At 45.5% G+C, this 70,352-nt stretch overlaps 5 protein-coding genes and 1 non-coding gene across 7 annotated transcripts; 4 read left to right on the top strand and 2 right to left on the bottom strand.

Moving 5' to 3' along the window:
- Positions 1-21,751: 21,751 nt before the first annotated feature.
- On the bottom strand, positions 21,752-26,907 carry rps27.2 (ribosomal protein S27, isoform 2). Its single transcript, XM_060053717.1, has 4 exons — positions 26,768-26,907; positions 26,336-26,444; positions 25,875-25,985; positions 21,752-22,697 (listed from the first exon to the last, which is right to left on the bottom strand). The coding sequence occupies exons 1-4, from the start codon at positions 26,771-26,773 to the stop codon at positions 22,669-22,671; spliced, it is 255 nt and encodes an 84-aa protein (XP_059909700.1). The 5' UTR covers positions 26,774-26,907; the 3' UTR covers positions 21,752-22,668.
- On the bottom strand, positions 25,591-25,720 carry LOC132460240 (small nucleolar RNA SNORA13). The gene has a single exon (XR_009526391.1). It is a non-coding gene; the product is annotated as a small nucleolar RNA SNORA13 (small nucleolar RNA).
- A 281-nt stretch (positions 26,908-27,188) lies between the features above and the next one.
- Positions 27,189-33,267, top strand: rab13 (RAB13, member RAS oncogene family). The gene is made up of 8 exons (XM_060053715.1): positions 27,189-27,864; positions 28,726-28,786; positions 29,251-29,311; positions 29,418-29,495; positions 30,642-30,731; positions 30,932-30,997; positions 31,190-31,240; positions 31,358-33,267. The coding sequence occupies exons 1-8, from the start codon at positions 27,741-27,743 to the stop codon at positions 31,421-31,423; spliced, it is 597 nt and encodes a 198-aa protein (XP_059909698.1). The 5' UTR covers positions 27,189-27,740; the 3' UTR covers positions 31,424-33,267.
- A 123-nt stretch (positions 33,268-33,390) lies between these two features.
- Positions 33,391-45,226, top strand: fam189b (family with sequence similarity 189 member B). The gene is made up of 14 exons (XM_060053711.1): positions 33,391-34,926; positions 35,053-35,109; positions 35,276-35,383; positions 35,650-35,766; positions 36,394-36,501; positions 36,748-36,908; positions 37,114-37,213; positions 37,303-37,375; positions 37,666-37,966; positions 38,174-38,535; positions 38,630-38,686; positions 38,775-38,947; positions 39,101-39,250; positions 43,233-45,226. The coding sequence occupies exons 1-14, from the start codon at positions 34,693-34,695 to the stop codon at positions 43,485-43,487; spliced, it is 2,256 nt and encodes a 751-aa protein (XP_059909694.1). The 5' UTR covers positions 33,391-34,692; the 3' UTR covers positions 43,488-45,226.
- Positions 45,227-45,618: 392 nt separating this feature from the next.
- Positions 45,619-50,501, top strand: fdps (farnesyl diphosphate synthase (farnesyl pyrophosphate synthetase, dimethylallyltranstransferase, geranyltranstransferase)). The gene is made up of 10 exons (XM_060053713.1): positions 45,619-45,826; positions 46,302-46,454; positions 47,717-47,857; positions 47,939-48,019; positions 48,145-48,267; positions 48,363-48,451; positions 48,657-48,729; positions 49,162-49,239; positions 49,327-49,461; positions 49,679-50,501. Exons 1-10 carry the CDS (start codon positions 45,824-45,826, stop codon positions 49,877-49,879), a joined length of 1,077 nt encoding a protein of 358 aa, XP_059909696.1. The 5' UTR covers positions 45,619-45,823; the 3' UTR covers positions 49,880-50,501.
- A 149-nt stretch (positions 50,502-50,650) lies between these two features.
- rusc1 (RUN and SH3 domain containing 1) lies at positions 50,651-65,909 on the top strand. 2 transcript variants are annotated; one of them, XM_060053709.1, is made up of 12 exons: positions 50,651-50,933; positions 52,457-55,793; positions 57,903-58,949; positions 60,078-60,200; positions 60,301-60,377; positions 60,811-60,985; positions 61,210-61,315; positions 61,428-61,474; positions 61,560-62,092; positions 62,172-62,413; positions 62,930-63,097; positions 63,207-65,909. In XM_060053709.1, the coding sequence occupies exons 2-12, from the start codon at positions 52,583-52,585 to the stop codon at positions 63,370-63,372; spliced, it is 5,895 nt and encodes a 1,964-aa protein (XP_059909692.1). In that variant the 5' UTR covers positions 50,651-50,933; positions 52,457-52,582; the 3' UTR covers positions 63,373-65,909. The 2 variants fall into 2 exon arrangements, with proteins under 2 accessions (XP_059909692.1, XP_059909693.1); XM_060053710.1 differs by lacking the exon at positions 57,903-58,949.
- Positions 65,910-70,352: the final 4,443 nt, after the last annotated feature.

Genomic DNA, 70,352 nt, shown 5'->3' with positions numbered 1-70,352 from the left:
GATTTACTGTGAGCTTATAGTCCCCACATATCCTAGCCGTTTTGTCCTGCTTCAAAACCGGAACAATGGGGGCCGCCCACCTTGAAAATTGGATGGGCTCAATGTGTAAGCATTCAAGCTCCTCCTCCACTTTGCCTTTCATGGCATACGGCACCGATCTGGGCTTGAAAAAACGTCAGGGTCAACATGGAGTCTTACTTTTACGCCCTTTAGTGTGCCCAGCTCATCCCTGAACATGTCCCTGTACCGCTGCAGGACGTCCTCTGTTGTGTGTGCATACTTAACTTCATGCCAGTTCAGTCGTATCTTGCGAAGCCAATCACGGCCCAAAAGACTGGGCCCTCTGCCTTTAGCGAGCACCAGCCTGGCCGTTGCCTTCTGTCCCTCTGCTGAAATGTCCACAAATAACACCCCTAAAAGTGGTATAGGCTGTCGCGTATAAGTCCTGAGTCTGAGCTTTGACGACCTGAGGGGAGGTAGATTAATCCCCCATGTCCTCCTGTAGGTCTCCTCGCTGATGACCGACGCTGTGGCACCTGAATCAATCTCAAACTTGATGTCCTGCCCCTCTACCGTGACTGTGGCATAATAGGGTTCAGGCGGTTCCTCATCTGTCTCCACTCCAAACATGTTATAGGAACACTGAGCATCCTCTGCTTCTCCGTCAAGGTGGTGTGTGGCTGCCTGAGAATTTTGTGTTTTCCCCTGTCCTTTTGAGCTCCTGCATGTTTTAGCAAACATGCATGGCAAACAGCATCTTTGAATTAGCAGTCATTTGCATAGTGTGCCCCTCCACACCGAAAACATTCCACCCGCCTTGCCGGTTATCAGTCTCTCTCCTGACTTGGTGCAATGCCACTGCCTGCGGCACTCCGTTCCCTTTTTGGATATCTCTTGTATTATTAGCTGCCATTTCCATGCCATGGGAAATCTCTAGGGCTTTCTTAAAAGTCAATGGAGGGGTTTCCCCCAGCAGGCGGCGCTGTATGGCATCATTATTTATCCCGCACACCAATCTGTCACGGAGCATATCATCCAACACTGCCCCGAAGTCACAATGCTCCGAGAGCTGCCGTAACTCGGCTACAAAGTTGGCAACAGACTGACCTTGCTTCTGGAAAAAGCTGTGAAACTTAAACCGCTGGACTATCACAGACGGTCTTGGATTGTGGTGGTTCCCCATGAGCAGGACAAGTTCATCATACGGGATCTCCCCTGGTTTCCGCGGTGTGGCCAAGTTCCTTATCAGCTTGTAAGTCCTTGCTCCACACGCACTCAAGAGACTCTAGAGTGCTTTTTAGCCTCCTCTGTAATCCCATTACCAAGGAAAAAATGTCCCAACCTTTCCTCATACTCCTGCCAGTCTTCGTTTCCCTCCTCAAATTCACTGATAGTCCCAAATCTAGCCATTTGTACTCGAGGTCCCTCGTCACTGCTCATGTAGACGCCGCGCCAGCCGTCTAGCTAGCCTCCGAGCACACCAACAAAAACAACGGGGCGCCACGTCTAAAAATATCCCATCCTTGTCGCTAAAAATATGTGGTAACTTCTGCCCAATACAGGCGGGCGGCCGGCTTGTAAAGGAAGAATACTCGAGGCGTAGTGACCATTAATAACTTTATAGGTATGGCACATATCAAAGCATACATCTACTGGTCATAACAGGAAGTCAAAATTCGAACTACGGAAGCCCCGAGGAGCCTATATTAATCCAAATAGGAATGCATTTATCTTGCGAAGCAAATTAACGTTACAACAAAGTGGTAGCCAGTTAACAGTGAACTTGCGTGTGTTATTATTCAGTAAACACGACATGGTGTCAGAAGTGCTGTTATACGGTAACAAGTAAGTAGACGATCCACCTGGAAGGATATACAAAAAGGAGACCGGTGAGCGTCGCAGATAAGCGAAAGTGGAGACGAGCGTAGTGGGGAAGGAGCTAGCACAATGGTTAACACATACGGCGCTACGTTTAACAACAGCCACTGGAGCCCTTTGATTTTTCCAAACCACACGAGTGGCCAAAGTGGATACGCAGATTTGAGAGGTTCCGCCAAGCAAGTAACTTAACAGCAAGCTCCGATGACAACCAGGTGAATACTTTGATCTATTGTATGGGAGATGAAGCCGACAACTTGTTAAGAGGCTTGAAGCTAAGTGACGAAGACTTGCGCAGCTACACTAAAGTACAGGAAGGCTTTCAGTCGTTCTTCGTGGTGAAAAAGAACATTGTATATGAGCGTGCACGATTCAACATGCGCAAGCAAGAAGAGAATGAGACTGTAGATGCATTCGTCACTGCCCTGTATGCCCTAGCCGAACACTGCAATTATAGAACGTTGCACGACGAGCTACTCAGGGATAGGATTGCGGTAGGGCTAGCGGATAAACGGCTCTCAGAACGTATGCAGATAGAAAAAAATCTAGATCTGGAAAAAGCCATTGATATGGTGAGGCAATCAGAGGCGGTCAAAAAACAGCAAAACACATTGAGGAGTGATACCAGGGGTTTAAAGCAGATGGATGCATTCTCTGTGGATAGAGTTTTTCAAAACAGACGGCATGAAGAAAAAGAAAATCCTAAATTCAACAAAACCAAAAACAACAGTGCAATGCAGGCAACAGCCAGGGCAAGACCACAAAACGCTTTCAGTGCTATAAATGTGGAGGCACTTCACACCCCAAGCATGAGTGTCCTGCCAATAGTGCCAAGTGCCATTCCTGTGGAAAAATGGGTCACTACCAGCGTGTGTGCCTTGCAGGTAAAGCTGTGCATGGTATTGAGGAAGAGGAAAGTGAGAGCTTCTTTCTCGGTTCGGTTTCATCTGATGCTGATCCATGGACTGTTGATATTGGCATAATGGACAAAGATGTCACTTTCAAACTTGACTCCGGGGCAGATGACACTGTCGTTGCAAAGACTGTTTTAAACAAAAAAAATTGTTCTCCAGAAAGCAGAGAAACTCCTGTATGGTCCGGGACGAAACCCTCTGGATGTGTCGGGATTCGTCAGACTGCAGCTGAGGAGAGGAACTAAACAGACAGCAGAGAAGGTGTATGTTGTCAAAAACCTGAGAACGCCCTTGCTCGGGAGGCCAGCCATTGTGGCCCTTGGTTTACTCATCCATGTGGACAGCATAGAGATGGAGAACATCAAGGCATGCTATCCCAAACTCTGCAGTGATTTAGGTGAGATACAACAACCATACGCCATCAAGTTTAAACCCGGTGCTGTGCCATTTTCTGTGAAAACCCCCAGGAGAATTCCTATACCGTTGGTTGGCAAAGTCAAAGAAGAGCTCCAGCGCATGGAAAGCCTGGGCGTCATCAGCCGTGTCGAGGAGCCCACTGAGTGGTGTGCCGGCATGGTGGTCGTGCCCAAGAAGGATAAGGAGTCTTGTGTGTGGATCTGACCGGCTTGAACGTGTATGTGTGCCGCGAAAAGTACATTCTACCGTCAGTAGACCAGAGCCTTGGAATGCTTACTGGGGCGAAGTTTTTCAGCAAACTGGACGCCAACATGGGGTTTTGGCAGATTCCGCTGACAAAGGAATCATCCAAGTACACCACATTCATTACACCCTTTGGGCGGTTCCATTTTAACCGCCTCCCCTTCGGTATTGCCTCAGCACCCGAACACTTCCAGCGCATGATGGCTGAGGTCATTGAGGGGCTAGAAGGGGTGGTTTGCCACATTGATGACCTACTGGTGTGGCGACGCTACCAGGAAAAGCATGATGCTCGACTCCATGGCGTGCTACACAGAGTGGAGAAAGCAGGCATCACCCTTAATGTGGACAAATGCGAACTCTCCACAAGTGAGGTAGTCTTCTTGGGTCACATCATCACATCCGTGGGCATCCGCCCTGACCCAAGAAAAACAGATGCCATCATGGAGATGAAAGAGCCCACAAATGTTGGTGAGTTGAGGAGTTTTCTCGGCATGGTCAATCAGCTGGGAAAATTCATTCCACAGCTAGCAGAGACAGACAAACCACTCCGTGACCTCCTGTCTAAGAAAAACTGTTGGGTCTGGGACGTGGACCAGGCAACGGCGTTCACATCGCTGAAGAGAGCACTGTCTTCTCCTCCGGTCCTTGCTATGTATGACCCGAACAGAGACACCAAAGTGTTTGCCGATGCATCGTCATATGGGCTGGGTGGCGTTCTTCTTCAAAATTGGGAGGAGGAATGGAGGCCTGTGGCTTATGCATTGCGGTCGCTAACTCCAACTGAGCAACGGTATGCACAAGTGGAAAAGGAGGCTCTTGGCCTCACATGGGCCTGTGAACGGTTCAGGGAATTCCTCATAGGGAAACAGTTCTGCATGGAGACGGACCATAAACCCCTTCTCAGCCTACTTGGAGCACAAGCACTGGATCTGTTGCCGCCGAGAATCCAGCGCTTCAGGATGAGGCTGATACACTGTCACACTCACCTGTGAAATCACGCATGTCTACAGAGGAACAGGGGCTGATGGAGAGCACATACATTTATGTAGACGCTGTCATAGAAGGACTACCTGTAAGCCCCATGTATGTGGAAAATCTGAAAGAGCAACTGAAAGTTGACAGTGTCTGCTCACGTGTCATGACCCTGTGCTCAGAGGGATGGCCAGCTCATGCGAAACAGGAATCTGTACTGAAAAACTACTGGCCAGAGCAAGCTACGCTCACAGTGAAAGACGGCTTATTGCTGAAAGACACAAGGCTCGTTATACCTGCTGCCATGAGGAATGACGTGTTAGCAAAACTCAATGAAGGACATCAGGGTGTGGAGAAGTGCAAAAGCCGTGCTCATCAGTCTGTTTGGTGGCCTGGTCTCAGTCAGCAAATAAACAAAATGGTGCTCTTCTGCAGAGCATGCATACAAGAGTGACAGAATCGTAAAGAGCCACTCATGCCATCAGAATGCCCGGGAAGACCATGGCAAAAGTTGGTGGGCGGACCTGTTCCTCCTGGGGAGAAAAACGTACCTGCTTGTGGTTGATTACTTCTCCAGGTATGTTGAGATTGCACAGTTATCGCAGACCAGGTCCATCGATGTCATTGTCCAAGTCGATTTTTGCCAGGCACGGTATTCCTGAGGTCCTGATGTCTGACACAATGGCGGAGCCAAAGGGGTGGCTGGGGTGGCACTGGACACCCCTGAAATCTGATTGGCCACCCTAAAATTTAATTTGCTACCAGCGGTGCCTTCTTCAAATGGACAAGGAAGAGAGAATATTTCCCACAGCTCACGAGTCATATGAGAGACTGACTGCGGCGATGGGCGAAAGCACCATATTGAAGTAAGTTTTGACTAGTGGTCCTGTTTCGGGTATTTGGCTCATTTCGAATCGCCCCTGCCTGCTTCACAATGGCTTGCTATAGGCATTGACAAACCCTAAACGTTAGTTTTCAGAAATGTGCAACTCACCGAGTGGTTAGTGGTGTTCGTTGATGTTCTAAATCAAGTATCGTAGCGAAATACAGTTTCTGTTGGGTTTTATTTGGCATTTTGTAAATCCATTGATTTCGGTTGGAAGACTCATTGCTCTTTGACCAGAAACGGAAAGGGGGGCTGGTTGTAGTCTTTTCGCTCGGTTCTCCGTCTCAACAATAGGGCTGGAACGGAGCGAAAAAAGACTACTACCAGCCTCCCTCTCCATTTCGGGAAAACCAGAAAGGGGGCTCAATGTTCAAAATACCGCAATTGTTCTCAGTTAGATTTTCGTACGTTTTCAAATCGAAAAATAGTTATTATCAATCTTTTAACGTTACTCAAAATATTACCACAATTTGCAGATCTGTTTGCTATAGTAAAGTTGTAAGAAATTATAGCTACTTACTGCAGAGTAGGGCTAGCCATTATATAATTAGTAACTTAGGCTGGTAGTTGATTTTAAGGGACAGTTATGATGATGGAGATTTGTAATTAAGATTGAGATTGGACTAAAATGTCGGTAACTGGATGCTAACCCTACTTCTTACTTTGGCATTCCCTTTCTTTTCATACCTGAAAAGAAAGGGAAATATATCAGACTTCTTTTTAAAGAAGAATAAACAGGCAGCTCAGGTACAAATAGACAGCCCTTGCATCACCACCGGACCCCAGAGCAGCTCCCTACCTGAGGCTTGTCAGAGTCAGTGTGGCCAGACTTCACAAGGACCCAGTCTACCACCACCAGGTCAGAGTATCTACCAGGCAGTCAGTCACATGCCCAGTTCATAATTTAAGTTTAGCTTCAGCTTTTTACAATATATGATTTTGTCAGATTAAGCCTCACTTGTTGGGCTCCATACTGACACAATGTTGGTTGTTGATTCATGTGTGTTCTTGTTTTGATGGCTGTGGCATTTTTATTGTCCTCCTCATCCTCATCGTCATCCGCTTATCCGGGGTCGGGTCGCGGGGGGAGCAGCTCAAGCAGGGGGCCCCAGACTTCCCTTTCCCAGGCCACATTGACCAGCTCTGACGGGGGGATCCCGAGGCGTTCCCAGGCCAGTGTTGAGATATAATCTCTCCACCTAGTCCTGGGTCTTCCCCGAGGTCTCCTCCCCACTGGACGTGCCTGAAACACCTCCCAAGGAAGGCGCCCAGTGGGCATCCTTACCAGATGCCCGAACCACCTCAGCTGACTCCTTTCTAAGTAAAGGAGCAGCGGCTCTAATCCGAGTTCCTCACAGATGGCTGAGCTTCTCACCTTATCCCTAAGGGAGACGCCAGCCACCCTTCTGAGAAAACTCATCTCGGCCGCTTGTACCCGCGATCTCGTCCTTTCGGTCATCACCCAGCCCTCATGACCATAGGTGAGGATAGGAACGAAGATCGACCGGTAGATCGAGAGCTTTGCCTTGCGGCTCAGCTCTCTTTTCGTTACAACGGTGCGGTAAAGCGAACGCAATACCGCCCCCGCTGCTCCGATTCTCCGGCCAATCTCACGCTCCATAGTACCCTCACTCGCGAACAAGACCCCGAGGTACTTGAACTCCTTCACTTGGGCTAAGGACTCATTTCCTACCCGGAGTAAGCAATCCACCGGTTTCCTGCTAAGAATCATGGCCTCAGATTTAGCGGTGCTGATCCTCATCCCAGCCGATTCACACTCGGCCGCCAGCCGATCCAGTGAGTGCTGAAGGTCACAGGCCGATGATCCAATGAGGACCACATCATCTGCAAAAAGCAGTGACGAGATCCTCAGACCACCGAACTGCAACCCCTCCCCACCACGACTACGCCTCGATATCCTGTCCATGTATATCACAAACAGGATTGGTGACAAGGCGCAGCCCTGGCGGAGACCAGCACCCACTGAGAAAGAAACTGACTGGCTGCCGAGAACACGAACACAGCTCTCGCTTTGGGAGTACAAAGATTGGATGGCCCTGAGGATAGACCCCCTTACCCCATACTCCCGCAGCACCTCCCACAGTTTCTCCCGGGGGACCCAGTCATACGCCTTCTCCAGATCCACAAAACACATGTAGACCGGATGGGCATACTCCCAGGCCCCCTCCAGGATCCTTGCGAGAGTGAAGAGCTGGTCCGTAGTTCCACGTCCGGGGCGAAAACCGCATTGTTCCTCTTCAATCTGAGGTTCGACGATCGACCGAACCCTCCTTTCCAGCACCTTGGAGTAGACTTTACCAGGGAGGCTGAGAAGTGTGATACCCCGGTAATTGGCACACACTCTCTGGTCCCCCTTTTTGAACAGGGGAACCACCACCCCGGTTTGCCACTCCTTTGGCACTGTACCCGACTCCCACGCGATGTTGAATAGGCGTGTCAACCATGACAGCCCCTCAACACCCAGAGCCTTTAGCATTTCTGGCTGGATCTCATCAATCCCTGGGGCTTTGCCACTGCGGAGATGTTTGACTACCTCAGTGACCTCCACCAGGGAAATTGACGACGAAACACCATCAACCTCGAGCTCTGCCTCCAACATAGAGGGCGTGTTATTCGGATTCAGGAGTTCCTCAAAGTGTTCCTTCCAACGTCCGACGACCTCCTCAGTTGAGGTCAACAGAGTCCCATCCTTACTGTACACAGCTTGGATGGTTCCCCGTTTCCCCCTCCTGAGGTGCCGGATAGTCTTCCAGAAACACTTTGGTGCCGACCGAAAGTCCTTCTCCATGGCCTCTCCGAACTTCTCCCACACCCGCTGCTTAGCCTCCGACACGGCAGCCGCTGCAGCCCTTCGAGCCTGTCGGTACCCTGCAACCGAGTCAGGAGTCCTCCAGGATATCATATCCCGGAAGGCCTCCTTCTTCAGTCGGACGGCTTCCCTGACCACCGTAGTCCACCACGGTGTCCGAGGGTTACCGCCCCTTGAGGAGCCTAAGACCCTGAGGCCACAGCTAGCCACCGCAGCTTCAGCAATGGAGGCTTTGAACACCGCCCACTCCGGCTCAATGCCCCCAACCTCCACAGGAATGCCAGAAAAGCTCCGCCGGAGGTGTGAGTTGAAGATACCTAGGACGGGGGCCTCCTCCAGACGTTCCCAGTACACCCGCACTACTCGTTTGGGCTTACCAGGTCTATCCGGAAATTTCCCCCATTCCCTGATCCAACTCACAACCAGATGGTGGTCGGTTGACAGTTCCGCCCCTCTCTTTACCCGAGTGTCCAAAACATGCGGCCTCAGATCAGATGACACGATCACGAAATCGATCATCGATCTTCGGCCTAGGGTACTCTGGTACCAGGTACACTTATGAGCACCCTTATGTTCGAACATGGTGTTTGTTATGGATAATCCATGACTAGCACAGAAGTCCAATAACAAACGACCGCTCGGGTTTAGATCAGGGAGGCCGTTCCTCCCCACCACGCCTCTCCAGGTGTCTCCATCGTTGCCCACGTGGGCGTTGAAGTCTCCCAGCAGAACTACGGAGTCCCCTACTGGAGCCCCATACAGGACTCCATTCAGGGTCTCCAAGAAGGCCGAGTACTCTGAGCTGCTGTTTGGTGCATACGCACAAACAACAGTCAGAGTTTTCCCCCCTACAACCCCTAGGCGCAGGGAGGCGACCCTCTCGTCTACCGGGGTAAACTCCAACACCGCGGCGCTCAGCCGGGGATTTATGAGTATCCCCACACCCGCCCGGTGCCTCACGCCCTTGGCAACTCCGGAGAAGAATAGAGTCCAACCCTTATCCAGGAGTACGGTACCAGAGCTGAGACTGTGCGTGGAGGTAAGCCCCACCAGATCTAACTGATAGCGCTCCACCTCCCTCACAAGCTCCGGTTCCTTTCCCCACAGCGAGGTGACGTTCCACGTCCCCAGAGCCAGCTTCTGCCGCCCGGGTCTGGTCCGTCGAGACCCCTGACCTTCGCTGCCACCCATGTGGCTGCGCACCCGACCCCAACGGGTCTTCCCACAGGTGGTGGGCCCATGGGATGAAGAGAGGGGGGGTGCCACGTAGTTTGTTCGGGCTATGCCTGACCGGGCTCCGTGGCAAACCCGGCCACCAGGCGCTCGCCATCGAGCCCTCCGTCTGGGCCTAGCTCCAGACGGGGGCCCCGGGCTTCCTCCGGGCCGGGTCACATCTCCTCTTTTTTCATTATTCATTGGAGTTTTATGAACCATTCTTAGTCTGGCCCCTCACCTGAGACCATCAGGTGATAATCACAATTTTTATTGTGATTATACACTAATTGTTCTTGTGTTGTCTTAATTTAATATATTTTTTCAAAGGACGACACAGAGACCTCTGGCTCTGAGCAAGACAGTGAGCCAGAGTTGCCAGGAGATTTCATCAAGCCCCTCCCAACTGCATCAAGCACCAGATACGCTGTTCCAAAAGGACCCAATGGTAGCCCTATTTTAAATTTACACATTTTAGTTAGCAGCTGTAACCATGCATTCCCATAGAGATATGACACATTATTTAACGTGTATTCCAGACACTTCAAGATCCAGAGAAGAGGGTCCTGTACAGCCGTGTTTGAAAACATTTCCCAGAACTCAGCATGGTACTTGGAAAAGAGCTTTTAACAGCTCCTGGTATAAGGACAATTCATGGCTTGAATATTCTGTAAGTCAAGATTCGACTTATTGTTTCGCCTGTAACCATTTTTCTCTGCCCAATACACCTGAATCTGCCTTCACATCCCAATCAGGCTTTTGTAACTGGAAAAAGGCGCTATATAAAGATTCTGGGTTTAAGCTCCATTCGAAGGCAGAGAATCATATGAATGCTATGTATGCTTGGAATCAGCATAAAAAGGCCATTGACAGCAACTCATCAATGTTAGATGTCATAAATGTGGACCGGAAAAAGAAAGTGGAGGAAAACTGTACTTACATTAAAACAATTGCAGATGTGCTCCTATTAACTGCCACTCAAAATATAGCGCAGAGAGGTCATCGAGAGTCTGATGACTCTCACAACAGGGGTAATTTTTTGACAATTTTAGAAGAAATAGCAAAGCATGACCCTGTCATAGAGAAAAGAATGAAAGCTTGTGGCAATGCTAAGTACACAAGCCACCAAATCCAGAACGAAGTTCTGGAGGGCTTAGCTGAGATGTGAAGCTAAGGAAATCTTAGGCCCCCTAAGATTTCACGAAGTGAAATAATAAGAGAAGTGAAGTTTTTAGTGTAATTGCAGATGAAACCAAAGATTTAAAGAAAAAATAACAAATGTCTGTAGTTGTGAGGTACTATTACAACGGGGCCATCCACGAAAACGTTTTACACTTTCAGTCAGCTGAAAGCTTAGATGCAGCAGGTCTCACAAAAATGATAATAGATTGCCTTGAAAAACATGGTCTTGACTACAAAAATAATCTTGTGGGGCAAGGCTATGACGGTGCATCCGTCATGAGCGGAAAGCATTCTGGTGTGTCTGCTCGGATTAAAAACAGTGCAAGATTTGCATTTTATGTGCAGTGTAATGCACATTGTTTGAATTTGGTTATTTTCGATGCTGTAAAATCAGTGCCTGAGGCAGTTAACTTTTTTGCCCTCATGCAGAAGCTTTATAACTTTGTATCTGGCTCGTACGTTCATCTCAAGTGGCTTGCAGTTCAGAAAGAGCTGTATCCACGGCAGCAGCCCAGGGAACTACAGAGACTTACGGATGTAAGGTGGGCATGCAGATACATGGCATAATCTGGGAGACAGGCTTCCAGGAGTTCTGAGACTGCTACAGGATATCGCACTTGAAAATAGTGGTGATAGATCAGTGGAGGCAAAGGGCCTTCTCTCTCAGATAGATTTACACTTCATAGGGCTTTTGGTTACCTTTTGTAAAGTGCTTGGTGATGCCAAATGTCTTTCTGACATGCTCCAATCCAGCTCTCTTGACCTAGCAAGGGCTGTGCATCTAGTAGGTGCCCTTACAGACACATTACAGGACTACAGAAGTGAGGGTTCCTTTGGGGAACTATGGAAAGAGGTTGAAGAGATTGCAGAGCACTGCAAAATAAGTGTACAGACAATGTGTAAAAGACAGTCTAAAACAAGCTCAACATTTCATGACTCTTTGATGATGAACACTGTAGGACAGAGAAATTGTGACCAAAGTGATGGTGAGAGCTTCCAAAGAGCTTTTATCAGGTGCTTGGCCGTCTCACAGCAGAGCTGCAGAGGCGTTTTTCAAATAAGAATTGCGAGATAATGCAAGGGGTCCAGTCTCTCAACCCAAAGAGTACAACATTCTTGAATGAGGAGCCTCTGTTAGCCTTTGCTCAGACCTCTGAGTCTGATTTAGAGGTCCTCAAACATGAGGTTAATCAAACCAAGCGGCTTCTTGATAATAGAGAGAAAAGTGGAATGGACGAACCGTCTACTCTCCTTGACTTTGTTGTGTTTCTAGAACCTTATAAAGAAGTCTTCCATGAGCTATTTCGACTTTGTAAGATTTCTGTTGTTACACCAGTCAGCAGTGCTTCTTGCGAGAGAAGATTCTCCGCTTTAAAACTGATTAAAACCCACCTTAGGACAACAATGGCTGATGACAGGTTAAGTCACCTTGGAATTCTCAGTGTTGAGTCAAGGAGGGCACGCTCAACATGGATGAGTTTGTGAAACATTTTGCCAGTTCTCACCAGAACCGCAGAATTATGCTATATTAAATCTACCTAGGATCATTTGGCACTTTGGCGGTCCCTCTGTTCATGATTAAAACCTGCACTTTGTACTCTTGGTAATATTTGTATATAATATTTGTCTGTGTAATATTGGTGGGCACCACAATTATTTTATTTTTCAAGTCCATTTCTGCTTGATAATATTTTGTGCAGGCATATCTTGTGTTTTCAGTCAGACCGAAAAAAAATTATTGTTTGACACGGGGGGAAATCAGAGAGGTCTGTACAAGTTGGTCATACCTGTATGTTTTCAGTGTTTTTTTGTACATTTACTTTCATAAATAAACATGCAAAGTATGTCACAAACAAATGCTATCTTATCTCCTTTGTTGCTTTATTTTCTGAAAATATTTTTTGGGATGTTCAACACTGATTGTGTGTGTGTGTGTGTGTGTGAGTGTGTGTGTGTGTGTGTGTGTGTGTGTGTGTGTGTGTGTGTGTGTGTGTGTGTGTGTGTGTGTGTGTGTGTGTGTGTGTGTGTGTGTGTGTGTGTGTGTGTGTGTGTGTGTGTGTGTGTGTGAGAGAGAAAGAAATTGAGCTGCAGAGACACTGGCTATTCATAGTATGTTAAAGAAATCTAGTGAAGTAACCCTAGTGGACCACACTATCTGCCACATTGTAGAACTCACGGTTCTACCTCTAATCAGCAATCATAGGATTCATTCATGCTCCTTAGATGCCATGTTAGGGTTACACACACATTTTCAGTCATGGCCCCTGAAGTAGCCATGGCCACCCCCTGTATAAAACTCTAGTTCCGCCACTGGTCTGACAACGGGTTTTTGCTGGCTTTGCAGCCTCGTATGGATTCAGACACGTCACCAGCAGCCCCAGGTTTCCGCAGAGTAATGGTGAAGCGGAACGGGCAGTACAGACTGTCAAAAATCTGCTGAAGAAGGCAGCAGACCCCTACCTGGCTCTACTCGCCTATAGAGCCACGCCCCTTCAGAGTGGATACAGTCCAGCTCAACTCCTTATGGGCAGGCGTCTTCGCACCACAGTGCCAATTCTTCCCGCTCAGCTAGACCCTGCACTGCCTGATGGTGTAGCTTTCGCTAGGGAGGAAAGAGAGAAGAGGAGGTCAGACGCTGAAAACTACAACAGGCGTCACCGTGACGGTGGAGAACGGGTAAGGGTAACTGACACAAAGACATCAGGAACTGTGCTTCATAACCATTCCACTCCAAGGTCCTACTTGGTGGATCTACCCCAGGGGGTGGTGAGACGCAACCGCAGTCACCTGATACCTCTTCATACACCTACAAAAGACAGAGGTTTTCCAACACAGCAAATACCAGAGACAACTCCTGAGCAGGTTCCTTTGATACCTGCTGTGACAACGCATGTTTCACCTACAGAGACTCCCACTCTCAGAACCAGGTCTGGGAGAGAGAGCTATCGTTGCACCTGGTAGACTTAACATGTGATCTAGGAAAAAAAAAAATAAGAAGGAAATACTGTGTTACTGTGTACTGTTCGTGTTCTAGCTTTGTACACTGGGGAGTGTTTCGAATTAAACAGTATTCATTTTGTTGTTCGGCCTTTATTTACTTTGTTCTTCCTTACAGGGTTCAGATAGGGACAGACCTTTCAACAAAGAGGCAGAATAGTCCTCTAAGGTCTGATGAGACAAAGGCAGTCTACCCTTTGTTCTCTAGAAAGGGGAGATGTGGTATTATTGCACTTTAGTTCATAATAATAATAACGTGATAGGAACCTATGTGTTGGGGGAAGGTTTAGCCGGATGCGCGGGAAGTGTTGATCACGTAATACGGGGGATGCTGCTATTCATTCAATAAAGTGGTAGCCAGTTACCAGTGTACTCGTGTGTGTTATTATTCAGTAAACACGACAACCTCAGGGAGCTTTTGCATATTTTTTGCAACATGCACGAGTTTGAAGCGTAGACAGCATGACAAAAACATAAATAAAACATAAGATCTCCCCCAACCAATTACCTTTTTATTAAAGGTGCTTAATAAATACATTTGTTTTAGCATTTTACAGATCCATACAATGATAGGGCGTTTAGTACGGTACTTCACCGTCTTTACCCATAAAAAACTATAGTCAGTGTTAAATTGTGCTGATTTACCTTTGAGCATTTCCTATTATCAGGGATGCAAACACATGTAGGCCTATGACAAAAAAAGAGAGCTACCCGAAGTCGGAGAAAATATGACGGCATGATATTGTAGCGACCCTGGGACAATTAAATAGTTTGTGTGTTATGTGTTGCATTGTATTTCGTTGTCCGTTATGCCAGTTGTTCTATGTGCATGTAATTGTAATGTTCTTATTGTCAATCAGGGTGGGGGCCTGCACGTGAGTGAGACCGTGTTGGGGGTTGCCGGGGTAACCGGGGTTTGTTTTGGGTCGGTTGTCGGCCGTTGGTTATGTTTCAGTGACCTGGTTTTGGTTGATTAAAAACTACGATCAATTACTAATGACTCGACATCATTATGTCACCGGCGAGGTCGTTACAATATCCTATAATCATGAGAAGGCCTATGCTATATGCTATATGCCTAGAAAAATAAAAAATATATTAGTTACTCAGTTAAAGTGCCTTTTTAAACTAAGTTAATTTATTTTCACACACACACACCTCTGCATTGGATATGCGATCACAGGTACAGGTACTGGCAGTATAGGCCTGGCACTGTCCCTGATCTTATCTGCTGCTTAGGGGGTTTCTGGAAGAGGGTTTCGGAGAAGCTGTGCAACACTTTGTGTAGTTATTGTTGTAGTCACTTTCCTCAGATGAATGTCTGCCTTACAGTGTGCATACAGGCAGGGCCGTCGATAAGGGGTGAAAGGTGATGACGATTCTAGGGGCCCACAAAAAAATAAAAATAAATAAATAATAATAATTTAACTACCAGCCCATAGTACTATACTAGCCCCCCCCCCCCCCCCCCTCCCCTTCCCCCCCCCCCGTCAACAATTGCTCCTTTCACCCCCCCGTCCCCCCCGTCCCCCCCGTCAACAATTGCGTATAGGGGCCCAGGAATTGTAGCAACGGCCCTGCATACAGGGAATGTGCACCCCTGCTGGCATAATTAATTTCTTTAATGCAGTGTGTGCATTTAGCACATCCTTTTTTCTCAATTTTTTTGAAAAAGTCAGACAGTGGAAAGTTATGCTTCACTGTATTCACCTCAGTCGTGGCTTCTAATTTTAGCGATGACCACTTCCAACTGCACCTGCACCCTGCGTCCTGCTGCACAATAAGTGCATCCTTCTCCGATATTTCCCACCACTATCCTCGGGCCGGGTCGGGCCGGGCCTTTGATCGAGCGTTTTTATTTTTATTTTTATCATTGGTTTATTGGCCTAATCTGAGGAGAAATCTATGCCATAAACAGAAATATTATAGGCCTTTATTACACAGGTCTTCTCAATGCCGTGGAACACTCCGTTCACTTTGGTAGCTAGTCCGGTGACTTGTTAACCCCAGTGTCTTCTGTTGCTAAGCGACGTCACCGTCTTTGCGGACAATTTATTATTGCTCTGCTGATCAACACTACGAATAATAATAATAATACATTTAATTTAGAGGCGCCTTTCAAGGCACCCAAGGTCACCTTACAGAGCATAAAGTCATCATAAATCTTTTAAAAACAAGACATTGTGAAAAAATGATGAATGAATGCTGGCAACAAATAAATTGTAAAAAGGCGCACCATGTAAAGTTATTTTTTTAGTTTTGGCAAGTAGCCGTGTTATAAGCGGGATCATGTATAGAACGTCGCCGGTCATTTTCGAAAGTAAGCCCCTTCAGGGCGAAGCAAGACGCCTTCGCTGCGCGTCGGTGTACTGTTCGCCCTGTCTGGGCTTATTTTCCTGATAATGACCGGCGTTCTATACATTATCCCTTACATATATATTTAGCTGAGTAGGCCTAGTAACAAATGTGTACAAAGTTACATATGTGTTAAAATAAATGTCGGGTTGAAATCGGGCTAGGGCTCATAATGTCAGTTTCCTGCCATAATTCAAACCTGAAAAAAAAAGTTTCAAAGGCTTGTAAGTCTGGGTTTGAAAACTCAACACCTTGTAAAAAAGGTTTTGCAACACTGAAAAAAGAGATTATAACCTGAAAAAAAAAAACACCGGGCTGTTCGAGATTGACAGTGCTCTGCCGATGACACGAATAACCACAGGTTGATTTCGCGGTTGATTTTGATTTCCATTTTCTGGAACCAGAGTCTCATCTCCATGGGACGCGACTAGCAAGGACGCGTCCTAGCAAGGCTGCAGCCTTCACTTTGGGAAACAGCCATGGTTCCAGAAAATGGAAATCAAAATCAACCGCGAAAGTCGCTTGTTATTTGTGTCATCGGCAGAGCACTGTCAATCACGCACAGCCCAGTGAACGGCACATGTGATTGGAATGTACGTCAGCCGAGAGCAACCAATAGGTTTAGAGCTAAATGGTCCCGCCCCCAGGAACGTTTTCAGATTCGACTGTCAGGAGTTTCAAAACGAGTGGCGTCAGAACACTGCCAATATTCACGTCACTCAAAGCTTGCGCCTGTGTGGTCAAATCTCTGAAAAGTCAGTGCTGAAAAGTCAGTTCTGAAAAAATACGTTGTAATGTCGTAAACGTACACCTTTACAAGTTTTTAAAACTAAATATTCAACCTTTCAAAACGTATTTCTCAATGTATGAACACCTGTTTGCAGAATCTCATTTACAAGGTTTCAAAACCGGGCAACAAGGAAATACACTGTTAAGGTGCGGCCACACCAGACGCGTATCTCGCGTACTTCGCGTACTTCGCGTACTTCGCGTATGAAATCGCCATTTTTTCCATAGGGAACCATTGGTTTACGCGCGTATTACGCGTTTCACGCGTAATACGCGTATAAGCAACATTTTACGCGCGTATTGCGCGTATGAGGCGCGTATGAGGCGCGTATATTTACGCGCTATACGCGCGTAAAGCGCGTATATCGCGTACATTTCAAGAGTTCAAAAAATTGAACTTTTTACGCTCATACGCATGACGATTAGCCGTGTTGCCCAATCAGCGTTGAGCTTGACCCGACTACACTGGCAGAGAGTAGTGAGCTTGGACAGAAGCATACGGCCGACATCTTTCTTTATTCTGTGTGGAAATAGTAACATAGTTACGCCATTAAATGCTTTTATGGAAACATTTCTAGCGAGAAATGTGCATTTTACTTTCATAATGTTCGCTCGGTGAATGTGAAGGATGTTTGGTTTGATAGTTATGACGAAGAGGGAACGCTCCGTTCACTTGCATGGACAGAGTCTCTGGTTACTAAGCAACCTCAACGTCTTGGCGGACTATATATCTGCTGATCAACACTACGAATGCTGGAAACACACCAGACACACCATGTGAAGTTATTTAACCCGATTATTGTTATTTATATCCGAGATTATTTAATCTAACCCGATCTAAACTCTATCACCAAAACACGGCGGCGTTTGTGTTTCCTACCTCGGACTCCAGCGCAGCCACGGCCGACAACTATCTTTATTCTGGGTGGAAATAGTAACATAGTTACGCCATTAAATGCGTTTATGGAAACATTTTTAGCGAGAAATGTGCATTTTACTTTCGTAATGTTCGCTCGGTGAATGTGAAGGATGTTTGGTTTGATAGTTATGACGAAGAGGGAACGCTCCGTTCACTTGCATGGACATGGACTCATCTAGGCGAGTGACGTAGGCGCGTATGGCGCGTATGCGACCATTTTTGACACAAAATGGTCAAGCAACATTTTACGCGCGTATCTCGCGTAAAAATTACGCGAGATACGCGTCTGGTGTGGCCGCACCTTTAGAACAGTGCCAGATTTGAAACTCTGCAAATGCGCTGGTGAAATTGTTTGAACTTTGAAAATGTGTTGGTGAAAATGATGAAGAAGATAAAATAGAACACAAAATCATGTTTACAGATGTTTGAATTTTAGTTTTAGTTTTTTTCAGGTTATAATCTCTTTTTTCAGTGTTGCAAAACCTTTATTACAAGGTGTTGAGTTTTCAAACCCAGAGACTTACAAGCCTTTGAAACTTTTTTTTTCAGGTTTGAATTATGGCAGGAAACTGACTCCATAATAATGCGTCGGGTCGGGCCGGGCTCGGACAGAACGTGCACGGGCTCGGGGTCGGGCTTGATTTTCTGAGCCCGATCTAAGCTCTACCGTGCGCATGCGCATCCAATATTTCGACGCGACTGCAAGGGCTGTGATTGGTCCAGGCCCCCAGGACAGGCATATACTTCCGCAATCCACCCGTGCTCAGAGGCCAAGCCTGGTATTGCAGCTGTTTAGCTGGGAGTGGACGGGGGTCCGTCATTTCATGCGGCCCAGAAGTAGATATCGCCGTCCACTCCAATACAAGTGGGGAACAGGATTGTGTCTCCGCAAGAAATGTCTGGATATCAATCAAAGGCTCATAATTATATTTCTACCCTGTTCTAAAAAAAATTAAGTTTTTTCTTTTCAAAACGCCTCCTCAAGCGTTTTATTAGCAGTTTACGTTGGGTACGCAGCTGAAAGGAGCCGTACTGAAACAAACGGCTCCTTGCTATGATCCTATTTTGAAGTGCACGGCTCCATTAACTTCCGAATTAAATTAAATTCCGAATTAACTTCCATTAACTCCATTAACTTCCAAAGTCTGAGATTTGTCCTTTACTTGACATGAATGGCGTTGAACACGGATATATAACACACATATCATTGAAATAGCTGGAACAGGCACGCACGTATTGATTACCTGAATGATTATGGAAGACCTACGTAATTTTCATAATATTGTAAATTGTCTGATATTAACAGTTTATTCAGTTATTCAGTTGCGTTGGTAGGTATTTCATTTTCATTTGCTTGTTTAGCTATGTATGACAGGGTTATGGTTAGCTATGTGTGACAGTTGACAATGTTGGTGTATTACAATTCAATATTTGGGTAGGCTACTCCAACTTCGTTGCTGGTCGATATGTAAACATTTACTTTTATATAAATTATTGATTGCATTCTTCGTAAAATAGTTACTTGGAAGGAATCTGTTTCTTAAGCAATAACATTGAACTGAATTTTTTAGGCCTACATACGTTTACTATGTTACTATGGTATTATATGGAGCAATCTTACATATTTATGAAGTTTCCAGATCAATAAAGTTCTATCTCTTTTTATTTGAACTGCCTGTATGTCCTCTTGATTATAGTATTACAGTGTGTACCTTGGTTAGCTATCATAGAATGGTGTCCAAATGGCTGCATGTGTAAGAAATAGGATTTGAACCAAGTGTTACAATAAAAAAAAGCTTTTATTAAAAGACCCCCCACCCCAAATTTGAACAAAACACATTTTTTGGCTGTTTGGCTGGGGCAGAAGAGTGGAAGGGGAAACAAAGACAGGTAGCCTAAGAAGTAAGGAAAGGAATGAGAGGAAGAACAGTGAAATGAATGAACAGTGTGATAAACGCAAATGATTACCAAATGATTACCAAAAAGGTTATAATTACTGATTTATCAAATACGCAGAGAAGAGCATCATCGAATAAAGATTAAGGACCTGGATTATATTTTACAGTATTGAAAACTGTTGAAATTACAATTCAGAGTGGAGAAGGCTGAAGGCATTGGCCCTAAAAGTGTCAGTTTCACCCACTCTGGATTATCGCTTCAAGAGACTGTGAAATGCTTTTTAAAAAAATGTCATTTCCCCTATTGGTGAAATGAACCTTGTCTTTTAGGTATAAACCACAGCAGTTAAACCTTATTCCAGGATGCTCTACGCTGTTGCCTCCTAGCTCTACACTAACAAATGCGTTCATCACACTGTTCACCCATTTCCTAGCGTGATTTAGCTTCCCCGGATGGTCAGCCCTCCACCAGCGTCTCTCTAAGTTTTATAACAAATAATTCAATACGTGAAGATTTGGTGATAGAGGTAAAGCATCTTCTTTTAAATATTATAAGCCTTGGTTTAGTTATTCAGTTCTGTTGGATTCCAGCCCACCATGGAATATATGGCAATGAAATTGCTGATAAATTAGCTAAAAGATACTAACCTAATTAGAAGAATTTAACCGTAAGTATATATATATATTTTTTTTATTTATTCATTTCTTTTGTTAGTTTGTTTTATTTTGTTTATTTTGTTTCGTTAGTTTGGTTTTTTCTTTGAATTTATTTGTATGATTTAAAGTATGATTTGCCAACGTCCTTGTCCTTGTCAACGTCCTTGTCACAAACTCCTGTGTAGTAGTCCAGTAGGTCGCGGTATATGGGGAAAAACTATGATCCGCCACTAAACTAGAAGAAGAAGAAGATCTCTGCATCCGGTACGTCACGGACTAGGTCACGTGTCCTGGCCACATACCGCGGAAGCAAATCGCTCCTGTATGTTACCATGCGCCACTGAGCAGTTTGCATAGGAATGAATGGGCGGCCATTTTCCAGTCCGTGGTCCATCCTTTATTATGTCCATGGATTGGTCCCCTAACAAAATCATTTCCGGAATCACTTTTCTTTACTTTGAAGGCACGGGGGTCTCAGTCAGTCAGATTACGGAATATTGACACCTGCACGCGCGCACCGATCGACGCACCCCCCCCCCCCCCAAAATGTATGATAAAAAAGCGACTCGCGCCAAAAAGCGCGCCGTTTGCATGTCTGTATTATAGGCTACTGTGTAAAACGCTGTTTAGATTGAATGTTAGTATCAAGAAAAGAAAGACCCACCGGTGGGGGGAGATCTTTGTTTTATTTGTGTTTTTGTTATAATGCAAAAGTGCATGTTGCAGAAGATGTGCAACAGCGCCCCCTGGGGCACACTTTTCGGTGGGCGCAGAATTCGGTGTATCACCGGCCTTCCACTGCCTTACCATATATGGGAACTGGCCCTGACAGACACAGGGGTTGTGTCTGGGTATTATATGTGTGTCATGGGCCCTAAGGATAGGCTAGTCAACCTGAGGTTGGGTCATGGTCGCTGTCATTGAGTCTGCCATGTTATTGTGCAACATGCAAATGCTGGTAACTTACACAGCCTACACTGTCTCAGGCACGTGGTTGAAAAACTAATTTCCACAAGATACATTGTTGACGGGTTTATCCAAAGCATACATATATCAAGTGCACTCAATGCATATCAGCATTGCTGGCCGCAATGGGAATATAACCCTGCGTTACCCCTGTGTGTAAAACCATGTTCTACCAGTTGAGCTAGGCACATAGGTGTTGATTAGGTAGTAATGTTTTGCATGTGAACCCTGACCCTGGTACAAACTTTGTGATTCAGTTTCAGCCTTGAGACGTCCCTGCTACAGAGCAGAGCACTTGGTCTTACGTCGGTGACATACTCAGCGATGTCACCGGCATACACGCTATCGACAGGATGGCTCAAGGATAGCAGAGCTTCGATAGGTTAGACTCCCATGTACAAACAGGGAGATTGATGTGGAACAGAGCCAACGGTTTGATCATGTCAGTCACCGGCATCCCTCCGTAGCCAAGGGAGACTGGACACTATTCAAACTCCAGGATCTTCAGCTCATCCTAGTTTTGGTCAGTCAGGGCCATAACAGCAGCGCTATTAGCAAGTAAACAGCAGGGAGCCTTATTTGCACAGACACCCCAATATCTATTCTCATTATATCCAAAGAAAGACATTAGAGTAGTACCCTTTTGTTATGGCTTTATTTGGGTGCAAGTATTTTAATCTTGATCACATGAGGGGAAACATTAAAATGTTGCCATAGCAACCAGTTTTGTGCCGTCAAGAGATGTAGCTCATGTCCTCATTTGATGATATTGTGTGAAACTCCCAGCACGCAGAAGGCCAAGCAGTACATGCAAATGTACAGACAGACCTTCAAAATACCTGCATTACTGTGACATTAAGCCTTATATAACTGAACACTCTGATCATATATTAAGTTGATTGGACATCAAAAGCAGAAGGGGCCCAATTCAGACAGAGGGATAATGACGTGGCAACAATCAATCAACTGCTACCTCAAATAAAAACAAAGTGCTTGCATTAAACTAAAGTCCACAGGGGTTCGAAAGGTTTAGGGGGAATTTAGCCAACGTAGATCCAGGGGGTACAAACAGCGGGGTTGGCAATACAGCCTGCTGTGCTGCTCAGAACAGGCTCTACCTCCAGTAGAGCATTTAGCGGTTGGTCCCACAACAACCACGTTTCCAACTGTCTTCATTTGATTACAAAGTAAAGTATAATACAAGCTTATGGATCAATCTTTCAGTAAAAATGAAAAGTCCAAGACATGCGAGAAACTTGTGGCAAAAATAATAAATGAAGAGCAAGATTTAGGAAAACCAAAGAAACTAACTTTATTAAGAGATATGGAGGTAAACAACCCAACCGGTGTGGCCTGAATCCTCACTCCGCCAAAGTTTCCTTTGTAAACACTGGAGAGAGAATGCCATCGAACAGCCGTTTCAGATTCAGCCTCCTCCGCCGTTGTTTATTGGTAGGTTCTCCACCTTAGAGGGCTCCTGTTCCGTCTGTTCTGGGCAGTGTTGTTTATCAAGTGTCTGGGACCAGTCTCCCAGCAGTGTTATCGCTGGAACACTAGTGCTGTTTTCGTCTGAAAGAGCATCCTATAGGAGAGAGATGGGATTAAACTGGAGAACACCTACATATAGATGAAGGCGTATGCATTTAACTACTGGAGCAGCATAGTGCTCTCAATTAAATGAAGTGCCTAATCCCATAATACAGAGAATTGGAGAATAAGTTTACATTAAGATTATATTCATTTTGACCAGAATTAGCTGAGCAGAACACAGATGACCCCCACTGGATATGAAAGGTTACTGCAGGGTTCAGAGGAGGCAAGGGTGCATTGTAGCATGATATAAAACCAGCCCTTGATCTCATACACACCCTTCTGTGTTCATGTGTGGCCATACTTCAGTGTTTCCCCTATATGCACCTAGCAGCGGCGGTACGCTCCGTCTTAACTCTTTAAAAAACGAATGCATTATTTTGCGCTACGGACGCTTCATATACAGGTCCATTCACACTAGAGCCCGACCGATTCATCGGCCTGCCGATTTAATCGGCCGATTATAGCCTTTTTGAAAATAATCGACATCTGCCAAAAAGACGCAGATTACAACCGATTTTTTTTTTTTAGAAATTTTATTGCGCTTAGTATCCTGCAGATTGCTCTCCTACTCGCCTAGCTAACTAACAACTTTAGCTGGAGTAAAAAAGAGGAGATTGAATTTTACCGTACAACATGAAAGCACGCTGCGCGCTCACCTCACCAATGTACACAAGACGCGTTGTTTGAGCATGTTGTGCCCGTTTTTCTTTAGGTCAGCCCATACTGCTCAGCACGCACGTGTTAGTCACTGCTCACGAGCGCAGCACATTGGGAGTTAGTTATTTATTTTACATTTTAAATTACACTAATATTTGACTGTAAATGTATTCTAAAACACTCAAAGGTTCTGCATTCAATTCACATATTCGTCAAAAGTGTTTAAAGTATATTTAAGGTATCAAAAACTACGTTTTATATGCTTTTTTTTATTTTATTTTTTTTATCGGCCGAATTAAATCGTAATCGTAATTTTTCTCTGAAAATAATCGGCATCGGCACTCAAAAATCAATATCGGTCGGGCCCCAATTCACACACCTGAGTAAAGCAGAGAGGAGAGCTCCGTCTTCTCTTTGGAAACAAATATTATTTTACGCCAATTTCTTATCCAGGTCAATTCACACACCTGTGAGTAAAGCATATTAACGGAGTGTAACTTCCGTAAAGTTGGAGATAAATTGGCAGATTCTGAGTTTGAGGTTCAATAAATTATCAGTGAAACATCATTGGACACAATTGACACCTAGCTAAATGTGGTAACCTAGAAAACCAGCTACAACATTGTTTTCATCCAAACGAGTCGTCTTTAACGAACGGTGAATTGCATTGGCTTATATGAGCTGTCGGCTTACAGACACCGTCTGCAAAGTGCAAAACTGAAAAAGACCACAATGGTAAAATTTCAATTGCGTCGCCAATTTAAGATTTAATGGTCCTACTACAACATTTTGTTTTGTAAAATATATCTTTACTTTTGAGGATTTTTTAATTTAGCAACAATTTCAATAGTGTCGCTATTATTGACTCTAGAGCCCCACAACTTGTTGCATAGAGGCATGGCCTCTTTATGGTTCTACTACATCCTTTAGTTTTGAAAAATCTTATTTTTGAGGATTTTTTATTTCGGAACAATTTCCATAGCGTTGCCATTATTGACTCTAGAGCCCAAAAATGTTTGATAGGCATGGGATCTTTATGGTTTTACTGCAACCATTCGTTTTGAAAAAATAAATAAAAAATCTACTTATTTTTAAAGGGACACTGTAAAAATTACTCCCATCTAGTGGTACAATTGTATATTGCATTCAAACTAATAGTGCTAGCTTGTTCAAAAACTACGGTGGGCAGTATGTGCCAAGAAGCTGTGTCATGATGACATCCAATACTACCTCATCGAGTCATTCGAGTGATGATGAGGTTCATTATTTCAAAGAAATGTCAAGGTGCATTGAATCATTAGTGTAAGCTAATGATGTATGAGTAATTATTCCTCGAGCAAGATAGTGAATTATTTCAGTCATCATTCACGCTGGCTCAGAGTGAAAACGCGTTTGCATTTCCTGTACCACGTAGTGCTTTTTGTCCGTCTCGGCAGTTCATAGACCGGAAGAACATGGAAGCCTCCATGAAGCTTACCCGTCCTATGTAACTACATATTAATTATTCTTCGCTCAGGAGGATAAGTGAGATTTTTGGCAGAGATAATTTTACACCAATGACGACTTAATGTATGAATGACGACGTATGAATGAATACGTTGAGGTAATAAATGACTTAAAATATTAAAGTGTCCCATTAAGTAATTTATTTTTAGCAAAATTGTCAATAAAAAAAAAATTAGCAACACTTTCAGTAGCGTCGCCATTATTGACTCTAGATCCCCAAAACTTGTTCAATAGAGACATGGCCTCTTTATGTTCCTTATTGGTTGGAGGCCGAGACCTTTTAGATTGTTGTAGTATTTGTGTTATGTGATTTTAGTGTATAGGGTGGATTTTGATGCAGTATATTTTTTGTTAAATATATGTAAATAATTGTTTTAAAGATTAAACTTGCATTATGTTCAATCTCTCCATATATCCCCTGCTCATTACTCTGTACAAATGTACTGCATGTACACCCTTATGGTGCCGGCAGACACATGGAAACCTCCCGGCAGGGTGCGCTTTGTGAGCACACCAAAGAATTTGTGAGGAGGAAGAAAAATGTCACCTCCGCTACTGCAACTCCATCCTAGGGGAAACACTGTACTTCCATATGAGGCCAAAGACCGCAACCATTTATTATGTGGATGCATGTTAGTATTTTTTTGAAAACAAATTTGGAATCTGAAAACAACTTGATCTATCCGTATTTCGCACATCTTAAAAACAATATACGTGTTGCATGTCCTTGCAGTTCATCTTTCAGAAAGGCTTAGAGATCACCCATTTCTCAGTCAACCACAAGAGTCAATGTATGCCTTTTTTGACACCCCTTTCAATACAGACAAATGAAAGAGCAACACAAAGGCAAGATATTGCATTGTCATATGCCATCATCACTGTAGAACATAAACGTCAACAATTGCACATCGATATGATAATCGATTTAGGCACACCCAAGTCTATATTTAGATCCAATTGTATTTAAAAATTATTTCCTGAACTGATGGGTGCAGGTGTTTACCTTCTGTGAGGCGAGCCTTCCCTCCTGTAGGCTGGCAGAGGACTGTGGAGCAGCCGACACAGAGCACGACTGTCTGCGCAGCGCTAAAAACGGTGGTAATTTTGTAGCAACCTGCAAACAAATAATAATTCAAACATTGGTATCAAAACACTGAAAGCAAACTGGTCTGTTGAACGCCACACTACGTCCATATGTATCGACCCATTGGCTATTATGCTGCAATCAGCACGTTAAGACCATTTGGAGCAAGCATTTGGAAAGGTTGCAGATCTGAACTGGTTTGGTCTCAACAGGTGCTCTAGTAAGGTACTATGAATCCTGTGGGTCTCAGGTCATCACGGTAAGCTGACAGGCACTAGTTTGTCATAGTTGACGATCACCAATTAATCAATGATCGGGTAAAATAAAAGTCGAAACTGATTTAACGATTACACTATAACCGACATATTTCCCAGCGTTACCTGGGCATTTTACATCCATGAAGTATGAATTTGGACTTTGTACAAGACGCTTCTTCTTGTGCGTCCTCTTCTGCTCCTCGGGGGTCGGGTGCAGCAGGTCCCTGGCGAGCTGTAAACCAAACCTCAGCTCAGCACCACATCACAAAGGCCATATTTAATATACATTACAGGAGAGGATTATCAACATTAACTAATACTATCGAAAAAGTCATGCATCAATAATGAAAGATCGCCGTATGACGTTGACTCTTTGTTGTACATGTGCTTCGCCATTATGCGTGCAGTATGTCCAGCCGACGTGGAGCTAAATACTCAAACAGCATGAACGTGTTAAAGTCTACATGAACATTAACTCGTTTTAAATAGTAGTTAACCGTGTCCTCACTTGGACCTAAATCGTACGATCTAAGGTGTATAAAAAGGCGCACTTACTGGCATATTGTCGGGTTAGGAAATGACTGTATGGAAAGACAAGACTCAGGAGCATGCGGTGGTAATTTACCGGAAGCTGTTCTAAATCTCTAGAAGGACCCGGAAATAAAAACCCGAGTCGGAATCCGACCTCCGAGTCCGCCGTCCATAGATATATATAGAAAAGTTGTTCTATATATCTATGCCGCCGTCTTTGTGAGGTCAACACGCCATCCGTTTCGTAAAATTGTTTTATATATGCATATTTTTCCTATTCGATAGATGTTCACAGAAAGGTACGCTACATTGGTTAGTACCCGCATGTACTTATTGAACATTTGCACACCTAGTTTGAAACAATTAAACAGTGGGATAAGAAAATTGTAATCAGACATTTAATATTAGAGCCCCATGTGAGCCCACAGCGCCTGCCTAGTGGTGGACTGAACCTCTGGGTCGCTACGCCCTCACAGCGCCATCTAGCGTTGGACTGAACCTTCGGGTTGCTGCGCCCTCCCTCCTCCCACGTAGTCATTCTGGGAGCCGAGGGATCATAAATACACGGCTGCAAGTTATCCAAGTTTTTTCCCCCGGATCCCAGTGTTTGTGGTCCCGGATGCTAAATGACTATGTTGGACCATTAAATCACTGGATTATAAGATTGAACTATAATTGACCATTGGCTTTAACCCTGGGACCGTTTATATTCCGTGGATGGACGAAATATTGAGCCTTTGGAGTTAGTGGATGTTTACCCAGTCCGAAAGTGATCGACATTTACCGGTTGAAGTTTTCAAGAAGCAAGAAATTATTAAAAATATTAAAACATTCTTCTAGGCCAATTCTGGTCGCATCGAGAGGCAACTTCGCTTCCGCAACACTCGGACGATCGGCGAATTAAAGAAAAGCCCTGCTCGGATGAAAAAGACATCTTCATAAGAGACAATCATTTATTTCTACCGATTCAATTTGAACTTAAATTATTTCTATAACCATGGCAAAAAAGTATGATTTCCTTTTCAAACTACTGCTGATTGGTGACAGTGGAGTGGGAAAAACGTGTCTGATCATTCGTTTTGCCGAGGACAACTTCAACTCTACCTACATCTCCACCATCGGTACGTATCGCGTCGCTGTGTCGACCCTGACGAGCACAAATGGGGTTTAACTCTTGCAACTTTCTTGTGACATCATTCTCTTCCTGACATTCCAGCTTTTCCCCGTCATTACCCGACCGTTTATGGCAGTTCTTCAGTTGGCTCTACTTTCTCACGCCCATGAGCTCCCCTGCTGTCATGTCCCAACTAGTCTGCTCTACTGTCCATTAATATAATATGTTCACAGCAGGTATCACTCAATGTCATATGCCAATGGCAGCCTATTATTCAGTAGGCCTGTCCCCCCTGTTCTCTTCCTCTCTTTTCTTCTCTTTCAAGATGGCTATTTCTAACGTGTAGGCATACTTCAGTGGGCATATCGTCACTCCTATCTCGCTGTACAATCTCTCTATTCCCCAAAGAATGCCCGTGTCTCTATCTGGCATGCACCGTTTGCAGCAGAGGCTAACCCTAACCCCCTCCTCTGCCCCTCTCTGTCCGCCCCTCCGACAGGAAACCCCGACAGTAACAATCCCACCGCCCGTGGAAATTAGTCTATCTGTTTACACCACAAACAGAACGATGATTAAAAATGATTAAAAAAAAGTACCCTCTATTCATTGCATATAGGCCTATTCAGTCGTGATTTTGTCCGATATGTTTGATTGATACTTGTGACCTATATAAGTGTGTGTGTGTGTGTGTGTGTGTGTGTGTGTGTGTGTGTGTGTGTGTGTGTGTGTGTGTGTGTGTGTGTGTGTGTGTGTGTGTGTGTGTGTGTGTGTGTGTGTGTGTGTGTGTGTGTGTGTGTGTGTGTGTGTTTTCTTCTTTCCTCACTATATTTCTCTCTTGTCCTCTTTTCCTTCACTTGGTCTTATCCAGGAATTGACTTCAAGGTGAAAACCATTGAGGTTGACGGAAAGAAAGTGAAACTACAAGTCTGGTGAGTGACACAGTTGCTGGTTAATGACCTTGTTTTGACATTCTTGACATTTATTAAAGTCACAGTATCTGTATCACTTATATATCACTTATATGAAGTGTCAAGTCCGCACTCAACCCTGTTTCAAAGCCAACTAGGTGGGACTTTGTGTGGCTTTGGTGAAGTTAACTTGACGGTTATTGAGAATATACATTTTAAATGTTTATCAGCTAATGTTAATGCTTTGTTTCTCTTTGTGTATGTGTGTGTGTGTGCGCGTGTGCGTGTGTGTGTGTGTGTGTAAGTGTGTTTGCATGTTTTGTTGTTGGTGTGTGTGTGTGTGTGTGTATGTGTCTGTATGTTTTGTTGTTTTTGTGTGTGTGTGTGTGTGTGTGTGTGTGTGTGTGTGTGTGTGTGTGTGTGTGTGTGTGTGTGTGTGTGTGTGTGTGTGTGTGTGTGTGTGTGTGTGTGTGTGTGTGTGATAGGGATACGGCAGGCCAGGAGCGCTTTAAGACCATCACGACAGCTTACTACAGGGGAGCCATGGTGAGGCGTTGGTCCAACCTACAGACATCACACTGTCCCCACTTCCTGTTGGCCCTCTCTCGGTTACTGCCTGTGACTGACCTCTGACCTCTATCCTCCACGCTAGGGTATTATCCTGGTGTATGACATCACTGATGACAAGTCCTTTGAAAACATCCAGAACTGGATGAAAAGCATCAGAGAGGTGAGGATGAGTTGTGCCTGTCTCCAGGACGACCAGCCAGTTGCATGAGGAAATTCACTATTCTCTTACATAGATTTGAAAGTGTCTCATTGATCCTTAAAATCTTCAAATCCTATGTATTACTCACTGGCACTGTTGCATCATAGCAAGTGTATGTAAGGATGTATTGTATAACCTGCCTCATATGAAGGCTTATTATTTATAGTATCAAATATGTTGAATGATGTGACTTCATTGGAAGTGAAGAAACATATCGCCTGCTCGTACCTGGTCAATTGAATATTTTGAAGAGCCAGTAAACCTACTGTTTCAGATAGAATTCAAATTTAAAAAAAGTATTGAGAGGTTTAGGAAAGAAACCTGATGATACTTTTTTAGTACCGTCCTTGTGTGACTGTTATGAGCGTATAATAAGCGATTTTGTATATGAAATCCCCAACACACAATAGCGTAATACTATAGGTGTCCGGGAAGCTTTACCCTTAAGCGGACATTAAATAAATCTCTGCTCAGACTGAGCTTCACCATCCACACACACTGCCGGTGCACCTTGGTCGTGACGTCAGACTACCTCAGAAAAGGCACTCAGACATCACCAATAGAAGTGGAAAAGTTCACATAGTGTTTTGTGGAGAAGGGCGAAAACATAGAATTCGACCCCTTTATTTTTATTTTTTTCTCTAAATTGGGGACTTATTTCAGTTTGATTGATGAAACAGCATAGATAACAATGTTGAGGACAAATGACCACGTTTAAAACCAAAAAGAAGAGTGGTTTTAGGTTCACCGGCTCTTAAGGAACAACACATTAAATCTAACATACTGATGAAAAAACGGCCTTGCAGCATTTAGATATTTAAAGAGATCCCTGCAACTTTGATTGCATAATTATTTAGTATCAACAGAATCGCCACTTAACAACTAAAGTGTGTTTGAACAGTTGACTTATCAAAAGTGTTTATCGAAAACTATATTGGAACTAAGCTCAGGCCAGGTTATTCTGTGTTTGGGGTCTAACTTTACATAAATGAGACAGCTCCCAAACCCAGAGAACAATCTCTCTCTCTCTTATCTCTCATCTCTCATCTCTCATCTCTCATCTCTCATCTCTCATCTCTCATCTCTCTCTCTCTCACACACACACAGAATGCTTCAGCTGGAGTCAGTCAGATGTTGCTGGGGAATAAGTGTGACATCGAGGCCAAGAGGAAAGTTACCAAGGAGACGGGCGAGAAGGTGAGGCAACCTGAAAGAAAGAGCAAGAGAGAGAGAAAGAGTTTGAGCTTGTAAAACAAAAAGGCATAATCAAATATTTGAAGGTATTTGACAAAAGTGGCTGTGAAAAGGAGCAGCAGCCAGGAAGAGGAAGTAAGAGTATAATCACTCAACATCACAGTAGAGTGTAAGCAATCAGGGCTGGGTTCTGCTTTTCACAGCTGGCAAAGGATCATGGGATCAGGTTCTTCGAGACGAGTGCAAAGTCAAGCATCAACGTTGACGAGGTGAGATACCACTGTCTATCTCTCTATCAGTCTATCTCTCTGTTTCTCCCTATCTCTCTCTCTCTCTGTACGTCTGTCTATCTGGCTGGCTGACTTTCTTGTCTGTTTACGACTTGCTGGCTGGCTGGTTGGCTACTAATATTATTACCTCTCTAATCTTCTATCCTATTTGTTTTATATCTTTTCCCATAGTCCTTTATGGCTTTGGCACTGGACATCCTACACAAATCCAGTAGGAAACCAGTAAGTACAAGCTTATCCATAAGCCAGAAGAAAAACAGCAAAGAAGAAATATGAATGCAGTAATATTTCCTATGTTCCCTGAGTTCATAGTTGCTTTGCTGTGTTTCCTTCAAACAGGGGCAGAACGACCGGGTCAGAATCACCAGCACACAAAAGAAGTCCTCCAAATGTAATCTCTTCTAGATCCTCTCTTGTGTAACAAACACGTCACTACTATCATGTTTACAAGTAACAAAGCAGTAAACTACAACCACAGGGACAGAAGAAAACGAAATGAGCACCTACTATTAATGTCACTTACTGTAATTCATATTATAGCAAGTAACATGACCGGAGACAATCAGAAAGACCCATAATCAGTGTTTCCTAATGCTGTACCGGAGGTCTGCTGTTAATGTTTGAGTACACTTATGCCGCATTCAGCGCAAAGCAATAACCCTTGTCTACCCCTGGTTTGACCCCAATGGATCAACCATCTCATGGTGGCAGAAAGTCTAGGAATGACCCCAGCCTTAAGGTTCTGGGTTTATCGTACCCCAATAGTCCACCTGTATGCATCCCTGAGCAAGATGCTAAGAAACACACCGTCTACGCTAAGGTCGACCTTCATATCTCGACTCTCCAACGTAGATTCAACATTGATCCCCCACTTATCATGACCCCCAGAAGCCAGAGTGATGCTCAGATAGGCTAAGTCGGAACTGTAGTTACCGGATGATGGCAATATTATAACCTTTTTATTATTTTTATCTCAACCATACTATGGTTGGATTAGGCCAAAATGCTGAATGAATTTCCATTCTGTCGATTTTTCGGAAGCAGATTTTTTATTGTGAAAATAATATGAATGACCCACAGGAGATCGGTATGCTGTCTCCATCTGGTGGCCATAATTAATTCACGTTGAACTGTAAGACAACAACCAAATGAGAAAAATACTTTTCAATTTTATATCTTTGGGTGGTTTACAGCAAAATATTCTTTGGACTAGATCTCGGCTGATTATTTTAAAGTGTCAGTATAATTCATGGCTAGTGATACAGGAGTAGAGGAGTAGTTTAAACAGCAGCAAAGCAATTATTTCTCACATTAGAAATTGACCTGGCACTTCAGGACCAGTTTATCATAGAGCAGCCAAATCCTGAGTTAAGTGTCGGCTGTTAAGATAACATGAATTCCTTTAAAATCTATCTAGGAAATTATATGGAAGTCCCAAGGACGTATAGGAAAAATAACACCTCCACCTACAGTATTCCATTAAGCTGATTTGAGAGACTAGCAACTACTTTCATGTAAAATTGTAGGATTTTGAAAAAAAAAAAAATACATAAAAAAATTCAGATATTTTTGGAGGCTCAATCAATCAATTTCAAGCCTTAACCTCTCTGACAATCTTTTGTTACAGGAAGTGCGTTCTTATTGACATTTAATAATATTGAATTCTGGAAGGAAATCGTAAATAATTCATAGAGCTTTTGAAGGTGTTAACTGAATGCTAGGATTTTTTTTTCACATGTTGCATTATTTTCCTTTAGAGTCTTACACTTTTACATTGAATGGAATACTATTCCAGCGGACATCGTACACCTCAAATGTGTTTTACATTTGTAGTGTATTTTGCCCATATCTTCTTGGAGCCTTAAAATAGGTGAATATTGGACAGACTATAATAGTGAATGGTTTGGTAGTAATGAGGGTGGGAATGAGATAGAATAGAGGAGCAGAGACAAGTGCAATAAGAGCAGATGAGACATCAGAGAAGAGAATATATAGGCCTATGGCTAAAGCATAGAAGGAATGAAAGAGATAAGGATGCAGAGACATTCCCTTTTTATATCTTAACATAATTGTCTCGGCACTGTTGACTTCTATTGTATGTGCTTTTTTCAATTCTTACAATGGGTTCCCGTTTCTGTAATACGTGACAAACATTCATTGTATGGGCATTCATACATTCATTGTCTACTTTCTATTGTCAAACACGATACTCAATAAAGTAAAAAAGGAATGAGAAAAATTAACAAAAAGCTGGTTTTATGTAACATTGTGTTTATGAAAATGTACCCCTTCAAAACGTCATAACAACATCTGTTCGACTCAAAAACATTTGCGATTTGGCCATTGAAACAGCCCTTGTACCCTGAAGCTATGGGAACCCACCTTCTCAGCATCAGCACCACTACGACGTCACGCGCACTGTGCCGCATATCCGTGCTGACGTGCCTTGTCATCACGTTGGGCAGGTATCGGTTTGCAAACATGATACAATTCGTTTAACCCCCATTGCCTTATTTAGACGAATACACAGACCAGTACATTGACTTGCTATGTACCGGATATAGGCCTACACCACGTATTATTGATGTTTTTGTGACGCACGGCAGGATACAGTGAGGTAGTCGTACGATCAAAGCACACACGGGATGCCCGCGTTACTGCAGGGAGAAACGAGGCTGGCGGGTGGTGGTGGTGGAGGGGGCTGCGAGTGGACCACCGCAAAACTCCAGTGATGGAGACGAAGAGAGGATAACATCCGACGAGAAACTTGTTATGTTGTCGCGAGCAGAAGTAGCAATTTGAACGTCGCTTGAAAATATTTCCTCGCGGTTTATATTGACATGTTCATCTGTACATCCCGAAGGACGTGCATCGGTCACACGCTCATAACTTGATCCATATTTATCCTCTCACGAAGACGTGGATCTAACACAAGGAGGACAAGCGAGCGCTCACATCTTTTAGATGGTGCTGCTTTTTGCATAGAGGATCGCTAAAAACCAAGAGACTCTTTTGGGCTCCGGTGAGTGGATCAGTAGGCGTTTAATGGGCTGGGGATCGGCTCGTCTACGTACAGGGGTTTTGGGCCTGCTTCGTACGGTTACCGCAATGCTACGGGCTGGCCAATATGTAAGACCGGAGAAAGGAGGATGAAAGATTGGGAGGCAGATGCACTACAAAAAAAATATAACAAGATTCTGACTGATGCATGAAGCGATACCCGTTCTCTTTTCTAGCGTCTCTGACTAACGAGCAGAAGGACCGTGGCTTTGTAAGTGGATAGGGTCTGTGTCCATACACACACCTACAACCGAATATAACGGGGAGGGGTGGGGGGGGGGCGATTATCATACTCCAACATTCTGCTGAGCAAGTTCTTGGTCGGACCCCCTCCGTGTGACTTGGACGACAGCCCCAAGCCATGGTGGTTGGTGCAGAACGGAGGCACCTGCCAGCGGGAGCCTTGGTGCAATATTGTGACAGAGAGGGTTCCTCAAGCCAACACTGAAGTAAACACCTGTGCCACTCCCTCCCCCACCGCCCCCCCTAAGCTGCGTTCCTTTTACACATCCCACCGACTGTGTGTGCGTCTACACGGAGAGAAGAGTGGCCCCTTAAGCTGTCGGAGGGGGCGTTCTATACCAGGGATAACATTTAGGGCTAGCGGAGGCGGCATGCCTTCCCCCTCGGACTCCAGCAGCGTGGCTTCGGCCTCGGGTTCCCGGGGATGGTCAGACAGCCGGCGGGGCATGTCGGGCAGGGGGCAGGGGGGGGCACGGCTCCTGCTGTACCTGGGCCTGTGCCACCTGGGCCTCGGGGCCATGGTGCTGGCCTTCTCCTTCACCAGCATGGCGTTCACGTCCTCCGCACGTGTGCGACAGTCCTGTCCCTTCTGGGCCGGCTTCTTTGTGAGTGACTGCCCAACTGACCACTTACTAACCTCAAAATATCAAACCTTTCTCTGAACATGGTGGAAAATATGTGTGTGAATGTGTGCGTCTTTAATGTGCACGTGTGCCTGCTTGTGTGACCAGGTCGTGGCTTCGGGGGTCGTGGGAATCATCTCGTGGAGAAGACCCCTCACTCTGGTGGTGAGTAGTCACCACAATGTCACTTTGAGTTTAGTTTTTGTATGTATCATGTTAACACTGTTCCATGCCTGTGTGTGTGTGTGTGTGTGTGTGTGTGTGTGTGTGTGTGTGTGTGTGTGTGTGTGTGTGTGTGTGTGTGTGTGTGTGTGTGTGTGTTACCCAACAGGTATCTTTGTTCATGCTGCTGTCTGCAGTGTGTGTCATCCTCAGCCTGGCTGGCTCCATGCTCTCATGTCAGAACGCACAGATGGTCAAGTCCATGCTCACCTGCCAGGTATCACCAATGACCTTCTAGATGCTAGCCAGGCACACACCGCGAACGCAGAAGCAATGGGTGCATTGAAAATATTAATGTGTTTCTTGTGTGATGTGTGATGACAGAAATGCTTATGAATCCCATCCCTGTGTGTGTGTGTGTGTGTGTGTGTGTGTGTGTGTGTGTGTGTGCGTGTGCGTGTGCGTGTGCGTGTGTGTGTGCGTGCGTGTGTGTGCACATATGCCTGTGTTTGTGTGTGCGTGTGTGTGTTTGTGTTCTACCAGGTGGAGAATGGCCTGTGTGTGTGCTGCGCACCGACCCACTCCTGCTCCATCACCGAGGAGGACACCCTTGTGCTCTACCTGAACGCTGACTGCCACTCGGTCAGACACCAGCTCAAGGTGGGTGGGGTGGGTGTGTGTGTGTGTGTGTGAGAGAGAGAGAGAGAGAGAGAGAGAGAGAGAGAGAGAGAGAGAGAGAGAGAGAGAGAGAGAGAGAGAGAGAGAGAGAGAGAGAGAGAGAGAGAGAGAGAGAGAGAGAGAGAGAGAGAGAGAGAGAGAGAGAGAGAGAGAGAGAGCATTGTTGGTTTCTTTTTTCATCTTAATGCAGTAAATTGTTAGCCGAGTCTCTGAACATAAGGAAAGTGTCTTACACATACCTTTCCTAATAAGGTTTTGAAAAGTGAATACAGGGTCCATACATACAGAAACACACACACACACACACACACATACACACACACACACACACACACACACACACACACACACACACACACACACATACTGTATGTACATACATACATACATACATACATACATACATACATACATACATACATACATACATACATACATAAATGCGTACAGAATGTAACATGACCCAATATCCCCCCGGGGATCAATAAAGTATTTCTGATGCTCCTACTGTATACGCGTGCGCTCACATACTTATGACCTGTGCAGCGATACAGGCCTATTCCAACGTGATTGACTTGACCAGTGTCCCATCCTTCCTCTGCGACACAGGACCTGCTGTTCAGCGCGTGTGGGCTGAGCATTCTCTCCACCATCATCTGCACCCTGTCCACCGTGACGTGCAGTATCCACATCTTCTCCCTGGACCTCGTGCACCTGGTGAGCCGCCTCTGATGCTCTGCCAAGGGTTTGTTCTCTGCCAGTCACACAATCCTTTGTGTGAAAAGAAACACACTGCCACCTGCAGGATGAATAGGATTAGATTTTGAACGTAATGTGAAATGCAGTTTGACAAATTCTTCCGTAGTTATACCAACCTGCTTTTATGATGATGCTGGTGGTGATGATTGGGATGGTGATGATGATGATGACAATGACAATAGCTCTTGTACTCATTTCGTTTAGCTTGCACCTCATCGCACTCGCTCCGTCAACCCAGAATGCACCACTCCCCAGGATGCCTTCCTCACCAACATCATGGACTTTGAGGAGTTTGTCCCGCCCATTCCCCCTCCCCCCTACTACCCCCCGGAGTACACCTGCAGCTCAGAAACAGACGCTCAGAGGTACAGCATGCTCCCTTCATCGTCCTATCCCCCTCCTCTCCCTCTCTCCCTCCCTTTGTCTCCCAGACACACATCAACTCTTCAATTGTGAACAATTAATAGATAAAATAGGGCTCTTCGTTCAATGCAGTGCGACACTCGATCAATGCAGTGCAATATTGAACAAAGGCTACACAGGCTGGTAATTATGTGTTGTGTTGTGCAGTATCACCTATAATGGCTCAATGGAGAGCCCCGTTCCTCTCTATCCCACCGACTGTCCCCCGCCGTACGAAGCTGTGATGGGACAGAGGGCGGCAAGCCAGGTGTGTAGTTAATAATGTGTCAATATGTTATATAGACATGATTAAGCTGCACTGTATTCCAACGGATTTTCACTGCTGTGATTGTCCAGGCAACAGTGTTCGACACCCATGGCACTGAGCTGTCTGGGGAGAGAGTCACGTCCACTGCCTTCAGCGGAGAAGGTTTGGCTCCTTCACATGATCCGATCCAATACTGTCCAGTGGCCTCTTGTCACTGGACAGTGATGTGTGTATGTGTTATTAGTGTCACTAGACAGTGGAGTGTGTCTGTGTTATCAGTGTCGCCTGACAGTGGAGTGTGTGTGTGTTATCAGTGTCACTAGACAGTGATGTAGACTATATTACCAGTGTCACTAGACAGAGATGTGGAAGGTGTTGTCAGTGTCACTGGACAGTGATGTGTGTCTGTGTTATCAGTGTCACTGGACAGTGATGTGTGTCTGTGTTATCAGTGTCACTAGACAGTGGGTCTCTGCTGATGTCGGAGATCGTGGACATCCCTGACGACTCCTCCCCCTCGGAGGACTCGTGTCTGATGGAGATTGGGATGAGGAGCCAGGGGGGGAGGAGCTACAGCACCGGAGGTGAGGGGGGTCGGGGTGCGGGGGAGGCGTCAGAGTACGTCAGCTTCCGCGGGCCGCCGACTGTGACACCAGAGAGCCCTCTGGCGGGGGGGCCGCGGGCCAGGCGGTTCTTCAGGGGGGAGAGGTCCAACTCCTGCTCCTCCCCAAGTACAGCTACCCCCACGTATAGGTAGGGACCATCACACACACACACACAAGCATGCACTGACACATGCACATACTCAACACACACACACACACACACACACACACACACACACACACACACACACACACACACACACACACACACACACACACACACACACACACACACACACACACACACACACAACACACAAAGACAAGGACTATCCCCTGCTCTATATCTTTACAGGTCTCCATTATTGCGACGCCAGGCCATTCTAGCCAGTAGTTGCTCACAGCTGGAAGTGCTATCAGCCGCCAGCTCTAAACAGCACTCGTCCATCCCAGAGATCAGGCTGGGACCATCCTCACAGTTGTCCCAAGGGTCTGCTTCAGTCTCCTCAGCTCTGCCCAACAAGTCCTCCATCTCCCCTGGGGAGCGGCAGGTCCCGGGGGGGCTGGCTCTGCCCCTCCAGCACCTGTTCCTGCGACGGAGGGGTGGGAAGGGGAAGCAAGATGCAGCGGCGGGCCGAGAGAGACTCAGCGATGGGCTCCTGTCTCCCTTAGTCAGGTCTCATAGTGACCCTGGTCTCAGCAGCTCCAACAGTACAGGTGAGAAGGACTTCCCTGACCGAATCCTCAATGAGTTTACACACACAATTACATATTGACAGTATGTTTCCTCCATGTAATTTCTCTTGTGAAGTTGACTTTATCGGCTCCGAGGGCAGTAAGGAGGGCTCACAGATGTCCACGGACATAGGTAAGGGTGTTGTTACACACATTTATAGAATACATCACAACAGTCTTTAAGGGTGGTTCTGTCTATCGGTTGTCTATCTCCTCTCCAGGGCCGTCCTCTGAGGCCTTCCTTTTGGGACACCCTACTTCCCCCCCTGAAGGAACCCTGCCCAGCAAGGGCAGCCTAAAGGAGGCCGCCACAGGGTCCCCACTGCCCCCCAAAAAAAACACCTCACCGCTGCACTTACCTAAAGATTACCACCGATCCCTAGGAGACCTCAAGGTCAGTCCCCAGAAGCAGTGTGTACAAACACACTAAGAGGCTAATAATAAAAAGAGAATTTACCTGCATGTGTAACATGCAACCTTAGTTACCTTATTCATTTTAATCTGATTCTATTGCTTCTCTTTTCTTGTATCTTGTATCTTCCATCAGGTGACCCGTGTCCTGGTGGCTCGGTTTCTCCAGCGCTCCAGGAGGAACCTGGCGCCCTCTTCTGATCATACGGGCGGCCCAGGCAGCCAGGGGACCAAGAGGAGGGCTGGGGCGGAGGGCCCCCCGTCCACCCACCTCCCCCTGGAGCAGGTCACACATTTAACCTCAACATTTTACAAAACCTTATTTGGCATCTTTCCGGTCTACCTTGAATAGTTAATTTCTACAAGATCAGGGGTCTCATTTATAACCGTTGCGTACGCACAAAACGGGGCTGAAATTGGCGTACGTGACTTTCCACGCCAAGGTTGTGATCTATAAAAAACCAACTTGACGGGAGAATGTGCGCAGCCCTAAGTAAACTGTGACCCATGCGTACGCATGGTTTGGAGGAAAAGGAGAATTGGCGACACAGATGGTGTGGTGGTGAACTGAAGTCAGACAGAAGAATTGTAGAGTGAGAAGAACGATTATGTTTTATCATCGCCCTTCATAAATTTAATTTCAACCCGTATCATGCGTTAAATCTATGTAATGAGATTCATTTAAGTCAAATGCGTTATTTCTCAGTTATAACTCCCGAAACATCTCCTTAGAATAGAAATAAAAAAATTCTCTGTATTTAATCCCGTCATTCCATACTGTCCACTGACTGCATGGAATAAAGCATCTGTCCAACATGTGTCAATAACATAATATTTTTACGTGACACTGTAAACACATAATCAAATGTCAATTAAATCCCAAGTGTGGAAAACCAAGCCACACTCCTCATCACAATCGTTGTCCGTTACTCTTGATGCTTTTCATGACAATTCAGTCATTAAAAAGGGGTTACGTTCAAGAACATTTTACGTGGGTGATTACAAACTGATTATCCAAGGTGTTCTCGGTCAGTCTTATTACGTAACCCTATAAATACAGAGGTGAGCGCCGTGGTAATGCTGCACTGTTACGACCCCTACTCGTTCAGGGGGAAAAAGGGAAGTAACACACACACAACCCGGTGGATTGGGGTTGTAATTATAGTGTTTTATTATAACCCAACAAAGGAATAGAAGGTAACAATCATCAGAAATGGGCCGCTAGGTGCTGTCAAAGCAAAGAAACAAATATAACCAAAAGAGAACTCCTTAAAATAAAATGGAGCTACCCGTCTAATAACTAAATACGAATGGTCCTAAAACAAACCCTAACTGGCTACTCTAGCATAACGAAAACAGAAATACAAAGGATCAGCACCCCCTAAACCTAGTGTGGCTAAACAGTGACAAACCTAAATTAGAGTGCAAATGAACAACATCAGTACAGAGGGATTCTTCTTACCCTGGCCCAAATCTGGGGACACATAAACGTAAACTCTTGCTCTCAAACGAATGCGACTACGCGCCTAGATTCCCTACAGGTGTCTGCCGTATGAAGGTATTATTGTAGCAAAAGTCTTTAGCACCTGTAACTGCAGAATTTGAATGCGTACACTAAAGTCACAGTAAATTTGAAGTCGTATATATTTATTTTGCATGTGTACTCTAAAGTCACAAATGTGTAACAGTACATTTGTAGTCGTAAATATTTTTCATCCCATTGTAAACACAAAATAGGGTCTACGAGTACGCAAATCTGTGTTACAGGTGCACAAATCCTTTTGCTACAATTATTGCAGCGCAGTTGGTGCAAAACACATTCGCACACCCGTGTTTCATAATCTGAGAACATGCCCAAAAGGTGTGCATTCGTAAACCCAAATTTGAATCAGAAGTTGCACATCTGTGAAAAATTTCCTCACAAATAAAATGATAAAAAACGCAATGTTAATTCAGCATTTTAATGAGCGGGCACAAATCCATTTTACAACTGCTCGAATCTGCTCCTGCAAGTCTCAGCTGTGTTTTTTTTGGCAGGTAGTTTTGCAACACGTCTAGGTGGTAAATGTGTAGCAAAAGTATTCGTATCCGTAGATGCCAGAGCGTCCGTGGGCGGGACAAAATAGTTCGGCCCATAATTTCCTAATCCAATGAAAATCGCCGGCAGGGATGCATTTCTCAAATTACACTGGGACCCACCGTGTGCACTGCCAACAATGGAGCTATAAAGATCGCAGCGTACTCTTTGCGCGGGATACCTTTCTTTCTGGAGAAGTTAAGAGGGCGTCCTACTGAATGGAGGTGGGGTATCCTACATTATGTTAAATGAAATGACTTAGTTCAAGTGAATTCCCCCCAAAGTATTGCATTAACATTTCTGAATTTATGTTATGGCGACTATTAAAATACATTGAAGGACATTTGCGGCATGTTAATGAAATACTTTGGGGGGAATTCACTTGAACTAAGTCATTTATTTTAACATAATGTAGGATACCCACCTCCGTTCAGTAGGATGCCCTCTTCACTTCTCCAGATAGAAACGTATCCCGCGCAAAGAGTATGCTGCGATCTTTATAGCTCCATTGCTGGCACGCGGTGGGTCCCAGTGTAATTTGAGAAATGCATCCCTGCCGGCGATTTTCATGGGATTAGGAAATTATGGGCGGAACTATTTTGTCCCGCCCACGGACGCTCTGGCATCTACGGATACAAATACTTTTGCTACACATTTACCACCTATACGTGTTGCAAAACTACCTGCAAAAAAACCCACAGCTGAGACTTGCAGGAGCAGATTCAAGCAGTTGTAAAATGGATTTGTGCTCGCGCATTAAAATGCTGAATTAACATAGTGTTCTTTATCATTTTATTTGTGAGGAAATTTTTCACAGATGTGAAACTTCTGATGCATTAGTTCAAATTTGGGTTTACGAATGCACACCGTTTGGGCAGGTTCTCAGATTATGAAACACGGGTGTGCGAATGTGTTTTGCACCAACTGCGCTGCAATAATTGTAGCAAAAGGATTTGTGCACCTGTAACACAGATTTGCGTACTCGCAGACCCTATTTTGTGTTTACAATGGTATAAAAAGTATTTACGACTACAAATGTACTGTTACACATTTGTGACTTTAGAGTACACATGCAAAATAAATATATACAACTTCAAATTTACTGTGACTTTAGCGTACGCATTCAAATTTTGCAGTTACAGGTGCTAAAGACTTTTGCTACAATAATACCTTAATACTGCCGCCGCTTGCAAGGCGAATCAGGCTTAACGCCTCCACGGCGCCGTCGCTCTCTGGTTGGTTCCGGGGACGGAAGGACCCGCCCACTTGAGCTGCTTTGGGGATAAACAGGAGGGGTAGCGCATGCAGAGGGAGGGGAGACAATGCGATCGGCTCACGGCCGTAACATGCACCATGGCACTGCTGGCACTGCTGGAGGACCATGCAAATGGCAGGATTCGGAGGGAGAGGGTCTTTAGGGACCATAACGATTTATTGGTAGGCTACATAAAAATATGTACCTTTATGTCAGACCACTTCTTTTTTAATTCTGGGACTGTGCGCTCCGTGCTACTGACAGAGTTCCCTGTTGCAGCAACATTTTTGCTTTTCTCAGTACTTCTGCCATTGTTTCCGACAAGACATAATACTTGCATCTGAGTCTGTTTTATATGCAGATCGCATTCATGAGGTCATTTGCATTGACTATTTATGGTTAAAAAGGGGCGTGTACAGGGCGGAACGTGAACCTGATTCAGCTGCACACACTTGTAGGCACTCTGTGATTTATAAAGCAAAGATTGCGTACGGTGTGCGTACGCAGGGTTTTATAAATATGAATAGCGCACGCAAAACTTGGCTTTTGGGCGTACGTACACTATTAGTAACGATCCCACGCACAGTTTTATAAATGAGACCCCAGATCTTCTCTGTAATGCAATTTACCTGGAAAAAATAATTAGCCTCTGTTCAAAAGTGTACTATTTTGCTACTACTACTGTCACTTGTATTGTGATGATTCAATATATTTTATATTATAAAGGTAATTTAATATTTGTAATGCTTTCTATGTGCTATATATAAGTCCCGTAACATCCAAATGATAAACTATGAATACTCAATCATATAGCTTAAAGCAGCAAAGGAAACGCTGTAAAATGTCTTCTGAGAACTGTGAACTACAAGGTGAACTAGATTTCTAGTTCCACCGCCGCCCTCTCAGTAACCTCACCTGTCATCTCATTGAATCCAGGTGATAAGAAGCTCCTTTGGCTCCAGCCGAGGTTCTTCCAACCCCAACCCCCACAATCCCCATCACCGTGGACACAGCCATTCCCACAGTGACAGCCGACACAACCGCCGCGACAGCATCCAGGCCCCGGCGTCAATGGGGATCCACCTGCGGAGCTGCGGGGACCTGAGCTCCTCGTCCTCCCTGCGACGACTGGTCTCGCCTCATGCACCGCACGGCTCGTCTGGAGCACTCTACTCAGAATCTGCCCTGTGAAGGAGGAGGAGAAGACGGGGGGGGGGGGGGCTAGCTACAAGCAGACAAAACCAGTGTTTGATATCAAAGAATTGAGGCAGGAGAAAAACACCCCCTGTTTAATGACACAGTATAGGATGAGGGGGCGAGGGGCAGATTATTTAGCAGGTCAGCTGAAGACATTTGGCCCTCTGATTCTCTCTACCATCTCTGCAAATGGCCTTATTCAATGGTGCTCCATCGCACCCTCACTGAACACTGCAGAAGAGGTAGGTCTCCCAGCAGTAGCTGAAGGAGACCCCCAGATGCCTCTTGCTTAATACGGCTCTGCTCCATGTGGATATTAAAGATGATTAAAAACCCATCACCATCCCCCAAGAGCAATATAGCACGACTAAACCGTCTCCACCTTTGTACGCAGAAAATATCAAGACTATACTTCATGAAGGAAAAGCCTCTGTAAACTCTCTACCCCCCCAACAACCACATACAGTGGGTTGCTTATTATGGGCTGCAGTATGCAGCTGGCCCCTTTTGTACATTTCTACTTATCCAGAGATGCTCTCAGGTTAGGTTATCATGTCATCCCTCCTTAATTTGTCTTCCATCGGAACAAAAGAAATGTATCCTCGTGCACTACCCTATCCACACTTTGTTCCCCCGCTTCACAATGCAAGTACTGCAGAAAAAACACTTCACATGCGACTGGATGCTCAGCTGATTACTGTTTGCTACTTTTCCTTTTCTAATAATTTCACAATCTCCACAGGAATTCCAGACAAACCAGCCATCTGTTAAAACATTATGTGTGCTCATTCCACCACATTAGTAACAGGCAGTGAAACAGAATTTCCTTCCGGAAGGCTTCTGGATGCAATGTTTTTATTTAAATATATGCATGTTTTTTTGCCTTCAAAATGCAGGGAACGTGTGCATTGTTAACATCATGAGCAACTGCAACAATTAATTTTCCTCTGAATGTCTATCTGCATGTTTTGACAATTATTCTTACTTTCTCTGTCTTGCACCCAAAGTCTTTGATTATATCCAGAATAGCGTGGTGGTACAATTAAGTGAACTTAAGTGTCTGAGTTGAAGGAGCCTAAAGGAATTAATCTCATTTTGTGACAAAGGGGGTCAGGCAGCAGCTGCATCCATGGGTCAATTAAATACTGACCTTTTTGGACAAAGAAATATATATATATATATGTTTTTATATATATATATATATATATATATATATATATATATATATATATATATATATATATATATATATATATATATCAGTCTCTTGCAAAAAATGTACAAATGTAATTATTTAATAAGAGTTGAAGGAGAAAACATTGTATTTCCTTGAGACTGGTGACTGGTGGGTACTGAGTGGGGGGTGTCGACGGATGCTGGAAGTGAGGGCTGGGAAAATGTAATGTTTGTCGGGCCTCCAATGAAATGGTAATTAAGTATCTGGAGTAGCCTATACTATTTTCTTGACTCACATTGATTTTATATGAGTAAAGGGCACAATTTGAATACAGACACACGCAGACACGTATATGTATCTGACTGAAAATAAAATGACAAATCGTACAGTACACAAAGGCACACACGTACACACTTATTTAAGCACCAAGCTGTGTTTCGATCTCCTGTCTTGTGTAAGAAAGTATTATTTATTTGAAGAAATATAGTATATCTAAATGCCAGGCTTAACAGGATAGCAGTTATGGAATTATGAACCAATAAAATAAGTGTATTATATTAAACATATTCCAAATTTGAAATGCAGTTACTGTTTCAATGAAATAACTTTGAATTCAAGTTATGTACTTCAACATTATTCTGAAATAAATTAACGGATAAGGATCCTCAGGAGGACTAGATTTCATGAAAGCGTTATGTCTTCACAATTATCGCAAATAATTCCGCCCACTCTTCTCATCGATTGTGGTCGTGTACCTTCAAGCTCCTGCAGAACCAAGGTGTGGGCAGGTGCTTCCGAACGCAAGGGGACGAGGTTCTGCTTCTGATAGGTCCCCCGTTCTAATCTCCTCCTCCCTTTGAATCTCATTCGAGAACGGGGGAGCAAGCCCATCCTGGTTCGATCCCGTTGTCGAATGAAAACCTCCACCCGAGGCTTCGAGTCCACGCCCAGAAGACACACCACCTGCAATGCACGTCGGGAAATCCAGTCCACAGGATCTTTGATAAAATTCAAGTCGCCTGGTGTTAAACTACAATGCGCAAATCCCGGATTTGTGGACACACACATAAAAATAATATTACCAGTGAGGCCTATAAAATATTTACGTGTATTCATTGGGACATAAATTGCAATTTTCAGGAAAACGATAACCATGGTAAGGCACTTTATAAGAAACATTTTTAATTGTAACACTTTAAATCACTTTGAACTCATGGGTCAGTAGCGTCAGCTGCGAGCGGTCTGTCAGAGCAGCTCTGTTCGTGCCGCAGTAATAATAATATACAAATAATATTAATGATAGCATGTCCTTAACCTTTTCATAGCCCTTGTTGGCTGGACTCCATAGCTTGTATGTCATGTGACTTGAGAGGGACCTCATCGAGTCTTTTTTGACGGAGAAGGAGGACGCGAATTAAAAGAGTGGACGGCGTTCGGGTTTATAGTGGTTTACCGTCCAGCTAAATCTAGTACCGGGGATGATGAGACCCCTACTGGGCTTAATCCCGGGGAAGAGACCCCTCATGTGCTCAGTCCTCCGTGCCCTGAAGACGCTGAGGACCAGGCGACCCACTTTGCTGAAGTTCTCCCCAAACATGTGTCCTCCTCATCCATTATTCTCACGCTTCCAGGATAAAGGCACTAGTAACGGGACGCAGAGTAAGAAGGCGCTGCTGTCGGACCCCCAGCTCTTTGACACCCAGTTTGATGAGCTGGTGACAGAGCTTACTGAGAGGGACATCGCTGACCCCGCACTCACCGATGCACTCAACAGGTTAAGAGAGGTATGTGGTGGTCTAATAATATAGACCTGAAGAATAAGTCCCGCCTCCGAGGCTCTTGGTTCCATGTTTAAATGTCTATGGAAAATAACATGGGGGTTTTGAATGATCGTACGTGACAAACTCTGTAGGTGGCGAAGAAGTAAAAGCTGCTCAGGTTTTGAAAAGCACACTTTTTACATCTAGATGCCACTTGGGTTTTGGATTGTCGGGGCCGTTGAAGTAGTTTACTATTATTAATGCTAACCGGGAGCTAGTTCTGATCGGCGCAGACTTCATACGTCATACTTGTTAGGGAGGCGGGTGTTGCTCGCAACCATTCACAACCTAATATGATTGTCATTTCACGCTTGATTGGACGAGCAGCGTTGGCGCCACCTCCTCCGTAGGCGGGCTGTGGTGCCATTTCGGTGAAGACAAACTATGAAACATTGCCGTTGCTATGCAACCTTACTGGGAGAGTCGTGACGTCATAAGCGCAGATCCGCGTTAAAGGCACCCAGTGCAACTTTATGTAAACATTCAATGAAAAATAAACATTCAATTTCTAGTCTTTTTTACACGTAGTAAGTTTCAATAACTCCATACCATTACATATCGACATTCAAGGAGCAAAGATGAGACGTCGTTGTGTGGTGAGAACTGATAGAAAATCGTAAACAACAACAATCGCCGGTGGGGAGAAGCCATTTTTCCATTGACTGGAAGCCTGCTTTATTTATTGTAGGTTAAAAATAAGGAAAATGGCGGCATTGTTGTTGTTATCGATTTTCTATCAGTTCTCACCACACAACGACGTCTCATCTTTGCTGCTTGAATGTCGGTATGTAATGGTATGGAGTTATGGAAACTTACTACGCGTAAAAAAGACTAGAAATTGAATGTTTATTTTTAAGCCTCGAAAGTTGCACTGGGTGCCTTTAACATAATGATTCTTCATAATAGTTAACTACCGTACTTTAACGGCACCGAAAATCCAAAACCCAAGTGGAATCTAGATGGAAAAAGTGTGTAGTTGAAAACCTGAGCAGATTTTACTTCTTCACCACCTACACCTACGAGTTTGTCACGTACGATCATTCAAAACCCCCATGTTATTTTCCATTGACATTTAAACATGGAACCAAGAGCCTCGGAGGCGGGACTTATTCTTCAGAGGCCTATGGCCGTAATAAGGGTTTTAACCAAGTAACCACATGTCATGTGATACTCGTACCAGTTCCTGAGCATGATAAATTCATTTTGGGTTTCTCTGTATCTCTTAGGTTTTGCTGTACAATGCTCCAGGAGGAAAAAAGAACCGAGGGCTGTCTGTGATTGGTTCATTACGTGAGCTTGTCCCGCCCACTAAGCTGACCCAGGATGCAGTCCAGCGGGCGTTGCTGGTTGGCTGGTGCATTGAACTTGTATGTCCATGACTTTAGACATTCAGTAAGAGCTACATGAATGAAAAGTTCTGTGACTAAGTAGTAGGGTTTGTCTCTTAGCTTCAGGCTTTTTTCCTGGTGGCTGATGATATCATGGATGCCTCTGTGACACGGAGGGGACAGCCTTGCTGGTACAAGAAGGTGAGACACCACATGGGTCCGCCTCAAAGGCTAGACTTTAGAAATTCCTTCCAAGTTAAAAGTGAAACACTGATCTTTGCTGCTTTGGAGGTGAGTGTTAATATACTGCAATGTGTCCGCTGCAGGAGGGAGTAGGTCTGGAAGCCATCAATGACTCATTCCTCTTGGAAGCGGCCATCTACAGACTTCTGCGGAGACACTGCAGAGAGCAGCCCTACTATCTGCACCTGCTTGAGCTTTTCATGGAGGTAAGTGACCCTAGTTTGCCTAGAAGTCAAAGCAAGCACATAGAATCACATGTATGCATTATGTGTACACAGTATTTATATAATCTGTGCTCTAGACATCCTTCCAGACGGAGCTGGGCCAAGCTCTCGACCTCATGACGGCCCCCCCTGGTCAGATCAACCTCAGCAGGTTCACCATGGAGAGGTGAGAAGGGGGGAGTGGTGTTACATCACGGAGGTACAGTTAGTTAAATTCTCTCAGGAATTTCCATAATAATTTCTAAGACAATAAATGGGAAGAAATTTTATTTTAAATGTATTTTTAAAACTGATTGATTTGGTGGAAAAAAAGACTTCAGGACTTACAAGATGCCAGGACTGAACGTGATGGACTTCCTCTTTTCTTTCAGGTACAAGGCTATTGTAAAGTACAAGACCGCTTTTTACTCATTTTACCTCCCAGTGGCAGCAGCTATGTACATGGTGAGTGTATAGTGTGTTTATGGAGAAAACGACTAAAAGGTCTTGAGGATGTTAATAAAGTATTGAGGGCAGTCTATACCATTTTTTATGTATTTTCATCTGTAAAAATTACTTTAATCTTGGTTGCACTTGAGGGGCAGGATAGTATAGTGGCTATGGGGGTCAGGTCAGACTCCCTGCAGTTGGATTGGATCGCAGGGGTTAGGCAAGATGCCTAACCCCTACTCTAATAACATGTATCGGAAATGGCTCACTACCCTTTGGATGAATTTGTCTGCTAAATGATCTCTGAGCAAATATGTTAAGACGTACTGCCAATTTCAGTCTATATGACAGGTTTTTCATAGTGAATCTACCTTCTTTTTTTTCTTTGTATTTAATTTGACAGTTCACTAACTATGTTATTAAAACACTGATATGGTTGCTGTACAGGCTGGAATCAACAGTGAAGTGGAACACAATAACGCAAAGCACATCTTGTTAGAAATGGGAGAATTCTTTCAGATACAGGTATGTTTGTATTCTTTTCATATTTCTCTAAATGAATACTGTAGATGAAAGACTGTTACACATCGCTGTGTATTTCCCCTCTTGAAGGACGACTATCTGGACTGTTATGGCGACCCCGCTGTCACAGGGAAGATCGGCACAGACATCCAAGACAACAAGTGCAGCTGGTTAGTCGTTACCGCCCTCGGGGTCATGACCCCGGAGCAGAGGGCTGAGTTGGAGGTGAGAACCTAAACCTACCATCATGGCATAAAGGATGGCCCGATAGTGGTCTAGTGGTTAGGGTGTATGTCCCCCAGCTGAAAGATTCTGGGTTCAAACTCCAGAAAGTAATAATTTACTGTAGGTGTTTTGGATGAAACAGTTTGTTAAATGGATATATAGGAATAACTTTAAATCATCTACCATCTTTCACGACCCTCTTCCTTTTTTCCTGTAGGCTTGTTATGCACGCCACGACGAGGCAAGTGTGCAAAGGGTCAAGGCTCTGTACAGCACGCTGCAGATGGAAGATCTGTACCACCGTCATGAGGAGGACAGCTACCGACGGCTGCAGGAGCTCATTGCACGCCACGCACAGAATCTCCCACATTCAGTGTTCCTCAATTTTGCCAAGAAAATCTACAAAAGAAACAAATAATCTGAGAGAATTGGATCTTACATTTTTGTAAAAATTGTGTTTGATTGTAAATGTAAATAGCATGTTTCCTCTGACAGTTTTGGGTTTTTGTTCAGTAGGGCTGGTTTCAGTTTAGGGACCAATAATTAAGCAGCTTTTGGATCCAGAAAATAGAGTTGATCCTGGCATTTAATTTTGTAAAGGAAAGGACCCTGCATAAATACGAGAGACGTCAAGGCAGAGTTTCTTGTGTGTGTCCTTTCCGCTGCATATTTATTGACCTAATATACAGTGCACAGTATATAACTTCATCTCTTTACTCCAGAATCCCATGGATTTGTTAAGAAGCAAAGTCACGTGACTCTCTGTGATGGAATTTGCTGTGATATCAGCCATCCGATGCAGAGTACATTATGTCATAAACAAGGCTTCCATTTATGCCCAGAGTAACCAGGCTCATTTATCATTGAACAGCTTTACACGGGAAGGCAATACAATGAATAATTGTTGTTAAAAAATAATAAACAGCTCATCACGTGTTGAATGTACTTAGAAATAGTAGTCATGAAATTGATTTGTATCAGTATTTTTTTTTTTGTAAAACAGTCAGACCAAGCCCATTGAAATATATTCTTAAACCTCATTTATAAAGTCTCATTCACGGTCAACATTTATCGTTCACTGAGAATCGTTTATTCTTTAAAAATAAAATTGAATTATTTTTTAATAGGATTTTTTCAATTTATATTAGGCTACATGTGTGATCTTGATATATTTACGCTACTATTGTCATGTTCAGCCTAGAATTAATAAACAAAATAGACACCGCAAAATAAATGTAGATGAATACTTGCTGATCCTTTAAAAGGTTAATTACTAAGAGATCTGTGATAGGCCCACAAGGGGTGTGGTCTTGGGGGGGGGGAGGGGGACTTGGATGACGAGAGCCTCAGAGGTGGCCGCGAGAACAGAGATGCTGTGGGTCTGAACCTCGGTCGAAATATCTACACGTTCGGGATTGTAAGAGCTTTGTTTTCTGATGACTTCTTTCCTCTTTCAATACCCGAATGGAATCGTGAGTAGATGACATTTGTACCGTTTTACTTTCATCTCGAACGGTATTGTACAAAGCTCTGCCGAGTAGACTACACCTTATATGCCTTTCAAGTCAGCCAGCTAAAACATGCACTGCCATTTCCCCGGGTAAATCCTTCCTTAATAGCGTATTATTATTCATATCAACTTGAAATGTGATATTAATTTTGGGTGCACATCTATTTTGTGGCGGAGGTGGATGGGCCTAGATGGCAGGGCGATGCGGCTTAAGGTACTACCCCCCCCCCCCCCCCCCCGCCCCCAGTCTCCATCCTCCAGTCTCCAGTGCTAATTTCCGATCAATAATTGTACGACCAAATTGGCTGTGTTTGATGGTCCCAAATCAAAAGGCTGCTATGCTGTAGAGCTACCTTGTTCCATTGCTTGAGCCAGTTCATAATGGCCATTCCGACGAAATGGCCTATGTAATCAAGCATTATGTGATGTATAGTCTTCACTGATTTGAAGGGCACTGTGTGAGGGGATATACAAGCAATACGCCTCTGTAGCTATATGCTTGTCCAAAAGAGCCTTGGCGTTATGCGATGTGGTTGCTTGCTTTATTTCACGCTTCACTTATGTTGTGCATCTTGTCATTTTAGGTAGTGCTCTAACCCATCCGATAGCATTTCTCATAAGCTTGGCTCTCATATATATATATATATATATATATATATATATATATATATATATATATATCATTGACGCCATCGCTCAAAGAGGCAGAATAGCTACCCAAGATGATGGGTGATTAATAATAAAATGTCAACAATTTCCAAAGGGATGTCTTGACCTGACATTGTATTTAATTTATGTTTTATATTGTGAGCTGAGTATGACATTTCTTCTCTGAAATCTTTATGGTGATATATGTGGTTAACTATCTATCTACGTGGTAGCATGCATTGACAACATTTTATTCATAACAGACATTCATAAAACAATTTACTAGCAGCATGTTCAATATGTAGGCCTACTTTAGGTAGAAAGGGAACTAGATTGATATGGATTTGTTGATGAATAGATATGAATCTCATCCCAAAGGGCATTTTAAAATATTTGTATAACCTCTGTATTTATTGAACACAAACAAATGATTCAGCCAATTATGTGTATTCTTTAAATAAATATAAAATATATGGTATTTGAAGTATATGCAAAATGCATTGCCATAAACATTTTCGATAGCTCATATTTCTAATACTTAAAAAACACTTGTATTGTGAGTGTGTGTGAGCATTGTTTTTTCATTGTCATTTAAAAGTGAAAATTATTACTTCCAGCATTCTTATTTCTCCCACAACTGGGACACAGCTCATGCTGAAACAGAAAAGCCAAGAGCAGCGTTAACGGCCCATCTATAATGAGCCATAATGAACAGCCCTGATCAGTTAAACTTCTTTTTAAAGGCGATACGTGTGTTGAACAACAAGAATGTCCCTGTTGAGCACTGGGGCCAAGCTCCTCGTTCCTATTGACTGTATGTCTGCTCTGATGTTTCAGGGGCTTAGGACTAAGGCCATGATGTGAGCGTCGTGGCCAGTCACCGTTCGGATCTCTCCAGCCAGCTTTAGAAGCCCTGTTTCTATAGCAACAAAATAATTGATCAGCACAAAAAAAGATTCCACAATGCAATCCTCTGCCCGTCCCTCCCAGCCGCCAAGGCCTCGGCGCCTTGAGGCAAGCAGGCGGACTAATACTGCAGCAGAGCCAAAGTCCCATGGCCCTGGTTTCCGGAGGGAGGATAAAAACATGAACACAATCACCAATTCTTCCCCGCGACGCCCCACAAAAGCCTCTTCAGAAAACACCAGAGTCCGGGCGGGCGTGCAGCCCCGCACGCCGGTCACCCAGGCCAGGATGGGCCTGAAGAAACAGGGTGTCGCGGCTTCCAATCCAGCTAAACCCAAATTGAAAGGTGCATGTGCACCAGCGGCGGCGAAAGTTGCACCTCCAGCACCTCCTCCTCCCGCTCCCCCCTCTCCTCTCCTTCCCCTCGATCCTAATTGCAATGAGCCCAGCCTGCCATGCCTGTGTTGCGATGGCCGCTCTCCGCAGGACAACAACAGCATGTTCAACCACAACCACAACAACAACAACGCCATCTCTCTTAGACATCAAATGCGACTTCAGCCACCTCCACCCCCATTGGCACTGAGGCAAGAAGGGAAAGGGGCCCAGGCTAGCCCCTCAAAGGCCCTGCCACAGCCCATAGCTGCATCCTGTGCTGCTGCTGCTACTGCTGCTGCTATAGAGCATGAGGGTAAAAATGCAGAAAAAAGTGTTGAATTGGACAACAAGAACAATGCAAAGCCACACGAAGAGGAAGACGAGGACGACAGCAGTGGGGATATTGATTTGGATGTTGATCAGGGTGATGATGACGATGATGAAGATGATGATGACACACTAGTCCCCTCGTGCTGTGACTGCCCCCCCTCCCTGCTAGACCTGTCTCTCTCTACGTCCTCCTCCTCATCCTCCACCTCCATCAGCTCCTGCTCTGACCTGGAGTCCGACTGTGCGGATCTCTCCACCTCTCTCTGCTCGTCTCATGGCCAAGATGATCTGGGCACCCCTGAAGAACTGCCCCTTCCTCCAGCTCCTGAACGCCCCCCCCCTGCCCTCTCTGCTCCATCTCTTCCCCTCAACCGCAATATCTCCCCCCTAGCATGCCGCTCTCCTCTGGATGCCTGCTCCCCTGATGAAGGCTATCCCTCTGCCCCAGCATCCCCCTCCTCTGACTACCTGGGAGCCAAGAGTTACACGGGGCATGGACATTTGGATTCAGAGGTCACCAAGCTAGGTCTGTTGGACTTCTTGGAATCGGTAGGGGAGTTTGGAAAGATGGAGCGCTTCAGTCAGGTGATCCAGGCGGCTCATTGGGATCTGGAGGGGGAGCAGCATTGGGACGTCCTGAGAGATCGGCTGGACCACCTCGATCACCTGGAGAAGGTCAACCGGGAGGTCAAGCTAGCCTACATCGCCAGGCTGCATGAGAAAGATCTCGATTTAGCAGATTTCGAAGAGCAGGACTTCTCCGATGTTTTGGACGAAATGGGGAACATCGATATGTCGTGGAAGTTGTATAAAGGACGTGGAGGAACACTGGCAGAGTCTCAGGAGTTTTCTGATGCTGGCGTGGACCTCACTGCGCCGTCTGATTGTGATGAATCTGTGGTTTCGGATTCCCTCACTCCTTCCCCCGTCAATCCGCCCCCAAGACCCCCCAAACCCCCTGCTCGCCACGCCAGCGTGAACTCTGACCTCCACACTTACATAAACATAAGCAGGGAGACCACCTCCATCGCTGTCTCCACTTGCCCCACGCCAACTTTCTCCACCTTCTCCCCAAACTCGTCCCCCACCTTCTCCACTTTCCGGTGCGAAAAAGCCCTTCCACCATCTCCGCCATCCATCCCTCCTCTCCCTGCCTCCCAGCCCCTTCCATACCTGACCCTCTACACGGCTCCACTACCCCCTCTGTTGCCCACCCCGACTCCTCCTATCCCTCCCCCTCGGAGGCGCCACCTGGCCAGGAAGGAAGCTCAGCGGCTGGCTAATCTGCAGGCCCTGCAAGAGAAGACCCCGCTGTCTCTGCCCCCTCCCACCACACGCCCTCCTCCTCTGCCTCCCCCGCCGACCATCTCAGTCTCCTGCTCATCGGCGTCCTGCTCTCCCCCTGAAATACCACAACCACCCCCTCTTCCCCCTCCGCCCTCCTTCCATGCATTAGATGTGGAGATTCGGAAGCTGTTGATGCTGGCAGGGCTAACCCAGGCCGAGCTCCTTAAACTCAGCCCAGAGCTTGGTGACTGTGTGGGAGAGTTAGAGGAGGAGGGGGACGGCCACACCATTTCTCTGAGGTCTAACGAGGCCAAAGAAATACGGCAGTTCAAAGGTGTAGAATGCAATGTGGCCGTCATCAGAGATGCCTGGAGCAACAAAGAGGAGCTGGATGCAGTAAAAAGGATAGAAGTCAGGGAAGGAAAGAAGGACGATGGGAGCCACGACACACTGAGAACCACCTCGTTCACAGAGATGGCCAGAAGAAGGAAGAGAACCACTGGGCTCATGTCTGAAGCATACTACAGCACCGAAACGTTCAACTTCTCCCCTCCCCTTTCAGATTCTCCTCCCCCTCCGCCTCCCCGGCCCCTCCCCCCTGTGCCTCCATCCCTGCCCCCCTCCAAAGCTTGTACCCTTTCAGCCAATTCTGCACGGCCCGAGAGATTTGATTGGCTCATCGCATTCACACCTGATAAGGAAGCCCAACTGCTGCCTCAACCCCTGGAGATGGCAAATGCTGAGGTGGACACACCAAAGAAGCTGACGTATTCCTCAGGGTCATCTACCGTGTTGGGCCCAAAGGTCACAACCTTTAAGGAGCTACGCTTTCGCAGCCGCAACAACTGCCTTCAAACCAAGATGATCACTGACCCAGAGCCGGACCCGACCATCATCACCCCCGACCCAGACATCCTCTACAACCTCAAGTGGAGACGGGAGAAGAAGGACGTGCACGGGGACGACCACCAGTGGGAGTACACCTCCCAGGCCCAGGCCTTTTTCATGCAGCCCCCGCCGGCGCTCACATCCATGGACGCACTGAAGGAGATGCTGCAGAGGGCCGATGAGGAGGGCAGGCAAGCGGAGCTCTGCGCCACGCAGAAGATGGGCTGCTCGGCGAGCGACGGCAACCTGTGGACCAGCGGCGAGGATCGGGAGAAGCAGAGGGAGGGGCTGAGGGGTGCGGAGAAGAGCGCCAAGGAGCCGGAGACCGAGGTGGAGGTGAGGGGAAGAGCTGACGGAGGGAGGACTTTGGAATCCAGAACTGCACGTGAGTGTGATTATTATCATTTGGTCAGAAGATAACGATGTGAGAGTGTGCGTACAAAGGTGGTGTCGTGGTCGTGGTTGAACGTGTCAGTAGTTTTAATGCAAAGCGTTCTATTTTGATCCAATCACAATGTTGAAATGATGGGGAATAATAACAATAATAATAATAATAATAATAAAATGAGACATCAGAATATTTATCCAACGCGAGTGTATGTAGGGACTGCCCAGGGTAGCCAGTCCCTACTGCCTGTGTCTGAACAGGGAGAATATTCCAACAAGGAGATTCATCGAAGTAACTTAAGACTGCAATAAGTGCAGTCTGGACCGCGGATCAAATCTAAGCTGGGCAGATGATGGAGATGAACAGATGGAGAGTGAGGGGGAGAGAGGACCTAACAGCTCTCTCTCTCTCTCTCTCTCTCTCTCTCTCTCTCTCTCTCTCTCTCTCTCTCTCTCTCTCTCTCTCTCTCTCTCTCTCTCTCTCTCTCTCTCTCTCTCTCTCTCTCTCTCTCTCTGAGATGGCAAGGCATTGTGAGGAGAAGGCGGAGGTTCTTGTTGTTGGAATGTGATGTCATCTCTGCCTTATTCAATTATTCATCCTCTCGTCAAAAATCGTGCGAAGGGAAAGTAGTGCCCACTATGGGAGTCCGAGCCATATCATATTCTGATCGATCACTTCCTCCCTCTTTCCTTGTCTCTACCTCAAGCTGTTCTGCCCCATCGTCTCCTCCTCTCCTATCTGTTCAGTCGCACATTACCTCCAGTATATTTCTTATTTATATAGCACAGTGAGTCACCATTACATTTTTCTACTGCTGTTTCCCTCTTTCCTTAGTTTCTCTTGGTAGCCCACTCTCCCTTTATTCTCAAAATGGGGAGAAGCCAGAAAATGGGTCTGTTTTGATTTAAAAAAGACATATAAACGTTCTGATTCTGAAATTGCATTTCCCAATTAAACTTAACTTAACTGAAAAAAGTAAGAAAATAATATAAAATGTTAAAATCTCTCTTATGATATTCATCCCGCTCTCAATTTTACCTCCGCCTTTGCTACAATGAAGGTAACCATTGAGTAACTTGTGCTCAAAAAAGGTGTGTGGCCCTTTAAGAACACGAAGGGTGGGTCCTTGTGTGTGTACCAATTACTGAGCGCGCTGTTGCAGCAGCAACAGGAAGTATCATGTGTTAGTTTCACTAAACTGACAGTGGAACTCTTTCAAGGTATGGTTGCCCTCTAGCCTGTTTTTCTTCCAATAGACTAGGGTTCACAGGTGACCCACTGTAATTGAGTTTGTATTTCCAGCCTCAGAACAAAGATAGACCCAGTGACTAAGCAGAAAGAACAGACCACTGCTCTCTACCCACTGACTCAGCAGTATAGACAGAGGGAGGGAGAGGAGGGAGCAAGGGGGGGTTTGGTGGGGAGAGAGGAAGAGGAAAGCTACACACAGAGTAAAGGAAATAGGTTTATCACCCGGACGTTGATGTTATCCACTGCTCACTGATGCTATCCAGGCAGAAAATGTACTGCAGAAAGATCATAGCTGTGACTTTCATTCATCTCCATTGAATTTCATGCCCTGTGTGCGCATCAATATGCATTCAGAAACCACACGGCTTGAAATGTTGTTAAAGGAGTGTGGAACAATATGGAAATGTCTGATTTTGTTGTCTCCACGATTGTGAAAGTTATTGTTCTTGTTCATGTTTTCAAATCAAAGCAAAACTTAATTGAACGAAACCTGAATGGTGGACATTCAGAGGAAATATGTGCAGTAATCTGAAATTGATAATCAGCAGAAATCAATGGACATCCCAGTTTCATCCTCCTTTAAACATGACATTACTGCATGACGTGAAACGAAGACTGTTGTTTTATTGGAAGGTGTCCATGGATCTCCTCTGTGGACTAACATTCTCTCCATCTCTGTCTCCTTCCTGTCCATCTGCCACCCTCCACCTCTTCCATTCCACCCGGGTGTTTCCAACGGTTGTCTCTGACTCTCCTGTCCCTCATATGACCATGCTTGTACACCCTTACCCCCGTCCCCCCGTCCCCATACCCGAACCCGTCCCCTTCTGCCTGCCTGTTACCTCTGACCACCAGTGTCCTCACCCCCACTGTCCCTTGCCCAGACCCGCAACTATCCCCCGGCTTCCCCCTACTTCCTCCATGCTTCTGAACCGCCCTACCGTCCCGGCTACTACAACCCCCAGCCCAACACTAACCCCCAGCACAACACCGCTCCCCAGTCCAACACCGACACCTGGTCCAAGACTGCCCCCACGCCTAACACCGACCCCCGGCCTAACACCGACCCCCGACCCCACAGCCACGCCGGCAGCGCTGGCCGCAGCACACCCCGTTATCACCACGCCACAGACGCGGAGCGCCTGAGTGACCCCTGTGTCTCCTCTAAACGGGGGCCCGTCGTTGTAGTCGACCGCGGTGCAACCCACGTGAGCGAGGCCGGGCCTCGCCATGCAGAGTCGGCGCGTCGCCGTGCCGACGATTCACATATCAATAGGGAGCTGACGCAGGACGACGCTGAGTCGGACCCCGTCAGTCACTTTGACTCGCTGTACTGTAATGAGTCAGAGAAGCGGGGCGGCTCGCCCCCTGACCGTGGCGTTGTGTGCCTCGGCGGCGTGGAGGCGGCCGGCTGCTCCACGCCGTATAAGAACCTGGACGTCATGTTGACGTACTCCAGCACGCCAACGGCAGCCAGCGGGCCCCTGTGCCCCGGCAGCTCGGCCAAACACAGACCTTCACACGGCTCCTCCTCGGACGGCAGCAGACACGCAGCAAGGGCCTCAAAGGAGCTCCCTCCGCTCCCCGGCCTCTACCTGTACCACCCTAAGAGCTGCCCTCTGCACAGGGGGGCCCCGCCGCGCCTGTCCCCCATCGGAGCCATCTCCCCTCCCCGTCGCCCTGGAGCTCTGCCTCCGGGGCTGGATGCCTCAGGCCTCAGCTCCCCGCTCTGTCCCCACTCGCACACCCTGCCTGCCCTCGCCGCTCCCCTCTACTACCCTTACCTGTACCCTCCGATACCGCCCCGCACAGCCACCCCGCCCCCCCGCGCTCCCCCGCCCAGCACAGCCCCTCCCCGCCCCCCTAAACGCCAACAGGCTCCCCCGAAGCCAAGAGCGTCCAGTAAGATTTCTTTCTCTCTTCTCTCTTCTTGGTTTCTTCTCTTTGCCATATGTCTTGCGCATCGTCTGTCTGACATCCTGCGTGCATGGCTGTCTGTCCATCTTGGGGATTTTTCTCTGTGTGTGTGTCTCTACTCTGAAAAGAAGCCCTTATGCTTTTCCCCTCTTGTATTTCCCTGGGGGTTTGCAGATTTGAAAGAATGGGGTAAGTACAGCCATGTTGTCCGTCAAAAGCCAATTCCCTGCTGGTCACATGATACTTTGTGGAAGCCTTTTCAAATCTGCAAACTGTCCTGGGAAGGGAAAAGCAGCAGCTGTTGCTAACAGAGAGCTTCTGGATTGTTCCTTATTGTTGATCACTTTTGAATGTCTTCCTTTAGTCTGTCCATTCTTCATCTATGTTTCCATATAATTTCCATTGTCATGTGTTCTTGCATGGTGTACCTAAATGGACTCATTTCACGCCAACCCCAGCAGGCTTATTGAAGCAGATTTTTATGATCATGTTAATTCAAAATCATGTTAACTGAAATGGAATCCTTCTACAAAAGCATTTTCTAATCTCCTCCATGATTAACTAACGCACTGTTCATTTCTGTTTTATGTTATTCCTTTATATAACTTTAACATATTTCTTCACAATATTCATAGAAGCATATAAATTATTTCTGCCCTTTTTGTGTGTTTTAAGTATATACCTTTTTATTTACTTTATGTTGCATCCAGTATAATGTTCCCCTAAACCTGCACTGGTGTGTGCGTGTGTGCGTGGATAACTGAACAACTGGCATTGTGTTCACTTAGATGCATCGTACGCTGTCAGAATGTGTTTTGAGATTAGTGCATGACTAACAGTAAACTCAATCAAGGGTCTAGAATCTCCTCTAGACCACTTCTAAACGTCAGCTCTACAGATGCAGATTCAGCCTGTGCTGAGAGGCGATGCAATGCTATATTATTTTCCCGGATTTGCTCATGTTTTACTGACCTGAATTGTACCATCTGCTACTACCTGGCTTCGCCAATGCATCTCATGGCTTAACTTGCATTACTTTTATTAATGCTACTAACATGTATGTCTTCAGTGCTGTTGACTCTGTGGTAACACCCTGGTTACTCTCCATGGCAGCGGTCCACAGTGTCTCCTTCGCTGGCTCTACCCAGAGTGACTGCTCCTCTTGGATGGGGGAAGATGTCAAGATCCCGGTGAGAGGTTTTGGCCTTCCTTCCGTCTTACTGCAGGAGAAGAAAGGTACGTCTGTGAGATCGGGTGTCCCCGTTTAGTGGGCCCTTGTTCTTCTGGTTTGCCAGCTGGGTTGTCTAACTGAAGGCTGCGTTGCTGTGCTCCTCAGCTCTTGTCAGTGCGGTGAGCGTGGCAGTGGAAGCCATCTTGGCCCAGTTCAGCTCCTCTAGGACTGTGGTTCAGAAGGTGAGACTAACCCTTCTGTAACTAAGTTTAGATTAATTTCAGCAATAGATTTTTATTCCGATCACTATTATAACTAATCTTTGGTACTGTGTATTCTGATTTTTATATTTAATTGTTTAAATGTTCTTTCTTCTGCTTGTTCTGCATCTTTATATACACTTCTGGTCTCAGTCTCTTGCAAATAGCACAGTATTCAACTCTCCTTAGAGAACCTTGTAGAACACTAGGTTCTCTTGTGTACTTACTTTAGGTTCCTGTTAACCCATTGTCCTTCCTCCTCCTCATCCCTATTGTGTCCTATACACTACCTTTCTTTCTCTCGTGAATCCCCACACCCTCCCCATCTCTCCTCTCTCACTTCCCATCTGTCCACTCCGGCTCTGTGCTCCTCCTCCTCCTCCTCCTCCTCCTCCTCCTCCTCCTCCTCCTCCAGGCTCTCTCGGGAGACAGCAGTGTCAACCCAACCCTCGGCCGTCTGGTGCTGCAGTGCCTCTGCCCGGCCTTGCACGGCCTTCTGTTGGATGGCCTCAAGCCCCATCAATGTGATGTGATTGCAGGCAGGAGGCCAAACTCAGCCTGGGGATTGGTCCAGGCCTCAACAAAGCCAGGTAGTGAAAGCCTTTCTTCCTCGGGAAATTACAACACATTTCCTCTTCCTTCGCTGTCTCGTGTCTCTTTCCCACGGTGTCACTCAATGCGTGTTGGTTTCCAAGGTAAATGAACGCAGGACAAACTGGATATTGATTGGGGCTGAAGAGCCGAAAACGGCCTGTTATTTTCTCTTTGTAATCCGCTTAGCTTCTTTCTCTCCCCTCCTCCCTGTGTCCCATAGGCCCCAACACCCAGACCGTGTTCAACCTCCAGGTCAGAGTCGGAGAGCTTCCCCAGCTGAAACAGAGCAAACAGCGATTCAACGCCTTCCTCTTCGGCCTGCTGAAGTACGTCCCACAGATTGTTTCTGTTTGACGTGTGTAGTCCAGTTGATATCTAGTTCAGTACTCATACGCAGTCTTCTCCTGGTCTCTTCAATCCTCTCCTTCTGTCTTTCAGTACCAAGCTTCTTGATTTCTGGCTGTCTCACCTCCAGTCTTGCAATGGTACGTACTCCTCTCGCTCCTCTCCCCCACATATGGTTCCTTAGATGTTCCAGTAAGTTAAACAGGACCTATTTGCTCTTCCCAGATGTGCTGGAGACGTTCTACCAGCCCTCCTCCTTCATGCGGCTGTCCTCCATGGCGGGCCAGACGCTGTACGAAGAGCTGCTCCTGCTGCTGCAGCCGCTCAGCCTCCTGACCTTCAACCTCGACCTTCTCTTCCAGCATCACCACTTGGAGCCGGCCAACCACAGCCCTCAGCTCTCCAGCCTGCCCGCTCAGGATGCGGGGGGCTTCAGGCTCTCCCCCCAGGGGCTCCTGTCCAAGGGGGACCGGGCCAGCAGCAGCTCCAGCAGCAGCAATCATCTTGAGAGCTTGTCCAAGCTTGACTTGGGAGGTTCGGAGCACAAGGAAGCCACTAGTGAAACCAGCTCCTCATCCGTGGCCAGTTCAGATGATCAAGGAACAGGGATGCCCCCCCATAGGGAGGCGCCGCCCTTGAAGAATCCAGTGAGTGTCAAGCGCACCAGCCCCCAGCTCCTGTGGGTGCAGGAGAAGGAGATCAGAGATCTGCCCCCGCCTGCCATCGACGACGGCAGCCTCACTCAGCAGGCCGGACAGGTACACCGCAGAGCTGCTCGGAGCCTGCAGACCTCAGGGTTTACCTCGAGCTGCAGTAACGTGTCCCCTTCGCACGCAGGTGATCCAGGACAGCTGGGAGGCGGTCATGCGCCTGGGAGGGCGCCTGAGTCGCAACCTGTCTGAGATGAGTCTCCCCGCGGGCCAGATCCAGGGGAAGGAAGGCACAGAGCTCTACTCCCAGACAGGAAGTGACTTCCCTCGGGTGGACAGCACTAACAATGTCCCCTGGGGGCTGGGCCGTCTTTTCGGAGCCACCAAAGGTGCCGGGAGGAGCCCCGTGGGTCCCCCGACACACACCAGGTAGATCAAGCCAGGTCTCTACCTCGTACCTGCAAAAATGCTTTGCTAGGCTGCGTGGGATTTAGTGGATTTGTTTTTAAATTATAAAATGGTGTAGTGGAGAACCTTATGAGAGGGACTCATAAGGGGCACCACGACCCTAATGACGAGTTCATAAGGGTCGGGGAGCCCCCTTTAGCCACTACACATACTCTAGAAATGTTTCGCTTAATTGCCAAAGCATAGTATTAACATTGCTAGTGTTTATCCTGTTGTGGTTTTTTAAGGTGCATGGAAAAAAGCTTCCACCAAACAGTTGTACTGTATATTAATAGAGCTTATGTATGGTTGTACTGTATATTAATGAGCTTATGTATGGTTGTAATGGTTGTACTTTATCTTAATAGAGCTTACTGTAATGGTTGTAGTGTATATCAATGGAACTTATTGTAATGGTTGTACTGTATATTAATGGAGCTTATTGTAATGGTTGTACTGTATAGTAATAGAGTTTTATCTTTGATGGTCTCTCTGCAGGCGTCCCTCACAGTGGTTGGGCCCCGGGGTCACTGCACTGACACGCATGGTGAGCAGCAGTTCCCTGCCAACACTGAAGAGGGCGCCGGAGCCTCAGACGGAGAGAGAACCAGAGAAGGCCAAAGAGGTGGAGACACAGAACATAGAGGAGAAACCCCGGCCACTCAGGTAAAAAAAGACGCTAGGAGAAGGAATGGCTTCGTTTTTAAGTAAAGTATCGAGTCTTCTGTGGTTGCTGAGATCATTGTGTGAAACATGAGGCTCTGATCCCCCTCAGGTCAGTGCGAACGCTGTGCGACCACTCCGGGACGGGGTCCGAGCTCAGCTTCCAGAAGGGGGAGGAGCTGGTGGTGCTGGAGGGCGTGGACCAGGACTGGATTCGCTGTCGTCAGGGAGAACAAGAGGGGCTGGTACCGATTGGCTACACCTCACTTATAATGTGACTCCAGCCACATAATCACTACTGTCAGTCACCTCAAAATCTACAAAAACAAATGCAAAAAAAAATATTTTAGGGGGAAGTATAGCCGGGAGATGATGATGATAATGATGCGCTACTACTCTGGAGGAGAAAAATTCACGCTGGGTTTTTAATGTGATGCTGGTGTTCTCCATCTTCACCACCATCTGTTCCGTGTTTTTTTGCATCTGGAGCAAACTCTGCTCTCTGTCCCCGCCTGAATGGATAGCAGATGGTCTGAAGTAATGACTCAAGAGGAAAGCAGCGTCCCTGTCTGAGAGCGAGTCGCTCTCTCTCCCCAGTTTGGGTGGCGTGTCCCTTTTTAAATGTGTAGACTCCCCTTGTCAGCCACCCATCTGAAAATGAGTGATGTGCACAGACAAAGTGCGCTTTGGGCAAATCCAATTACTTTCAGATGGGTAACTCACTTCTCAATGGGGTTGAAGTTTGATTGTGCGGTAGCAAGTTTAATTTGGATGTGCAGGGGGAGAGGAGGGTTTGGGGGCGGGCGAGGGGTCCCTGTTGAGTGACAGTAGTGATGTAGTGAACCAGTAGTTGTGTTGTGTGATCTGACGACCCCCTCACCCCATCCACCGCTCACACCGGCTCCTGTGTGTCGTGACATCGTCCTGCTGATATATTTTACTATTTAAAAAATATATATAAAATGTATACACACACAAGATATAAATATATATAGAGAAATAATTATAAGGGGGAGAAAAAGAGATTGATCACATCGACCTTGAAAAAAAGATAGAGGAACAATATTCACGAGTCGAGGATAAATAAATGTTCTGATCTACTGTTTACATCGTCCAAAATGGAAAAAAAAATGCAGCCACTCTCTCGGTGGCCGTCATACATGCAAGGAAAATATGAAATGTTTGTGTGTGTGTGTCTATGAGTATGAAATCCAGCAAATCCTGCTTTTGTTTGTTGCAATGGTGCAATCCCATATACACGTAGACTTGTAAAACTTAGGCTCATACCTTTATAAAGCACTTTGCATTGTATCGTGCTACGAATGCTTTGACTGACTGCAACACATGCAAGGAACTATCTTAGCCCATACATGCGTATATAATCACAGAATACTGAGTACTGTCGGATGCCAATATGCTGTAACCTCTGTAGCTGTTCTCGAAGCTCAGTCATTTCTACTCTCTCCTAAACCCCGGCCGCCAGACTGAATTAGGCTTTGATTTAACATGGCAACTTTAATTTGGTCTTCTAACTGAAATGGATGCAGTGCGTGTGACTGGATGCTACTGTAAAGCCTAACTGTATGATGGCTGGTCTTCTCCTAGTGTGCATCGGTCATATTTACCTCTACTGACCATGAGTGGTCATCCTGATAATTTATATTAATGATAGTGGTAGTAGAAGTGGTAACACGTGCAAGTGATTCAATGTTCTATTTGGAATGTTAATTATAAGCAGTATTTTAATTTGTTAGTTCGTAGATTTGCTAGCTGTCATTCCTCTTTTTTTTTTTTTATGCCCTGGTCTTCATTCAATCTGGACATAGTTCATATTTGAAGCCTGGTGTTAAAAGATATTAGGACTCAAAGTCTAACTTAATTCACAAAAAAGACAAAATGCCTACAATTGATGCCATGACTCTGACATAAACAAAACATTACAGTTGCCTGACGAGATTCATGCTCAAGAACAGCTTATTGGGCCCTTAAACATCAGTCCCTGATGGTTTTCCAATGTTCTTATGCCAATGCCATGTAGCATGAGATTATTGTCATTACAGCAACAGTCTGGGGAAATAGTATAAGTAGCATTAGTTTAAAATGAAGTGCAAAAGACTTAAAGTACTTGGTGAAACACAGCAAGCTTGCATTACTGTTGCCATTATGTTGAATCCAAGATTCATGCATAATTCATCTATAAGTCATCTACGATTACAAATGTTTTACACATCTTAGTTGTGTTGTAATTAAAAACTTTCTTTTTTTGGTTCAAAGTGTAAATTCCAAATGTAAGTTTATATCCAGAATTTATTTGTTAGAAAATCGTTAATTTATTGGATGTGCAATATATTGGTATTGAGGTTTCCTGAATGATAAAACTAGAGCTGTCACCTTCTTTGTTTCTCTAACTATCTCTCTGGTGTGTGTGTGTGTGTGTGTGTGTGTGTGTGTGTGTGTGTGTGTGTGTGTGTGTGTGTGTGTGTGTGTGTGTGTGTGTGTGTGTGTGTGTGTGTGTGTGTGTGTGTGTGTGTGGAGAGATGTGCGCAGAGGAGAGTGACTCCATTGTGTATTCACATCTGCGCTTTCACTGGTGTTTGTTGTGTGGAGATGTGTGTGGCAGTGGTTATTGTGTTTCTCTTAGTTCTCTGCTCCTAGTCTCTCTCTCTCCCCATGGTGTCTTGTAGCCTGCCCTTTAGTCCTACCCTGTATCCTACTGTTGTGTATATTACAGTGCCCATATAGTATCAATCACTGTCCAGCTTCTGCATGTGCTTGTTTGTAAATACACTAAATAAATTAACGAAAACCAAACGAACACTCGTCTGTTTGACTTGTTTTTTGCCTCTCTCTCTACTATTCAGTCATTCAGCATATCGTTAAATCCTGAGCAACCTCACTGGAATCCCTTTTAGTTTTCCTTTAGTGCTCTGCAGTCCAGGCAGCGCACTAGATGAGCTGCGTCCTCATTCGTAGATTCACTTGTCTTTTTTTGTAATAAGAAATAAGGAAGAAAAAGCTGAGCAGGTCTATTGGAATGAATGCACTTAGTTTGAATAACGGCCGCTTGAATGGACATGAAGCTGCCAAGCTCGGACTTGGCAGAGGTCAAGCTGGGAAAAACAACAACTGAATTGAGTTTTATTCCACTACATGTCCCATGTCCTCCTCTGAAAACGAAATACGTGTAATGTGTCTGGTTTGAAGTCCAGCCAGAGCCTCCCAGGGTGTCCGAGGATACTGCAGAGAGGAGAGTGGCGTCAGCCAATCAGGGAGAAGCGGCCCCTCCCCCACCACACATCTTGTACTGGTGTTCTTTTGATAACCTCTATTGTGGGTCATTATGGAGGACAACAAGGCGATCACGCGCTCTCGCCTCACGCCACTAGATAGCACTGTTAGCGTGAGCTAATTATTTTTCTTCACTGCGGCAGTTTCCTCCATGGAGAAATCATAAATACGTCCACCGTCTCCATGGCGGCACGACCGCACCGAGGCCATGCTTCGGATTTTTAAAAAAACGTTTTCCCGTATTTAGGAGCCGAAGTAGATTTTTTTTTTTTATTGTGGATATAGAGGCAAAAAGGTTAGACAGACATTCAATGGCATTGAGTGATGATATCAATAATTTCCTTTTTGTTTTTCAGATGCACATTATCATAGGGAAGAGGCAAAGGCTACATTTCATGCAAACTATATAAATAACTCTGTATTGTGTGTACCTTTGCTATAAAGTTAATCATCCACTGGCAATAGTGTAGTGCTTTTTGTTAGAAAGGGACAATGGGAAATATACATGTAAACAGTCAAAGAAATTGCACTTTCTTGGCTTGTTATTTGGAAGCCACAGTATAATTAAGTGTAGACTTAAAAGACTGTCGTTGACAAAAGGTAACCAATTCATTAACAATTGATTGTCTGACCCACAAAAAATAAAATTATCTGAAATAAAAATAACGAAACAAATTATGTATTCTATAAAAAGATTCATATACAATCATTGTCAATTTAAAAGAGAAATGTCTGATACTATATCAGTCAGTAATTTTTAAAAACGTCTTAAGTCAAACAAAAGTTGTTTAGTAACAACTAATCCGGAGAGTACTAATATATAATTCATAATACTAATCGTACATACCACTGTGGATAGGTAGGTAGTAAACTATATGTATTGTAAAACATTTACTTGTAATAAGACACTTAGATATATATCTATACTAGGTGTATCTTCCTTTTTTTTCTATGATAACATTGGCAAACTATCTGTACAGAAAACTGACCTTGCATTTGCAAAATAATAAAATATAAAAAAAAGTAAAATACAAAACAAAGGTGTTACATAGTCAATAGTTACCACAGGGAATATTGCTTTTAAACACTGCATCAATTTGCGTAGATATTAATCGTACAACATGGCACTTACAGAGCATTCTGGGTACATTCCTCTATTTATTTTTTTTCTTTCCCTTTAAAACATTTTGATTGTCTGTGGTCCGTGTAGAGCAAAGAGCAAAACATTCTCCAAGGCAGTCCGAAGTAAACAGAAACACATTACACCCCCTCCCCCCACTAGAACAATACTAAGTATAGTCAACAACAAGCACTTTCTAACCATTAATATGCAGAGTACATTTCCTTACTAGACATTTGCTATTTTTAAAATATAACCTCTGAGAACCTCGTTACAAACTCTATTGCAGCATTGCCAAAATTCCTTCCCGTACGAGCACCCCCACTCCCACCCCTTTGTAACGGATAACAGACCTGGTAGGGTGGGGGTGGGGCACTGAGGAGGACCAAAGCACTGTCTAAATAGTTAAAAATGTCTCCCTTCTCTCGTCTCTGCTTACCCTCACCTGCGCAGTGATCTGGGCCAAAGACATTAAGCACAGAACACAGAGGAAACTAGTCTGAACCGCTAGGGAGAATACTCTCTTTATCCTGAACTGAAGCATGGCATTCAGACGACTGACCAATGTCTCCACGACTTTGATTAAGGTGCCAAAGTATGGGCTGTGTGTGTGTGTGTGTGTGTGTGTGTGTGTGTGTGTGTGTGTGTGTGTGTTAATAGTGTGTCCACTTAGCATGCAGTCTATAGTGTGCTTCATCTATCCAGCACTAGTGCAAATTCATCTCAGCTGGTCAATTTTCTGTCAACTCTCTCTTTCGCTGTCTCGCTCTCTCTCTCCGCTTCGCACGTCCTTCGCCTCTCGGACTAAGAATGCGTTGCCATGGTTTCAATGTTGGTATGATGCCCTTTAGAGCACCGGGTTCACCACACTCAAACTGCTAGGCTGTGTTCTGCGTATAGATTTCCTCTCCATCATATGCATCGGTTCTCTCTCTTTCATTTTGCAATAATTAGTCCTTAAGGCGGGATTGCAACGCTGGTGTTCTAGAGTTCCTCTCTGTCCGATCTATCCCCGAGGGCCGGCTCCAAATCCCCCCAGAGCGATCCCACCTGCATTAGAGAACGGTTGAGGCATGCTGTTAAAACGATTGCACTGGCTCTGCATATGTGATAGTGGAAAATGTTTTTATCATTCCGTGTCTCACCTCTGGCTCTAAGCTTATGAATGTTGCAGTGCAAGGAGTAAGTCGTTCAGTCGTTTCTTCCGCAATTCTTTGCGGCAAACTTGGTCGTCTTTGTCTTCTTCTCCTTCTTCTTCTTCCTGGGATTCGTCTTTCTCTCCCGTTTCCTCTCTTCTATTCTGGGCTTTGGTTCGCTGTGGTGGGCAAAAAAACAACCAAAAATGTGGAGTCAAACAGATTCGCAGATTTCCATCACCCCCATTTCTCTTAGGAATGTATCCTGCTTAAAGGAAAATAGTTACATTTTTGGTTTCCATCAAGAGAAATATGGGCAGGTCGAGTTGTTGGGAACCAAGCTGTGTGTTTTTGTGTGGTTGTGTGTGTGTGTGTGTGTGTGTGTGTGTGTGTGTGTGTGTGTGTGTGTGTGTGTGTGTGTGTGTGTGTGTGTGTGTGTGTGTGTGTGTGTGTGTGTGTGTGTGTGTGTGCGTGCGTGCGTGCGTGCGTGCGTGCGTGGGTGTGTGCGTGTGCTTACATGAGGGTAGGCAGTGAGAGAGACGGAGGTGTCTGGCGTCCTGCTGTGGGGGTCTCTGCTGTTGACGGCCGACCCGAGCGGCTCATCTGTGGGTTCAGGAAGGGACTCGACGTAAGTTATGGCAGCTCGGAGCCGTGAGAACAGACGCAGGCGGCGACGGACTCTGGTGTGTTCACAGCTCGTTAACATGTGTCTCCATGATCACCCTGGCGACGGTTCCTAAACGGCCGTGTGGTTCCGCCGTTTCCCGTGAAGCGGGATCAATGCCGGGTTCACGGACAGCGGCGGTGGCGGACATAAATGGGGGAAACATTTCTGCCGCCAGGATGACTGTGGTTGGAAAAGCACTTGGCCGGTAGCTCTGAGTGTGATACACAGGGACAGGCCCCGAGACGGGGAGGAGGACGAGGCCAACGCAACTCTCCCCCACCACACACACACGTGCACTGAAGTCCACTTAGGCACACAGACACACACACACGCGGACACACGCACACACACTTATTTGCATGCACGCACATGTGAAAAAAAACCAAAAGAAGAAAGAACACACACACACACACACACACACACACAAATACCCAAAGTGCAGTCAATTTGAAGGAATGTGTACACACAATTCAGCCACACACGTCATACATCATGCATCCACAGACGCCTACAGGAACAAAAACTAACACACACACTTGCTTCATGGACCTGACTGGATGTTGCTGCGGTCCCCATTGCTGGCGGGGCGGTGCGCGGCGTCGCTCTCCGCCCGCTGCCTTCGCCGCTCCCGCTCCATCCTCAGGTGGATCTGCTTGTCCCGCACCAGCTCCCAGTTCCTCACCAGGAAAACGCGCTGCCTCACCACGAAGCTCCTGGAGACGCAAGGGCGCGCACACACACACACACAGACACACACACACAGGCGCACACACACAGGCACCCACACAAACACGCATGCACAGGCGCACACACATGCGTACACACACACACATAGACATAAACCCACAAGCACACATGTTTCCCATTTGTATTGATGCATTGTGATTCCTGTACAGCAGTAAAACTCCTATTGAAACGGAATAAATAATTGGAAACAGTAACTCATGTGTTATGTAAACATCTAGTTCTCTACCTCTCAGTGCTGGACATGGGCTCCATCTCCAGATGAGGGAAGAGGCCGACCAGGTCCCCAGAGCCATCCTCCTG

This window comes from Gadus macrocephalus, chromosome 6, assembly GCF_031168955.1.
Source record: "Gadus macrocephalus chromosome 6, ASM3116895v1".
Classification (NCBI taxonomy): Eukaryota; Metazoa; Chordata; class Actinopteri; order Gadiformes; family Gadidae; genus Gadus; species Gadus macrocephalus.
This window is presented reverse-complemented; position numbering and strand designations above follow the sequence as displayed.

Coding starts and splice junctions, on each gene's coding strand:
- rps27.2 (XM_060053717.1), bottom strand. Junction 25,986..26,335: donor CATGGATGTAAAATGCCCAG/GTAACGCTGGGA, acceptor ATTTGTTTGCAG/GTTGCTACAAAATTACCACC. Junction 22,698..25,874: donor GAAGGCTCGCCTCACAGAAG/GTAAACACCTGC, acceptor TCTCTCCTATAG/GATGCTCTTTCAGACGAAAA.
- rab13 (XM_060053715.1), top strand. CDS start 27,741: ATGGCAAAAAAGTATGATTTCCTTTTCAAACTACTGCTGATTGGTGAC. Junction 27,865..28,725: donor TACCTACATCTCCACCATCG/GTACGTATCGCG, acceptor GGTCTTATCCAG/GAATTGACTTCAAGGTGAAA. Junction 31,241..31,357: donor ACAAATCCAGTAGGAAACCA/GTAAGTACAAGC, acceptor TCCTTCAAACAG/GGGCAGAACGACCGGGTCAG.
- fam189b (XM_060053711.1), top strand. CDS start 34,693: ATGCCTTCCCCCTCGGACTCCAGCAGCGTGGCTTCGGCCTCGGGTTCC. Junction 35,110..35,275: donor GAAGACCCCTCACTCTGGTG/GTGAGTAGTCAC, acceptor GTTACCCAACAG/GTATCTTTGTTCATGCTGCT. Junction 38,536..38,629: donor CAGCAGCTCCAACAGTACAG/GTGAGAAGGACT, acceptor TCTCTTGTGAAG/TTGACTTTATCGGCTCCGAG.
- fdps (XM_060053713.1), top strand. Junction 48,730..49,161: donor TGGCAGCAGCTATGTACATG/GTGAGTGTATAG, acceptor GTTGCTGTACAG/GCTGGAATCAACAGTGAAGT. Junction 49,240..49,326: donor GAGAATTCTTTCAGATACAG/GTATGTTTGTAT, acceptor CCCCTCTTGAAG/GACGACTATCTGGACTGTTA.
- rusc1 (XM_060053709.1), top strand. CDS start 52,583: ATGCAATCCTCTGCCCGTCCCTCCCAGCCGCCAAGGCCTCGGCGCCTT. Junction 61,475..61,559: donor TCACCTCCAGTCTTGCAATG/GTACGTACTCCT, acceptor TGCTCTTCCCAG/ATGTGCTGGAGACGTTCTAC. Junction 63,098..63,206: donor GAGAAACCCCGGCCACTCAG/GTAAAAAAAGAC, acceptor GATCCCCCTCAG/GTCAGTGCGAACGCTGTGCG.